Source organism: Quercus lobata, chromosome 3 (genome assembly GCF_001633185.2).
Source record: "Quercus lobata isolate SW786 chromosome 3, ValleyOak3.0 Primary Assembly, whole genome shotgun sequence".
NCBI classification, from domain to species: domain Eukaryota; kingdom Viridiplantae; phylum Streptophyta; class Magnoliopsida; order Fagales; family Fagaceae; genus Quercus; species Quercus lobata.
The window spans coordinates 4,946,717-5,018,805 of record NC_044906.1 but is presented as its reverse complement, the minus strand read 5'-3'; the positions used below and the strand labels follow the sequence as shown (position 1 = coordinate 5,018,805).

The 72,089-nt window shown below is 33.5% G+C and overlaps 2 protein-coding genes and 2 long non-coding RNA genes across 14 annotated transcripts; all 4 read right to left on the bottom strand.

The window, feature by feature from the left end:
* Positions 1–3,678: 3,678 nt before the first annotated feature.
* LOC115981794 lies at positions 3,679–6,681 on the bottom strand. Its single transcript, XR_004089458.1, has 3 exons — positions 6,296–6,681; positions 5,184–5,246; positions 3,679–3,976 (listed from the first exon to the last, which is right to left on the bottom strand). It is a non-coding gene; the product is annotated as an uncharacterized LOC115981794 (long non-coding RNA).
* A 24,475-nt stretch (positions 6,682–31,156) lies between these two features.
* On the bottom strand, positions 31,157–35,750 carry LOC115981795. Of its 2 annotated transcripts, XR_004089460.1 has the most exons (5): positions 34,827–35,750; positions 33,807–34,127; positions 33,584–33,616; positions 31,703–31,974; positions 31,157–31,558 (listed from the first exon to the last, which is right to left on the bottom strand). It is a non-coding gene; the product is annotated as an uncharacterized LOC115981795 (long non-coding RNA). The 2 variants fall into 2 exon arrangements; XR_004089459.1 differs by lacking the exon at positions 31,157–31,558 and having other exon boundaries at positions 31,851–31,974; positions 33,807–33,946.
* Positions 35,751–52,240: 16,490 nt separating this feature from the next.
* On the bottom strand, positions 52,241–63,710 carry LOC115981792. Of its 10 annotated transcripts, none has more exons than XM_031104149.1 (9): positions 63,220–63,710; positions 62,062–63,115; positions 60,342–61,742; positions 60,111–60,258; positions 59,797–59,898; positions 57,876–58,062; positions 57,644–57,770; positions 52,898–53,756; positions 52,241–52,522 (listed from the first exon to the last, which is right to left on the bottom strand). In XM_031104149.1, exons 1-2 carry the CDS (start codon positions 63,439–63,441, stop codon positions 62,087–62,089), a joined length of 1,251 nt encoding a protein of 416 aa, XP_030960009.1. In that variant the 5' UTR covers positions 63,442–63,710; the 3' UTR covers positions 52,241–52,522; positions 52,898–53,756; positions 57,644–57,770; positions 57,876–58,062; positions 59,797–59,898; positions 60,111–60,258; positions 60,342–61,742; positions 62,062–62,086. The 10 variants fall into 10 exon arrangements, with proteins under 10 accessions (XP_030960009.1, XP_030960010.1, XP_030960007.1 ...); XM_031104150.1 differs by having other exon boundaries at positions 52,241–53,053; positions 53,588–53,756; XM_031104147.1 differs by having other exon boundaries at positions 52,241–53,756.
* LOC115980156 (disease resistance-like protein DSC1) lies at positions 63,480–68,505 on the bottom strand. Its single transcript, XM_031102437.1, has 5 exons — positions 68,471–68,505; positions 64,539–65,640; positions 64,074–64,355; positions 63,751–63,960; positions 63,480–63,590 (listed from the first exon to the last, which is right to left on the bottom strand). The coding sequence occupies exons 1-5, from the start codon at positions 68,503–68,505 to the stop codon at positions 63,480–63,482; spliced, it is 1,740 nt and encodes a 579-aa protein (XP_030958297.1).
* Between the last annotated feature and the right edge of the window lie 3,584 nt (positions 68,506–72,089).

Here is a 72,089-nt window from a genome sequence, read left to right as displayed (position 1 = left end):
TGAAACTCTCTTTTGAAGACTCAAACCCCGACCTTTGTCCTCCACACTCCACAAGCACTTATACTTATAGAGTGACCATTCCACCAAGGGTGTACGGCAGGAGAAATTATACAGTCTTCTGATGGACCACATCACTTGTCCACCATTCCACTAAAAAAACTCTTACTTATTTAAAATTGCTGAGTTAGTAATTAGTTTTTGTTTAAAATTTTTTTCTAACACAGCAATTTTAAACAAGAGGGAGTCTTTTAATGAAATGGTGGACCATATCACTTGCCCACAATGAGGACCTTATAATTTCTCGTACGGTGGTCTCAAGTTTTCTATACTACTACTTAAGGGGCTTCCTCGGTTTGGACAGGATTTTTTTTGTCCCAAAATACCCTTATTTCTCTAGGTTTAAGTAGAAATAAACTAAAGGATAATTTAGTAAAAATACATATCTAACTTGCACTAAAATATTGCCTACAAAATAGGAACACTCTCCAACTAACCTATTTTTATTTTTATTTTAAATACTTTATTATTATTTAAAAAAAAAAACCCCACGTATTGATAGTCATACAAAAACACAAAAACTACCACAAAAATATCCTTTTAACTATCCACTAAACAGGAAAAAAAAAAAAAAAAAAAAAAAAAAACCTTCCATTTTTCTCTCTTCCCTCCCACTAATCCGTTTTTATCTGATTTCCTCCTTTTTCACCCTTATCATCACATGTAGCCATTCTTTATTCAAAATTTAAAATTAACCAAAACTACTCATAGATATCTTCCACAAATTGATGACTTATCCCATAAAAAGGTCATCAACACCACGGATTGATCTATTTCTCTCCTTTTCTTTATTTAATGGACATCTATTTCTCTTTCTTTACAAGGAACAGCCTACAAATAAACTTCTGAGGCTTACATTTCCAATCTAGGTTGATAATTCTCATTTTTAATAATAATAAAAAAATTTAATTATTCACTTTCTCCTCTGATATGAAGTTAATTGGTGTTTATTTGATTCTCTTTTTGTGGTTTTCAGCGATGAAGGTGTAATTTCATTAAGTTTGGTGGAAAGACTGTGATCGAAGAAAGCAATTTGCATCCAATATTACATCTCTTTCTTTCGCTCTCACACATTCTCTTTCTTTAATTTTTTCCTTCCTGTACAAGATAAAATTCTCACTCTCAATACCATTGGGATTATATTTGTATTTTGTGGTTAATTAGAACTTAGAAAAGTAAAATCATTTTGCGTTTAATCTTTGCTTTTGTTCGTTGATTGTGTTATACAATGGTATGAAAAATTGTCTAAATGTTAATCAACAAAAAACTAACTTCGGTTGTTGCCTCCTATTGATCCATTTGGTCATTACATTTTCACTTGATTTTTGTAATAAATCTGACTATCTGAGTGTTTGAAAGATAAGGCTTTACATATCTCATTGCTCACTGTATTTAGTTGGAAATTAATCCAACCTTTTACTTTTTATGTTTTTCAATGTGCAAAAATTAACTTACTGGGATGTATGATTTATTGATTCTAAATTATGCTTTAGTCCATTGCATTGGGTGATGTTGGTCACATTTCAGGTGAAATGCGAGATAAGTTTTCATTTTACATCATTTTTTTGAATTAATTTATGACACTACATCCAAAAAAAAAAAAAAAAAGACCCATTGCACACACGTAATAATTTATAGAGGCACTTTTTATTTTATACAGTAGTTTTTCATTGAGTTTGTAGAATTTGTATTTTACTTTGAGTTTTCAAATAAAGTGGTAGCCTATTAGATACTTTTAGTAGCTTTAATTTTGACTAATTTCATAAATTCATGTTTAGTTATTTATGGTATTTGGTGTTGTGATATTTTTTTAAAGAAATACAAGCCTCTGAGCACGCTCGTGACGCCCTTCTATATTTTGGATAAAATTTAACAATTTACATAAATTATAATTTGGGATTACTACTTTTTTCAATTACAAAAATACCTAGGGGTGTGATGAGTATTATGCATTTGTGGATGAAATATTTTTTTCATCACACCCCTAGGTATTTTATAATTTTAAAATCTAGTAATCCCAAATTGTAATTTATGCAAATTATTAAATTTTACCCAAAAAATAGAAGGGCCTCTGAGCACTCGTATGAGCGCATGCTCAGAGGATAGTGATGCTGTATAGAATCGGTAGGCTGAATGCTCCGGCTTCGATGGGATAATGGTTGTTGTGAAAGACAGTAAAGATGAACACACTATCAAAGGGGACTGGGATGGACTGGCCAAACACCCTCCGATGGGCTAAGTTAGTTTCTTGTAAGAAAAAAGTTTCAACTTTTTAGAAGTAAAATCTCATAATGCACTTACCTTGATTTGATTCAGACCAGTCCTTATATAGAGAACCTTGGAGCAGTTATTGGCTTAGTAACTTCCCCAAGATTCGTGGAAATCAGTGAGTCTGGACATAACTTCCTCAACGGCTATAGGAGTTATAACCGCTGGTGGAAGTTAAGTACTTATGAAGAATTTGTGGCAATAAATATGGGTTGGGTAACTGCTCCAAGATTTTGTGGCTCGAATCCTCCACAAACGAGTGAATCTATACTTGAGGATTTTCCCAAGTGTTGTGTGGTCGTCCATGTGCTTTGCCCATGGACAACTCTTTTGTTCATAGACAATCTATTTGAACATTTTTCTCAAGGCTCATGGACGATCCCTATGGACGAACCAAAGATGGTAATTTTTGCTATCCTATCAGTTGCCCCTTTCTCCAGGGGTCGTCCAAGGATATTATGGGGATTTAATTCATGCCTTTATGGTTCTGACCTAACTCCTTTTCCTTTCTTTTTTTTTTTTTTTTTTTTAATTTATAAGGCCACGTGTCATGATTTTCTTGGTTGACCTATTACGTCGATTGCATTTTTCAAAGGGACTGCCACGTGTCATCTTTTTAATGGCTGGTGTCACTTCGCTGACCCTACTTCTGGGCCTTATAAATAGGCACATTCTCTTTCTTGCCCTTCACCTTTCTGATAATCTCCCCTTTGCCATCTCGTCTAAGAGCCTCATCTAGCCCTACGTCCTAGTTCTGTTTGGTATTTTCTCTTCCTTTTTAGGTTTTCATCTTAATCTTTATTTTAGTCATGTCTTCGTCTAGTAGTAGTATAGAGAGAAAGATAGATGAGTACCAGGACGTTTCTTCTGGGAGTTATGAGAGTGGTGAGGGTAGCACGAGCTACAGTAGCAGTTCCTCGGACGAGCATTATTCGTCTGGGGTCCCTAGTATTCCCTTTGAGGAATTCTAGGAGATGCAACGTAGGATGGAATCTGGAGCTGGGACTAGCTCGTCTAGAGAGCCACCTAGCGTTTCTCAAAACAAGGAGGAGGAAGAGGAGAATGTGATATACAGTTGTGCCCCTGAAGTAGCGTCCACCTTAGATGCCCTTAAATTGAAAACCCTTTTAGATAGATACCAAATCCCTATTGAGTTCAAACCTCGTCTACCCAAGGAAGGAGAATGGTGTTATTCTCCTTCTTCTGGTTTGGGAGTATATACGTCTTACCTTTTAGCTGGCCTTAGGTGTCACGCCCCAAACCTGATACCCAGATTTGTGACCATGACCGGCATGCTAATATCAAGCCTAAACCTGATATTAACAAGAACCAACTTAACTTTTCCAAAAGCTTCTCTTTTTCTTTTCATACTTGTTTTCTTTACTTAAATGATATAATCTTTCACTTGACATTCAGAGCATCTACATTGTACTCCAAAGAATAACATAATTCACCAATTGTTCAAATTCGAAATTTCACATAATACATCTCTTAATACTATAAGGTACACACTTTCATTAGATCCTAAAATACACAATACTATAAAGCTACACATCAAATTGCTAATTTAGGATCTATATATATCAAACTAAAACCAGCTCCTTCCAAAACTTAACTAAGGCTTCCTCTGCTCCAAAATAAAACCTGCTAACTAAAAGAGTAGAAGGGGTGAGCTACACAACTCAGTAAAAGTAAGATATATGAGAATTCAATAAAGATGCATGTAAATCAGATCATTTCATTCTATGAATATTCGAATAGGAGAACATCTTTTCATACATAGTATTTTATACTATTCATAATAGCTTATACGCTATTCATAGAAAATAATTGTTCTCCTTTTTCTTATCGGGTTAATATTACTAAAACTTTTCAGATTAAACTTCTTTCATTTCCTACAAAGTTGCCGTATATGTATTCTCATTACAAAATAATTATTTTGATTTAAATCAGAAAATCGGCAACTTTGTATAAAACTAGAACCATCTTGACCTAATAAGAAAATATTTCTTTATAAACATTTTTCCAAAAAATATTATAACTTCCATAGTCATAAAACTTAACATTTCATACAGAACATGTATCTGATAACTTTTAAACATAACTTGTACTTTCATCAGAAACTTTATCTTTATAGCACAACAGAACTTTAGAAACTTTTATCTTTGATTAACAGCTTTTCTTTTCATCAGAAACTTCTTCTTGCCATGAGAGCTTTTGCTTTTCACAATGCATTTTAATAAAATAATTCTCTCATGATTAATAACATAACATAGCTGTTCATAAATAACTTATTGGTTAGCCCGTATCTGATAAGTCTGTACTTATTTGGAAGGCTTCTAGCACCACGGTGCTAGGCATCCAGCATTTCCCACAATGCCAGGTATTCCCGGGATCACATCATAATACATATCTTCCAACCATGGGGGTAGGTTGGCTTCCCCCACAAGTTGGCCGTAACCAACAAGGGGCAGGTACAGTAGAGCCAGTCCCACTTAATGGCCAATCATATAACATTTTCTATGGAAAGTCAGTAATTAACCCCTACTGACATAGTTCAGATTACCAGAGGACATAACCCGAAAACACTTCGTACTTTCCATTATATTGAAATTTCTTATTTTGCATAACATCTCATAATAATAGCATTTCCATTCTTTTCATTAAACATCATGTTCGTGGAAATTAGTAATGGCATCAATATGCTTAAATCATATAAATAGGGTTTCGAGAACTCACGAACATATCTTGTCAGAATAATGATTATATGCCATATCTCTAATCAAAACATTTTAATGCACAATATACTTTAAAATAACCTCATGACTTACCAAATACCCACATAACTTATCCCTTACCTGAAAGCAGAGGAACCGAGAGCCTAAAGTCGAAGGAGCTTAAACTTGGGGAACTGGTAACACCTAAACCAAATATCAAAGCTTATTACTATCCATAATTCCTTCCTTATCATAAACTTCACATTCATCTCAAAGCCTATCTCTTAGAATCAAGGAAGTCCTAATCCCACCTCAAAGAGGTTCCCACAAACACAAAATGCATTCATCAGACAACATGATGTACTAAATCATAGAGAAACCAATTCATAAAATTTATATATGATTTTAACATACCAAAGGATGATCATATTTAATTATAGCTCAAAACATTCACCCTAACTTTAGAATTAAATCCTCAAAGTTAGGCATGTCCCTTACTGTTCACTGTTCTATTCCAGCAGCATATGCCTCATTTTTAAAATACAAACGGGCTGTCCAAACACATCCAATTGTCATGAAATTTTATATAACTACTCCCCTGTATGTTCATTATAAACCATAAAAATTACGGAGTCAAACCATAAACGCATGATTTAATAAAAATCACACAAGACAGCATACTCAAATATGTCCTAACAGAATTTCATGCAAATTATAATTTAAACCATTATTTTTATATTAATCCAAATGCTGTGAGACCAATTCAATAACAACCACAAGTGTCTTAGGTTTCATAGGAATTATCCCTAGCATCCAAATTCACTATATACAATTTAATACATAATTTAACATGCATGAACACAGAATCTGTCACAGTGACAGCTTCAGTACATATTCTTATAAAATTATCAACAAATAGCAATAGGCCTTAATTTCATTTGGGTATTTTTATGCACTCATTAGACATGTTATAAAACACTTTCATACAGTCATTTAACCATTTAGAGCAAAATACACACAACCAAAAATCCCAGCAGCAGCATCAAAATACTCATCCTAACTTTTTCTTACTTCCTTAATCCTATAAAATATTTAATTAGTAAAAACCCTAACCTACCTTCAACAAATCACCCACACAACTTCAAAGCTTCTTAAAACAGCATATATATATATATATAGACTTACAAATACCATTACTAAAATTATTTAAAGGAAAACATGGATTCTAAGAGGAGAGTGGCTAGAATCCTTACCAAGTTTATGGTTCTTGTGGGGAAAAATAGACATAGAACCACTCATGAAAGAATGGTAGAGAGCTTGAGAGAGTTTTCTGGTTCCTTTGAGAGAATATGAAGAAGAAATGAGCTTTCTTTTGGCGTGTGAACCGGTGGACTTGAGGGAAGACTCAAGGGAGCTTCCTAGCACTTTCCTTAAGAAAAAAAGAGTGTAAAGTGAGGTGCAAATTTCTGATTTGCATGGATCTGTGGGAAATGGGAGCAAAAGAGTTTCTTAAGTCTTCTTTCTTTGAGAAAGTCAAAGAAGAGATAAAGTGCAACCAATAAGAACAAAGAAGGAAGAAAACAAAGAAGTAAAGCAAGAATGACCAAGGGAAATTTCTGGTGCAGCCAAGAAGTCCAGCAAAAATATCTTGGGTGAACTATCTTGGGTGACATACGTATATTGTTAAGGAAAGGGAGGATAACTCATCTTTTCAACTTTCTTGCATTCACACTCACTTTTCTACCAAAATAATTTCTTGCATGCACACTTACTTTTCTACAAAAATAATATCACTTTGCATACACACACACACACACACACACACATATATATATATATATATCTCATAACTTAACCACCTAATATAGTTTTGTACATGCTAAGTATATATTTATAATACAAATAGTCATTTCAATTATTTATAAGCTTTAAAATTCTTATTCAATGACATTATAAAATAATATGTTTATTAAATGCTTTGTACGTAAGTGGCTTAAAATATTAATAATACTTAACCACTTAAACACATAGTTTAATTTTAAAAATTGGGTCGGTGTGTTACATTAGGTTTCCTTTGTATTCTTTTTGTAGAGGTCTTCTCCATAGGTTGGGTATTGGACCTAACCAGCTCAACCCCAATGGATGAAGGACGGTAGTTGCCATTCAAGTGCTATAGTAGTTTAGATTGATTTCAGCATTCTCAAATAGTAGAGTAATAGAATTTTCATTAGAATCAATTTTCTTAGAGCAAAAATTGTGTCATCACTAAGCTTTTCTTGGAGTTGTGAATTTTCTTTATTTACTTATTTTTTATGCAGCAGCTGGAATTAATATGTTTGAGTAAAGTAATACAATAATTTATATAAAATTGGCTAAGCCACAAATCAAAAACCATTGTACAGTGATAAACTAATATTAATATAATTATTATAAATAAATAGTATCTCTCTCACCAAACAATGGATATTCAAAGTAATTAAAATTATTATCCTAACTATATAATGCCCCACCAATCAAACTACCAAATATGCTAGAACTCAAGTCCTCCATCAATTCTAAATAATGCATATTCTTATGTTATGATTAGGGGAAAATACAAAACAAAAGGGAGTGAACCCACACATGGGGTAATGTGAGAATTGTAGAGAGTAAATGGCAAAAAACCAAAAGCAACATAGAGAAACGCAAATAAACAAAAAAGCAATGTAGAGCAACCCCAATGAAACCAAATGGCATGCTGAGGTAGAGCAAGAGTGATGGAAAAATCAAAAACAAAAGTCAACACACTGTATTGTCTACCCGACGCCTATATGATCCTGGCCAAAACCCATTAAGTGAAAACAACATAGCATCTCACCAATGAAACTGTCTTACTCCCTAAAACTGGATCCATCTCAATCACTGATTTGACGGTATGCCAAAAAGAGTGTATATGGCCGATACTCAGACATTGTAAATGCCAACCTAAACCTTGTAAACGATTTGAGAGGCAGAATCCTCAGACAACGTAAATGCCGACCTAGGCTAAAACCAAAAACACTACCACGTTTAGATTAAAACCAAAAAAAAAAAAAAGGGCACTCCCACACAGCCACAATTCTACACTCCCACGTTTAGATTATAAAAAGAACACTCCAATGCCACGGAAATACACTCCCACGTATAGATTAAAAAGAAACATTCCCACACCAAAAAAAAAAAAAAACACACTTCACATCCCCGTTTAGATTTAAGAAAGAAAAGAGAAAAAAATAAATAAAAACCCAATCCCTAGGTTAACTCGAATACCCCAAACTTAAAGCATTCTTACCCATATTCCTTAATCAAAATCAAATTTAACCCAAACACCTAATTCAATATCAGTCCAGCCAAAATATAAGTATATAACCAAATCCATTAAATCTACATTGACACAAATACAGAAAATTGTTTCAGCTGCAACAATATTGCCTTATTTTGCACATACTACACAAACTAATCTGAGTCACATCACAACATTCAAGAGACAGTAAGCAGTAACAAAATGTAGGAAGGGAATAAAAACATCAAGCAATCAAGCAAAAAGAATAGAGTAGAAAACAAATTGGGATTTAGAGATACCTGAACTGAAGTATCCAGCTTTTGTCAGTATTTACAAACTATGAGGAAAGGAGTAAGGAAGATAGAGAGGCTGCCGTTAGAAGGTGGGTAAGGGGAAGGAACATATTTTGTGTAAGAAGTCTATGGTTAGAAAGTGGGGAAGGGGAAGTCACACAGTTTGTGAGAGAAAACTGCCGTTAGAAGGTGGGGAATGGGAAGGAACACGTGAGAAACAAAAGGGAAGGAAATTAAGGAGGTTGAAACTGTGATTTTCAAAGGGTTTTTAGTTTAGAAGGCTTGGGTTTGGGCTTTAAGTTAGAATTTAATTTATAAGTGGTGGGCTGGTGGAATTAAATTTAAAAGAAGTGGGCTTTATGGTGGAGATAGTTAGGAAATAATTTTAGTTTTATTAGTATTTTAAAATTGATAAAAATTATTTTAAAATTGTAGGATAAATTCAGGAAAGAGGATGGGAATGACATGGTTGCTGACATGGCTCAATGTGAGCATTGCAACAGGAGCTTAGCAACAATAAATGCTGCACTTCAACTTTTAGTAATATATAGATATAGATATAGATATAGGTACATGTGCATGGCACTCATCACACACTAAAAGTCGTGAATAAAAATTTGTGGTTCGGTCTAGTCAGTAACTTGTTGCCCTTATATTATTATTATTATTTTTTTTTTGAAAGCCCAATGTTGCCCTTATATTAATTGGATATTAGTAGAGTTAGAAATTGATTCTTTTTTTTTTTTTTTTTTTTTTTTTGCTGGGTAATTGTTTATTCGGGGGATCGAACCCCCGAGCTTGAGGTTACTTGAGGAACCAGGTACCACTTGGGCAACTAGGCCCGGTGGTAGTTAGAAATTGATTCTGTTTCATAATTAATTCTGGTATTTCATCTACTTCTATTTCTCTCTCATCCTCAGCTCGTGTCTCTTGAGTTTTTTTAGATATATATTAGTTTCCCAAACATCATCATCATCTGTGACTTTTTGGCTAATTTCATCCCCAGCAAAGCCATTATGATTGAGCCGATCTGTGATGTCCATAGTCCATACACTCTTTCCTCAAGCTTTAATACCAATTGGTTACAAATTAGCGAGAGAGAAGGTGTAGAGAAATGGGTTTTGGGTGCAAACAACACCATCTTTGCCACTTTAGCATGAATTTTGATGATCCGAAATGGAAATACTTTGTTTTTTAATATTTTGTTTTTATTTATTTATTTTTTGATACAACCAAAAGGAAAGGTTTGTACAAGTTTTTATTATAAAGATCAGGAGATATTCATATATGATTTAGAAGCTAATTTAGTAAGAACCCTGTTATGAATAACAAAACCCTTCAGCAATTTGGAAGAATCTTGACAAAACCCTTCAGCAGTGAGTACCTGCAAAATAGAGATTTAGGGAGCTTAGGACAGATTGCATACAGCCTAGGGTCTATTTTTAACAATTTAGAAGTACAGAATGCTTAAGTACGTCACTCTTTAGTCAGTGCATTAGAAAGGAAGGTCAATAACTCTTGCCTTCTAGGGTTATAACAAATGTTTTGACCACACATGAATCACATGACCTCTCCTCAGTCCTCACTACCTGTATCTCTTCGTTGATGATTCTCTGAACTTTTTGAGAACACTTTGGGTCTTACAAAGTTGCAGATTTTTTAATTCTCTCTTATAAGGTTTTCAAACTCCCTAGTCGGATATCGCGTATCCCCAATTATCATCCATTCCCATCAGAAGGGCATTACCGTTCATCTCCAATTTTATGCCCAAAAATGTCATTTCGAAATAGAAGCTACTCAAAAAATTATCCTAGCAACATTACTAAGATAATGGAAATGTTTGCCATTCTATATGAGGAGATCCTTGATGTATGCATACTCTTTCATTAAGCTTAAATACTGATCTTCTAGTACATCTTTGCCACTAAGGAGTCCAATTTTTTACCGAAAAATACAATCTAACAGGTCAATAAAATAATGGGCCATGAAAGTCACTATTAGCAAAAGATCAGTCAAACTCTTCACTACACTTCAAAATAATTCTCTCTATTAAGACACATTGAACAACTTAACCAAATTGCTTATTAATTACAGTCCAAATAAATTTTTTTTTTTTGGCATGCCGGGAGTTGGGGGAACAAATGCTGCAGAGTGTTTATAGGTTAGTCCAAAGAAACCCACACCAACACCATTACAGCCAACATCTAGACCTGCTTGCCTAAACCCTCAGAAGTTAGCTTTCCATAAATCAAGCACAAATAAACTTAATTTGGACAGAAATTTGAGGGGCCTACAGCATCAGATTTTGGATAGCAGCGACAAAAAAAAAAAAAAAAAAAAAAAAACTGAGATAATTCAACTGAGAGGACACTGATGTTATAGGTTAAGATTAAGAAACAACACTAGGAAAATATAACAATATAAGCAGACAATACATTCTTGAATTATTTTGAAAGCTCTTTTTGCTGAACAAGGTGGATTAACATACTCAAGACCGAAGAGAAAAATGAAAAAAGGTTGACAAACTCCAAAGAGTACTGTAAAAGAGAAATCCTGTCCCCTTTTGATAAATACAATTTCTCACGTCACTTTTGTTCAATCATCAAATTCTGAACTGGCAAAAACAAAGATCATAGTTGCAACCACAAAGAAAATTTGGCAAGGAAAGAGAACTCACCTTACAACCAAGACACTAGCCAAATCAACTTCTGCCCAAAACCAGTTCACTTAAACTCAGATTGTTTTAATTCAGAAACATCTCAAAGCTAAGAAGCAGAAAATTAAGATAGCTTAGCTCGGTCGTATATCTCAAATAGAAGATAAGGGGGTCATCTACAAAGAGGTGTGAAATCTTGATTCTCTTTACTGCCTGAAACCAAATTAGAAAACCTCCGGCTGCTCTTGCAATCACTCTTTTCAGCATCTTCACTGCCAAAAAACACATGCGAGGGGTTATAGGATCTCCCTTTCTTAAACCTCGTTAATGTTGAAGAAGTAAGCTGGGAATCTGTGGACAGGAAAAACAAATATCACAGCTGAGACACAAGCTCAAGTCCATCTTGATCCATACACAAATCTGTTATTTGAACAAAAAGAAATGTATGAAGTGTTACACCACCTACGCATATAGAAAGGAAAGGAAGAAAAAAGGGAGAACATCCAGACTCCAAATCCAAACAACATGCATGTATCTCAAGTTCCATTACGTTACTCTTCCAAAGAATTCCATATTACTGGCTACCATTGTGCTCTTATTCGAAACAATAAGAATATGTAAACAGGATAGAAAAATCTAGATCTAACAAATCTATGAGCCTACAAATTCCAAAAGCCCAACCTCCAACAAAAATAACTAACAATCTTAAGCCAAAACTTATTAGAATTCGCACAGATGCTAACAGTTGAGATACCTAGAATTGAATGGATCCTCCAAATACTGCCTTACCAAATCCTCAAAACCCATCCTGAAATTCCAATATAACCACTATTAAAACGACTTACCCCAACCATGTAATCAAGTCTTAAACAAGCACTAGGTGAAAATATAAGAAATCTAGAGACATGAAAACTCACCTTGAAAAACATGTCTATAATGCAGGAGAAGATCAAAGAACATTTCTGGTGTAACTAGAAACGAGGGTGATTTTCTAACAAGTAATTAATGACATAGGGTATGCAGACTGAAACATGGAAAGAACTGAAACTCTGAAGTTTGCAAAATTATGTGATTGATGCTTTCTGTTTCAGATATGTTCGATATTGTCCCTTTTTTTATTATGGAAATAACTCTTTCATTAAATCTTCGAAAATATCAATGGAGTTACATCAATTACCTAAACATAGAAATGGAAACAAAATCAAGTTTCACCTGTGCTTTTATTGCAGCAGGGGTGTCCTCTAACCACACCTGACTTCTGTAATGTAAGAACATACCCCAAGCATTTCCTTTTTCTTTTTTGCTAGGTAATTGTTGAGGGGAGTGGGGTTCAGACCCCAAACACGAAGCACCACAAAAGGTTCCTGTGCCATTGGGAAAACAGTTCAAAACCAATGCACTGCCAACGTTCTTTATGTTTTTATCCCCTTCTTGATCTGTTGAAAACAATGCTTGTACTTAAGCTGCAACCACCAACAAATAGAAACAAAGCAGTATATTTGTTTCTTTTTTGCTTGATATTTTTGAGCTTACAAATATACTAATGTTCTCATAAAAAATCTCCGTTTTTGGGTTTATAAAATAGGATACTTGATACGTAAACAGGTGAATAAGAGAGAGAGAGAACATAATATCATGTGATGCCCCTCAAGTGAACTTCATCATAAACAATTGTACATATAATGCTGATATGAACTTAAAATATCTTATGGTATATAATTCATGATCTTGATACAAGGGCTAAATGGAAAACCTTTGAATTTATCCAAAATTATTAAGAAGTGCAGACATAACTATTGAATGGAAAGAAAAAGAGTCACAAACTGCACAAAACACTGTAAGTTTTTTTTCTTCATTTGTTATCTTCTTTCACTTGATCAAGCCAATAAAACTACCCTCCACTAAGCCTTGAACCTCAAAAAAAAAAAAAAAAAAAAAAAAAAAAAAAAAAAAAAAACACTTATTTCAAGTCCTCAGCCTGTAAAGACATGAAAAATCAAGAGTGAGAAGATCATATAAATGCCTATAAAGAAAAAATTGGGCAGAAGGTTAGAATAAGAAAGAAGAGCAAAACTTGTTACTCTTTTGAGTATTCGACTTTGAATAAGAGAAAGGGCTACCTAACATCCTAAGCAGAAAATGTACTAAAAACAAGTCCAACTAGGAAGGCAAAAAAATAAAAAGACAGTTCGCTAAAAACAAAATTGTTAGCTCAGAGTCCACAGAGTTTTAATAAAAAGAAAGGGCCATTGTTCTAAGGCAACATCTTAAGCAGAATATGTATTAAAAACATGTCCAACTAGTAAAAAAAACCGATCAATGCATAAGATTTCTCACTTGGTAGAATCACATGGTACATGTTTATTAGAATACCTAATTGGAGGCCAACTTCTGGGAGTGACAGAAAGTAATAAGCCCGTGTGATTATATTTATTGATCATATTACTAATTTCTTCTCTGATAATGAGATATTTCAAACTCCATAGCTGAAGATGGCATATCTCCAATGCTTTTATATCTTCAATCGCCCAATATCCCAAGCTGGGTGTTATTATTATGAAACTACATGTCGCCCAATATTTATTTATTTATGAGTAGTTTTGTTAAGTCTGACACGTGTCGCACTTGTATTGGATATTTGTAGAGTTTAGGGGTGTGCATGGGTCGGGTTGAGATTTTTTGACCAAACCCACCATGGTGGGTAAAAAAAAATTCAACCCAACCCAACCCATCACATAATTTCAACTCAACTCAACCCAACCCACGTAGGTCGGGTTGAATCCATGGGTTTGACAACTTTTTTTTTTTAATTATTAAATTGAGTAGAAAAAAAAATATTAATATTAATATATTAAAAAAACCTAAAGATTAGTATCAATGTAACTCCTTAAAGGCTCAACACAAATGACTAAACAACAATAGTAATTTATTAGAATTTGTGTGAACTAATTGGCTTTTATATAGGATAGTAAGAATTGGTTATTTAAAAGAATTTATTAATTATATAATATTATATATATATATATATATATTAAATTAGTATTAGTAGAAGGAATTGAGGAAATGCAAATTATTAAATATATAATATATATTTAAATATATATATATATATATATATATATACGTGTCCCATTTGATCCATTCCAGGATGCCCAAGATCCTTATGATGGTTATAATTTGGATAGCGACTAAGTAACTCCAGGATGCTCTAGAACAGCTCCAGAAGCCCCAGAATAACTCAAGAACCACCTTTGCAATTTCGGTTACTATTCAGAACAGTACTCGCACCTGCAGAGCTGCCAACAAGCTACTACTCATTGCACAATCCAGAACACTATGCAGAGTTACTATTCAGAAAAGCATGGGGACAAGACACTGTTCATAAATAGTGACCAATTACTGCTCATTCTACAGTGCCCCTGACAGAATCATTGAAGTCACTATTGCTTTCAGCTGAAAAGAGATTCACCTGAAAGTAAAAGAAAGTTACCTTCCGTGATTCCCGCAATCTCCTGAATGGATCCAAGGCCTCCTTCAGCTATATAAGGACCCCTTCGTTCCAGTCTTCAGCAGGCTAAAATTTTGTGACCTTCAATAGGCTCAATTTTAGGAACCTTAGAGCTCTTGCTTTACTTTGTACTTAGAACTACATTGTAACTCCAAATGGCTCTCTTCTCCTCCCCCCTTTTTGGTATCAGAGCCAAGTTCAAGTTGGCCTGAGTAAGTGTTGTAAGTTATTGTAATTATTTTGAAATTCAATCAAGTTGGCCAGTACAACCGCCATAGTTATCCATTATTTTGTGCATTACTTTGAAGTATGTTATCTCTAACAAACATTATTTTGTTTTACATCTACTTTCTGATAGCACTTCCACTCCCATATGTTGCATTCTTCATCTACTACTTCATCTTAGTTAGTGTTTACTGTTCTTTCTTTTGGTGGTAGGCTGAGCCTCCCGATCATTATTTTCTGTTTATTATTTTGTGATTACCTGTTTGAGTTAATCCTTTACTTCCCAGTTATCTTCTTTTTCTTGTCTTTGTTTCTATCCCCACAGTTTGTTGCAGATGTGTACTGAAGAGAAGTGTGAGCCCAGTTTTGTGTTTGCCTGTTGCCCAGTAAGTCTAGGAGTAAGTCCAGTTCTGTGTCTAAACTGTTGCCCAGTAAGTCTTAAGTACCGAGGTTGAAGTTGAACCTGAGCCAAACAGTAATTCCCGTGTGAGCCATTAGCTAGGAGGGCATTAGGCGTTAAGGGTATGAGCGGGAGGGTTCGTATAACATCAATAATAGGGAAAAGCGGCAATCAGTAGTAACAGAATTCACAAGAGGTGTCTAAGCAGCAGTAAGTAGCAACAAGGTAGTTCATGAAAGGCGTCAGACTCTTAATATACCCTGTTTCAGATCTAAGGTTAGATACAGAAATTGGAAGATAGAAGTAGTCTAGGTTGTAATTGATTTCTTAGGCTTTTAATCTAGGATGATAAATAGGATGTTTAGAAGGAGTGATTCATCCACCAGCATTAGATCCAATAGTACAACCCTCCTTGAGATTCCACAAGAAGATGGAACCATTAACTCGAAGTCATACCAACTTTCAAATCTAGATCAAAAGTTAGTAGATTGGAACATACCCAAATTTCCCACAACCCAGGTCTATAAGTCATCATCGTGGTCCTTGAAAAAGAGTTTCAAGACAGACTACCATGTTAGGACTATTGAACAGATCTACAGCATCAACAAGGAGTATGAAACATGCTACTTGTTATCCCCTGCAGTTGTGAAAACCCACAGTGAAAATGGTCATAAATTCCTCCACATAGGACTTGTCCAAGTAGGAGTAAAACCATTGATCAGAGAAGGGTTGAACAACTCAATCCTTATGGCCCTTAGAGACACACGTCTACTTAGATTCAAAGACAGTCTTCTAGGCACCATGGAATCCAGTTTGAGTGGCGGACCAGTTCACTTTGATTGTTTCCCCAATCTTACTGTATCACTTGACGACCCTCACATCCTGAAGGTCCTCACCCTTAACATCAAAACCCATGGAACCCTTGTGTTACATGGCACCAGACAACTTGCTCTTATATACAGAGTGTATTATAAGTGCATGAGGACGAACATGTCCATCCAAGCCATAGATAAGAGAAAGGCAGGTGAAACCGCTCTTATCCAAACCCCAGACGTTAGATCCACAGTTCAAGTACCTAGAACCCTGAAATGGTCTGAAGTCACTTTCCCAGCACATTTGGACAATTGATAATGAGAACTATCAATTGCAAATCCAGAAACTTGCTAGAAACCCAGATGTAGATTTCGTCCAGCAGTTAGCTGATGGAACGGTTAGACTTAGCTTTGACCAATCTAGGTTTAGATCACCATTAGAGTATGATGAACCCAGGCCGAGGTCTTCGTTAGATCTGCACCAGGAAACATACCAGGAACCAAGGTCTAGATCCGTAGATCTACGCCATCCCTTTAGGCAACCAACTATCCAGCTTAGTGATAGGCTTGCATCCTAGTGTAGTTCGTCTAGAACACGAGCTCCCACATCTAGAAGAGACTTAGGTCCACTGTTTCAAGGCATCAAAAACCACTCCCAGGTTAGTACCTCTTGTTACACAGCCAAACAAGACTCAGTTGTTAATCAGGAAGACGACAACACTAGTCAAGACAGTCCCAAGCCTCCCTCACCATCAGGAACTGATATGAGAAATCCTATTCAGCAGGAAACTGAATATGACTATCAGCTCTTAATGTTGACAAAAGAGTTCATCCCTGATATGGACGCTCTGGAAAAGGAATTTAACTCTGAGAAGAACAGAGCTAAAAGAGAAGCCTATAGAGCCAACCATACCAAGGAACAAAAGCTTGAAGTTTTGGAGAAATGGAAGTTATTCATGAAAGAGGTAAAAAGCGATTATCCTTTCTTTGAATACTTTGAGAAACATTTCAAATGGCATAAAAGGACTTATGTCAAAACCAAACTTCCAGTTAAACCAACAAGAATTAGGCATCCATCTACAGAAGTAGAGAAAACCATCTCTCCTTCACCAAAGGTAAATGTCTTAGAAGCTCACCAATCCTCTAGCAGTTCTAATACACCCTCCTCAGAAGATGAAAAGGAGAAAGAACAACTAGACGACTAGCTTGGTGATACACCTCCACTTCCTTCTAAGAAATGGGTAGCCAAATACAGAGGAAATGAAGCCTTTAAGGATTTCCATAGGAAGAAGACAGTTTCCAAAGAATATAGAAAGCAGAAGTTCAAGAACAATGATTTCTATAAGAAAGGAAGCCCCAACACCATAGAAAACCTCAAACCTAAAGCAAAAGGAAAATGCTTTAAGTGTGGAAAGAATGGGCATTTCAAGAATGAATGTCCAGGCATCTCCCCTACCCATTCCTTAATTTCTGAAGATATCTCCAAAGTCTTAGAACTTGACCATCCAGAAAGTGAGTCCCCTAATAGTTCTATCGACCGAGAAATCTGTTAGATTTAACAGTCTTCATCCTCTCCTAGAGTTCCAGATAGCAACTCTAGTAGCTCAGATGAAGTCATACCATGCCAAGATAGTTGTTGCAGAAACAACACTATCAAGGTTCTTTCTAAACAAGAAGAATTGCTCCTAGATCTCATAGAACAGATCAAGGACCCAGAAGAGAAATCTCAAAGACTTAGTGAGTTCCACAAAACCTTAGTTAAGGAAACCAGTACTTCCAAACCTAGGTTCCAGGAACCCAAAGTTGACTTGGAGAAAATCTACAATAGGTTTACCAAATCCAAGAAAGAGGTAACCATCCAAGATCTCTAGAAAGAGATTAAGGACACCAAGTATGAGGTAAGAACCCTTAGGCAAGAATTAGTCATCCTCCGAGTTGACCACGGTCTCATGGACCAAAGAGTCAAAAATCTGGAGTATACTTCTCATCAAGGCAATGAGGACAGAATCTCATTACAGAACCCTTCGGATGATGAAGTTGATGAAACAGTTAATCCTACTGCAGATATGGAGCCAGAGCTATCTAATGGATTGTTCTTGCAAACCATTAGTAGAATTAACTTCTAGAAATGGCATTCCAAAGTCAGGATTGTCATAAGAAGAGATTTTGAATTTGAGTTAATAGCCTTAATAGATTCAGGCGCTGATCTCAACTGCATTCAAGAAGGAATCATCCCCTCTAAGTACTTCCGGAAAACTAAGGAAAGGTTAACTTTCGCAAGTGGAGGAAAAATGCAGATTGAATTCAAAATCCCAAAAGCACATGTTTACCCAGACAATGTATGTTTTAAAACCACCTTTGTTCTTGTCAAGAATATGACTGATAGAGTCATCTTAGGAAACTCATTCGTGTGTCTGTTGTATCCTTTCATCACGGATAGTGAAGGAATCACTACCCATCATTTTGGCCAACCAGTGAAGTTTTAAGTTTCTTAGGAGCCCAGAACCTAAAGACATCAATAGTCTCCAAGAGGTTTCTATCTCCAAGACCCTCAACCTTATCCAAGCCAAAACCTAGCACCTTAAGTACCTTGGTAGTGAACTAAGTTACAAGAAAGTTGATGAGCAATTAGCTTGCAAGAGTTACCAATCAAACATCAGAAAGTTTGAAGAAAAACTTAAGTAAGAAGTCTGCTCTGATCTCCCCACAGCTTTTTGGCATAGGAAAAGGCATGAAGTTGCACTACCTTATGCTAAAGATTTCCATGAAAAGAACATCCCCACCAAAGCCAGGCTTATCCAAATGAGCCAAGAACTCATGGATACTTGTAAGGCAAAAATAGAGGATCTTCTTAAGAAAGGAATTATTAGGAACTCTAGGTCACCATGGTCTTGTCCAGCCTTTTATGTTCAGAAAAACACTGAGATTGAGAGAGGTGTACCTAGACTAGTTATCAATTACAAGCCCCTTAATAAAGTCTTAGAATGGATTAGGTACCCTATTACCAACAAAAGAGACTTAGTTAACAGACTTAGTAAAGCAGTGGTTTTCAGTAAGTTTGACATGAAGAGTGGTTTTTGGCAGATACAAATCAGAGAATCTGATAGATATAAGACAGCCTTCACCACACCCTTTGGCCATTACGAATGGAATGTAATGCCCTTTGGTCTTAAAAATGCACCTTCTGAATTCCAAAACATCATGAATGAGATTTTTAATCCATTCTCCAATCATACCATTGTGTACATTAATGATGTACTCATCTTCTCAGAATCCCTAGACAAACACTGGAAGCATCTTAGAACATTCTTCCAAACCATAAAAAGAAATGGTCTTGTTGTCTCGGCCCCAAAGATTAAACTTTTCCAAACCAGTGTTCGATTCCTTGGCTTTGACATAAAACATGGTGTCATCAAACCCATAGATCGTGCCATTCAGTTTGCTGAAAAGTTCCCTGATGAAATCCTAGAAAAAACCCAGCTCCAAAGGTTCCTAGGATCTCTCAATTACATTTCTGATTTTTATCAAAATTTTAGGCAACAATGCAAGCCTCTTTTTGATCGACTTCGGACAAATCCTCCCCCTTGGACACCCACTCATACTTTGGTTGTTCAACAAGTCAAAAAATATGTCAAGACACTCCCTTGCCTAGGAAACCCCTCAGAAAATTCCTTCAAGGTAGTCCAGACAGATGCCTCTAACATTGGTTATGGTGGCATTCTCCTTCAGCGTGTTAGTCCCACTTCCCCTGAACAAATTGTTTGTTTTCATTTAGGAATTTGGACTCCCACTCAGCTTAACTATAGTACTATTAAAAAAGAAATTTTATCTATTGTACTCTACATTTTAAAATTTCAAAGTGATCTTTTGAATCAAAATTTTTTATTAAGGATTGATTGTAAATCTGCAAAACATGTTTTAGAAAAAGATGTTCAAAACATTGCATCAAAACTGATTTTTGCACGTTGGCAAGCTATTCTTTTTGTTTTCGATTTTGACATAGAATTCATTGCTGGAACTCAAAACAGTATCCCTGATTTCCTAACCCGTGAATTCTTGCAGAATCCAATTCAAAATGTCCGGGAAGAAGCCCGTACAACCCCAACCTCCTAAGTTGCCTAAACCAACCACTAGGAGTACCAGTCAGGCACAGAACCCTGGCCCTTTAGTACCTTCTTCCAGTATACCAAAGATCTTACCTGTGTCACCATCCATTGTTGCCAATCATTATTTGGTGTCTACCATCCCAAAACCAAATTACCAAAGGCCCCATGGAAAACACAGTTATAGCTCTACTCTAGCTACATTGCCTCCTAAGACAATGTCTCCATATACAGTAGAAGACCCCTTTGGCCCAATGGTGCCCAAACAGCCTTCTACCTCTTTTCCTCCCAGAACAGGAAGAGCTTCTTACATCAAGAAACCTTTTGTCCAACACATCTCTTATATTGAGCCACATTTAGCTCACATAACGGATCCGTTGGCATTAGCAATGGAGGTATTGCCTCATGAATGGCATTTCCTTCCCAAAAGCCCAGAAAATAACATTAAATTCTATAAAGGCATTCTCACTCAAGAAAAGTCTGCCAAAATAGAAGATATTAGAGACAGGAATAACTCCTCAAAAGTCCTGTACCATAAATTCATAATTCAGAGTTTTGTAAGCAGCAAAGATTGGGGACATCCCTCCTCACTCAGAACCCTTACAGTACTCAAGGGATCAGAACCCCTGTATAACTATTATGATTATATGGATGCTTTTGAAAAGGTTTTATTCTTCCAAAATGAGAACTATGACTACTCATGGTTCATACAGTTCCACAAGAACTTCAAAAGCCAAATACCCTCATAGTTCCTCAAGTGGTGGGAAATGTTTGGATCAATTCCACAAAACTTCCCAGAACCTCTACAGGATGCATTACGGTATTTCAGCTCCAGGTTCCAGGTGGACAAGCATTCTTCCCAGTTTCCAGCCATCTTGCATATGACAGTACAGTACAAGATCCACTGGATTAGCATGTGGAATTATGCCATCAACCAGAATCTACTTGATAGGGAATTCTTTGTGAAATGGTGGGATAGATTCAGACCGACTAACATTATCTCCAAACTTCATGACGACTTTCCTCCTCTAGTACCAAGAGCCATAGCTCATTGCACAAGATCACAGTCCAGCCTAGACTCCGTCCAGATTTCCGGAAAATCTAGCAAGGAACTAAAGGATCTTGCCCAACAGCTGCTCCTCCAATCAGCACATCTAGAGACAGTAGAAAAGAACTCTCCTGCCTCTTCTGAAGCTTCATATAGCCGTGTCCCATTTGATCCATTCCAGGATGCCCAAGATCCTTATGATGGTTATAATTTGGACAGCGACTAAGTAACTCCAGCATGCTCCAGAACAGCTTCAGAAGCCCCAGAATAACTTAAGAACCACCTTTGCAATTTCAGTTACTATTCTGAACAGTACCCGCACCTGCAGAGCTGCCAGCAAGCTACTACTCACTGCACAGTCTAGAACACTATGCAGAGTTACTATTCAGAAAATCATAGGGACAAGACACTGTTCATAAATAGTGACCAATTACTGCTCACTCTACAATGCCCCTGACAGAATCATTGAAGTCACTATTGCTTTCGGTTCAAAAGAAATTCACCTGAAAGTAAAAGAAAGTTACCTTCCGTGATTCCCGCAATCTCCTGAATGGATCCAAGGCCTCCTTTAGCTATATAAGGACCCCTTCATTCCAGTCTTCAGTAGGCTAAAATTTTGTGACCTTCAATAGGCTCAATTTTAGGAACTTTAGAGCTCTTGCTTTACTTTGTACTCAGAACTACATTGTAACTCCAAATGGCTCTCTTCTCCTCCCCCCTAGTTTACACCTGTAATTGCACTACACGTGTAACCTATTTATGCTTTTGCACCGAGGCTGCCCCTCTCAACGGCACCCTCCCCCTTTGTCTGTAGCTTACCCCCCTTTTTGGTATCAGAGCCAAGTTCAAGTTGGCCTGAGTAAGTGTTGTAAGTTATTGTAATTATTTTGAAATTCAATCAAGTTGGCCGATACAACCATCATGGTTATCCATTATTTTGTGCATTACTTTGAAGTATGTTATCTCTAACTTACAACACTTTTATATATATATATATATATATATATAAGTGCCCAACAATTGATTTTTTTTAAAAAAAATTATTAAATATAAAATATATTTTAAATATATATTAAATATGGGTGGGGCGGGTCGGGTTGGGTCGGGTTTGGCGGGTCGGTGGGTTTTCTGCACACCCCTAGTAGAGTTAGTTAGAAAGTTATTCTGTTTCATAATTCAGTTATTACTGTTCATTGTGCAATGGCATTCATTTCTGGAATAGGATTTAGAGAACAGAGACAAAACTTTCACTCTCATTTTATTTCATCTACTTCAATTTCTCTCTCATCCCCAACTCATATCACTCAGTTTTTCAGATATATATATATATATATATATAGCTTCCCATAAGACCTTCCTTTGTTAAGTGCTCTTTCTTTCCCCCTCTCTGTTTTTTTGATTGAGCAATGCACTATGACAATTTTGGGCCTCATATCCACACTTTCTTTGGGTTTTCTCTAACTTTTTTTTATTTTAATTTTGTAAATTTCACTTTCCCAATTTTTTTTTATTTAATAACTTTACTTTCCCATTAGTATAGGACAATTACAACGTTTCTTCTATTAAAATAATAATAATAATAATAATGTTTCTGCGTAATTTTAAAAGTTAATATGCCCCACATAAAATTTTAAAAAAGAGTTAATAATTCCCCCTTTAATTTGTTGCAATAAGCATTTTGTCCTCATTAATATCTTTTGTAAAACGGACAAAAATATATTTTTTTAAAGTATTTTGTATTCAAACCCACACTTTGTTGAGAAGTACAAATGTCAAAGTCTATTTTATATTTTTTTTATTCAGATTATGTTTTGACCATAAAAAATGACATCTATTTATATATATTCTTCCATCCATCCCAAGAAAAGACTTGACCATTTAAAAATTATATTATGCAGATTGATTGGTTTAACCGAAAATAGTTTTTAATTATTTATATTATTTCCCTTTTCCTAATTGAATTGAGATTTTATTTTAGATTATGTTCTTTCCTTTTTCCTAGTTGTATTTGGATTGTCTTTTTATTTTTCTTTTCCTAGTTAATTTGTTTTTCTTTCTCTTATAGCAGTAAGACTTTATTATTATTATTTTTCTAAAAGGAGTAGGAGAAAATTTCTTCCTATAAAGACTTTGTAGAAAGAGGTGGTGACTACTAAGTTGCTATTAATAAAAGTTTATTTTGATAGGTTCTCTCTTATTTTGCCTACTAGCCTAGTTTTCTTGTGAAATTTACTAGTTGCTATTAGAATCACACTACCCTACATGACACAATTTCATGAAACCACTCGCTCACAACATGTGTGCACCACACAAGATACCACCTTCCACCAGCTTGGATTATCTAATAACAATGAATACAATCAACATTGTTTTGTGCCGCACTACACTTGCTAAAGTTACCTTTAAAAAAGAAAAGCAAAAGGCAAAAAGCTTACTAACTAACTAGTAATTAGTGATTCTAGCATCCAATTCACTATTATCACGTGTACTACTTGAGTTTGGATTGAAACAGACATAATTTTTATATATCACATAAGATTTGCATCAGAATAAAAATGGTACAATTTCTCCCACCCGTTATGATATATGATTTAGCACGATATACACCCTTTTCGCCACTTTAGCATGAATTATGATAATTCCAAATGGCAAATTTGAATGAAGGAGAGACTATTACTTAAAGCATTCCCTCAGAGTTATATTACTTAATGAAACCCTAGATTAACAGAACTGTTCCATGCTCTTTCTCTTGCCTAATCCTGCCTGAGGGGCAAGGGATTGAGTAGAAAAAGTTAATATTAATGTAAATCCAAATTTACCTTCGAATGAGTAGTCTGATAGGAAATGACATACAATTAATCTTTTGATGTTTTCACAATTAATAATTGCAAGGTGCTCTAAAAGTCAATTATCGTCACATAATGTGTTAAAAAAGGAGAATAGGTAACTTCTATATTCATGGTTTGAAGTTTATTAGCATAAACCCAAACCCATTGAAAAGAAGTACTTTTATTTGGAAAGATAAGACAGTTTTTTTGTTTTTTTTTTTTTTGAATTTTTCTTTTTCAACAGTTGTGCACACCCTAATAGGCTTCTCCGATCTTTGTTCTTGAGGTTGCCAAGCTTGAGTTGTTTCGAAAGCACTTGAGTACCTTCAAAAGAAACTTAGAGAACATTAGGACAAATTGCATAGGACTTTGGGTCATTTTTTTACAGGGGCAGAGTGCTTAAATAATTCACTCTTCAGACACTACATTAGAAAGTAAGGTCAATAACATTTTGCCTCATGGAGTCATGGGTTATACCAACTAATAGGCTTCCCAACTCCACCCCAATACTCACATATGTTGAGTCTTTTGAGTTTTGACTACACGTGGCTTCTCCACAAATACTTGTATCTCTTCCTTGATGGTTCTTTGAACTTTTTGAGAACATGCTGAGGATTATGAAGTTGCAAATTTTTGTTTTTCCTCATATAATATCTTCAAACTCTGCAGATGCATATTGCATATCCCCAAATATCATCAATCTCCATCTGAAGGACGCCATTGTTTGCCAATTTTGTGTCCAAACAAATTGACCTATCATTTTGACATTCATTACCAGAAATCAAGCCCAAATCACAAATCTAAGATCCTATATATGTCTGTATGCAATTGCATCTGGTGCTCCAACAAAATGTCATTTTTAAGTGTTCAACAATATTAATGATTATGATGTGCAGCCGTTGTCACCCACAAACACCCAGTTTACTTCAAGAAGACAGTATTAACATCATTTCTTTAAGGGAAAAACACAAGTGAAAAATGGAAAAGTGTGTGCGTGTGTGCATGCCGTGCAGTGGGCTACTCTTCAGTGATAACCAGCGGAAATGAAATAGGAAAACCTTTTGTCTTAGCAAGATTACTAATCAAAAAGAATGATACCTTGATATAAGTTTCCTAAAGATCCGAATCTTCTGTCAGTGTTTGGAAAATTTCATCCGAGCAAAGCCAATCTATTTGAGGTGATCCTTGATGTATTTATACTTTTTCATTAAGCTTAAATACTAATCTTCTAGTACATCTTTGCCACCAATAAGTCTAAATTTTTCATCCAATTCAAAGTTTGTGCATTATATGCAGTGCAGGACCAATTTATTTCTTCTGTGCAACTGCTCTTTCTTTTTTTTTTTTCTTTTCTTTTTTTTTTTTGAGAATTCAGTAATTTCATATAACAAAAAGACAATAAGTCACTCTGATAAAAACAGAGCCAACCCCTCTGGCAGACTTACAACCTGCAAACCAGAGAAATAATGGACCATGAGAATGACTATATAAGTAAATAATTGGTCATCCTCTTCACCTACAACTTCAAAATAGCTCTCATTATTATGAGACTTTATTCTAAATGTATAAGGTACCAAAGAAAATATGGTACACTTATTTTCATTTCATTAGCTTTAAAAAATTCAATAACCTTGAGCATTACCAGAAATTGAGAGATTTCACTACATATACATGACACTTTTGCTAAAAAGGAAATGAGTTAAAAGTTTGTTCAAAGAATTGGTCCCTATAGTCTATAGATTTACTTTATATCAATATGTCAGCTAAAAAGAAAAAAAAAAAAAAAAATCTTTGATCTTTTTTCTTCCTTGTAAATAATTTTTTATAGAAAATCTTATTATACACTTTCTATTGCACATTCCATACACATTGCCTTTTGAAATTGTATTTTCAAAACACATTATCAGATAAAATGTGTTTTGAAAATACAGTTACTCAAAACTTTATATCTCCTCATTAACACGGACACAGATAAGTCCATTTACATGCATGCAACATATATATGAGATGCAGAGCTAAAGCATCAATCTATTTTTGTTTTGGAAAAACAATCGATTGAGAAATCATTTCATCAACAATCAACACAATCAAAATACTTTGGCAAATTCTGCCTATATATGTCATAGACTCATAAACTTTGTATCCTATATTTTGTCAAAGCATGTTCCAGGCAGAAAAAATGAGGTTTGTGATAGATTATGTCAATTACCATCACCATGCGCCCAGCAAAAACAAGTTGAGTTCTTTTTCTCTTATTTATATTTAAAAATTTTAACAAGGAAATCATATAGGAAATTGCATTGAAAAATGCCTTTACATTGATTTTGGATCTGATTAACATTGACAAAACTCCACCCAAAAAAAAAAAAGTACCAAAATTATATCTCACATAAACAAGCGAAATAGATGCTACTGTCGAAGCTCTTTCAATAACCACTTCCACCATGACCTCCATGGCCACGAACATCTTGGTGTTTCTCTCATCTTCTAAAAGTTCACAAGCCTCCAAGAAGAGCTCATCATCCATGTCTTTGAAGTGCTGCAACTATACATTCTATTGAACCATTTAGTCCTTGTCCTCACTCTACCCAAATACTACTTTTTTACTATACATGGCTTCCCCTAGCTCAACCGCCTCTTTTATCTCTTAATTTCTTGATGGTTCTCTACACTTTTTTTTTTTTTTTATAAATGCTGAGGTTGACAAAAGTTGCAGATTTACAAATTCCCTAGCTGAAGATTGAATATCTCCAATTTTTTTATATCATCAATCCCCAATATCCCAAGCTGGGTGTTATTAATTATTATCAAACTACATGTCGCACTCATTACTTCCTATATGATCCGTGTCGTTTACATAGAAATCAGCATTGGATCCGCATACTACAAGTCCATGAATATTTATTTATGGGTTGGTTAAGTCTGACACATGTCACCCTTATATTGGATAATTAGCAGAGTTAGTTAGAAACTGATTTCTGTTTCGTAATTCAGTTATTACTGTTCATTGTGCAACGCCATTCATTTCTGCCTTTCTGGTATATAAACTCTACCGTATCCCTAATTCCGTATTTTACACCATAATGAGAACACAGCCATAACTTTCACTCTCATTTTATTTCATCTACTTCAATTTCTCTCTCATCCCCAACTTCTCCCTTTTCTTTTTTCTTTTTTGAGGAAATCATCCCCAACTCAGCATCACTCAATTTTTCAGATATATATTATAGCTTCCCATGAGACATTCCTTTGTTAAGTGCTCTCTCTCAGTTATGTGAAACCAAAATATATATATATATATATATATATATATATATATATATTTTACATCAGTAAAAAATAACTTTATCTATTTTACATATTCGATTTTATAACACACTATACAACTGTTCTTCATTTTAAGATTCATCATATTAAAATAATACTTTTTTTCTTGCTCACAGAAATTTTTATTTTTTTATTTCCCTTCTCACAGACAAATCACCCATCACAATAGTTCATTTTCTGTGTTAGCATTTCAAAAGTGCGCGACAAGTAACTTTTTAAACTTTGAGAAACCATACTTATGCTTTAATTTTACATTGCAATATCGTGGAAGTTTCTATGTTAAAAGTTCGACCTTATATTCATGTGTTGAGAATATAGTAAGAAGTAAATAGCTAACTTCTTATCAGTACTATTTTTTTTTTTTTTTTTTTTCATTTCTAGAAACTTGTTATCAGTACTTATTAGTCAATCTGAGTTTTTTCCTTTTTTTTTATTTTTTTTTTTTTTGAACTAGAAAATTTTATTAAAAAATAGAGAATATAATAAAAAGGAGAAAACAAAAATAGGGAAGGATTCACAAATGCCTCTCTTTGTTTTTTTTTTTTTTTTTTTTTTTAAATATTTTTATTTAGCAATGTGGGTACGACAATTTTGTGCCTTCTCTTCACACTTTCTTTGGGCTTTCTCTAACATTTTTTTTTTTTTTTGGTCGGGCTAAATTGTACTGACCCATTAGTATATAAGACAGTTCCAATGTTTATGCTTTATTTTTTTTTTAAATAATGTCCGCTTTTATTTATTTATTTATTTTTAAATTTTATTTGTTTATATTATATCCAATCCCAAACTAAATTAACCTTAATAGTTAATACCCACGAGACTTAGTTAATCAGTTATTTTATATTTTTATTATTCAAATTGTTGTGTAATTTGTTCTTTTGGCTTATAAAAAATGACATCTATTGCCTCTTGATATAAGAATAAACTACTTAGCTCATAGGGGTAAAAAGCCCTTAAATTATCTGATAAGTGGTTCTGACAGTCAGTTACCCATAGGAGTTTGATTAACAATGAAGATTGTTATATAGTATGTATGTGACATGTAACTAATTTGAGTGGAGTTCTTCTATGTCATAAAAAAATGACATCTACTTATAAAGAGTTCTATCCAACTCAACAGAAGCCTTGACCATCCAAAAATTATCTTAGAATGATGATTGATTGAGTATAAAATAACTTTTAATAATTTATGTTATTTTTCCTTTCTTAGTTGAATTAGGATTTTGCTAGCTTTCTAGTTGAATCAAGATTTAGATTATGCTATTTCCTTTTTCCTAGTTGAATTTGGATTTTTTTTTTCCTTCCACTAGTAGAAAATAGAAATAGGACTATTACATATTTTTCTAAAAGTAGTAGGAGAAAGTCTCTTCCTATAAATACTTTTTAGAATGAGGTGGTGATTATTATTTTTACAGTTTCAATGTAATAAATAATAATAGTACTTGGGTATATTTCTTCAAATTTTAGTTAAGAGATAAATTAGTCATTGTCTACAGAATGATGGGCTACTGAAGAAAAACCCAAATTAAACCCATCATCCTCCCTTTGAGTCAATACCCAAATTCAACCAACCCAAACTTAAGTCAGACCTATCCGCCATATTCATTGGAAGCCCTGGATCAGATTGCTGAAAAAGGTGCCTAGTGTCATTAGTTACATAGGAAAGTTATGAAAATTCTGTATTATTAGCCTTTTGAAAATGGTGATTATTCTATCCATGAAATAGAATAATCAAACCAAAAATTTAGAGCAAGCCAAATCAATGTTTGATATAGCTGAAATTGAAAGAAACCAGAAAAATGGATCAATTTGAGTAGAAGCATTCCCATTTCAACTTAAATGCATATCATTACTTATATCACCACCACCATTAGGATCAGCGTTAACTCTGGTTACCATAGTTAAATTTGCTATTGGTTAAGTTAAAGCCTTTGAATGAGGTGGAATGTTGTAGACCTTATATTTGTTTTAGACAGATCCTAACCCTTAATTGGACACTCTCAATTTCAACTGAAATGGTAAAGATCTGGATTTGTGGAAGAGAGGACCCACAATTTTGTGCCTTATCTCCACACTTTCTTTGGGCTTTCTCTAACATTTTTTTTTAGTGGGGCTAAATTGTACTAACCCATTAGTATGTAAGACAGTTTCGATGTTTCTGCTTTATTTCAAAAGAAATTAATGCCCTCTTTTATTTATTTATTTATTTGTTTATTGTAAATTTATTTAATTATTTTGTATCCAAACCCACACTAAATTAACTTTAATAGTTAATACCCACCAGACTTTGTTAATCAGTCATTTTATATTTTTATTATTCAAATTGTTATATAATTTGTTCCTTTGACTTATAAAAAATGGCCATCTATTGCCTCTTGGATATAAGGATAAACTGCTTAGCTCATTAGGGGTGAAAAGCCCCTAGATTATCTGATAACTGGTTCTAACATGTGGGGTTAGTTGCCCGTAAGAGTTTAATTAACAATGAGAATTGTTATATGGTATGCTCTGCGACATATAACTAATCTAAAGTGAAGTTCTTCTATGTCATTAAAAAAATGACATTTATTTATATAGAGTTCTATCCAACTCAATGGAAGCCTTGACCATCCGAAGTCTTAGAATGCCAATTGATTGAGCATAAAATAATTTTTAATAGTTTATGTTATTTTTCCTTTCTTAGTTGATTAGGATTTTGCTTGCTTTCTAATTGAATCAAGATTTAGATGATGCTCTTTCCTTTTCCTGGCTGAATTTGGATTTTTTTTTTTCCCTTTTTAGAGTAGAAAATAGAAATAGGACTTTATTATTTATTTTTCTAAAAGTAATAGGAGAAAGTCTCTTCTTATAAATACTTTTTAGAATGAGGTGGTGGTTATTAAGTCATTATTAATAAAAGTCTCTATTAAGAGGTTCACTTTCTATATTATTTTGTCTACTAACCTCGTTTTCTTCAAAATTTAGGTTTTGTGACAGAGTTGTAGACTTGTAGTTATTATGTATAAGTGTAACAAATTCTGCTTCTACAAACCTAATCTACATCAGTTAGCATCAAAGTCACGTTAGGCTACATCAGACAATCTTATAAGACCACTCTCTCCCCGCATGTGCGCATTGTATGAGATACCACCTCCTACCACCAACCATTATCAAATAACTCTGAATACAATCAACATTGTTTTGTGCAACACAACATTTACTAAAGTTACCATTTAAAATAAAATAAAATAAAACTTGCTAAGTCACCAATAATTCTAGCACCCAATCCACCGTCATCATGTTTACTACTTGAGCTAGGATAGAAACCGACACAATGTTTATGAATCTCAAAAGGATTTGGATTAGGATAAAAATGGCTCAATTTTGATGACATACAATGCAGCATAATTAAAAGGATACAATTTTTCGAATCCATAATGATAAACGATATACCATTTTTCATATTAGAACTCTTTTCACATTTAGGGCCACTCCCAGACCGTTTGGGTTGTTCATGGCCCAAATCTAAATGCAAAATGCAAAATTCTAGAAAGGCCAAGCAAATTATTTGTATTGGGCTCAAACAACACCATCATTGCCACTTCATCATGAATTATGAAGGACAGCCTATTACCTCAGAGTTAGGAGCTCCTCTACTTAATAGAACCCTAGGTTAACTAAGCTGCTCCCTGATCTTGCTCTTGCTCTTATTATTGTAAATCCAAATCTACCTTCGAACGAGTAGTCTGATAGGAAATGACATACAATTAATCTTTTGATGATTTCACAATTTATGATTGTAAGGTGCTCTAAAAGTCAACTACTGTCAAACAATGTGTTAAAAGGGAGAATTGGTAACTTTTATATTCTTGGTTTGAAGCTTATAAGCATAAGCCCAACCCCATCAATAAAAAGTACCTTTATTTGGAAATGATAGACATTTTTTTTTTCAATAGTTGTGCACAACCTAATAGGCCTCTCCGGTCTTTGTTCTTGAGGTTGCTAAGCTTGAGTTGTTTCGAAAGCACTTGAGTACCTTCAAAAGAGACTTAGAGAGCATTAGGACAGATTGCATAGAGCTTTGGGCCATTTTTACAAGTGCAGAGTGCTTAAGTAATTCACTCTTTAGATACTATATTAGAAAGTAAGGTCAATAACATTTTGCCTTCTGGGGTTATACCAACTAATAAGCTTCCCAACTCCTCCCCAATACTCGCATATGTTTTGAGCCTTTTGACTACACGTGGCTTCTCCTCCAATATTAGTAACTTTTCCTTGATGGTTCTCTAAACTTTTTGAGAACATGCTGAGGACTATGAAGTTGCGGATTTTTTTTTTCCTCAGATAATATTTTCGAACTCCGCAGATGTATATTGCATATCCCCAAATATCACAATCCCCATCTGAAGGACACCATTGTTGATCTCCAATTTTATGTCCAGTCAACTTGACCTACCATTTTGACATTCAATACCAGAAATCAAGCCCAAATCACAAATCTAAGATGCAATGTCTGTATGCAATTGCATCTGGATGCTCTAACAAAATGTCATTTTTAAGTGAAAGCTACTCAAAACTTTCCAGTTCAATGTTGAACAGTGAACAATAAATATGATTATGTTATGCACCCGTTCTTACCCACCCAGTTTACTTCAAGAAGACAGTATTAACATCATTTCATCAAGGGAAAATATACAAGTGAAAGAAAGAAAAGTGTGTTTGTGCGCACCCCATGCCATGGGCTACAATTCAGTGATAACCAGAGGAAATGAATTAGGAAAACCTATTATCCCATCAAGATTTCTAATAAAAAGAATGAAACTTTGATATAAGTTTCCTAAAGATCATAATCTTCTGTCAGTGTTTGGAAAATTTCATCCCAGCAAAGCCAATCTATTTGAGGTGAATCAGGTGATCCTTGATTTATGTATACTCTTTCATTAAGCTTAAATACTAATCTTCTAGTACATTTTACCACCAAGAAGTCTAAATTTTTTACTGAATAATGCAATCATCTAAGTCAAATCTTGCGCATTTTATGCAGGTCCAATTTATTTCTTCTGTGCAACTGCTCTAACATAAGGTCAATAAAATAATGGACCATGAGAATGACTATTAGCAAATAATTGGTCATCCTCCTCATCTAAAACTTCAAAATAACTCTCATTATTATGAGAGAATTTATTCTAAATGCATAAGGTACCAAAGAAAAAATGGTACACTTATTTTCATTTTATATAGCTTTAAAAAAATCAATAATCTCGAACATTACCAGAAATTGGGAGAAATCACTACTTTTACATGACACTTTCAGGAAAACCTAATGTAGTCATTGCATTATGGTGAAGTTAAAACTTATCACAACAATACTTATACAAATTCGTACACTAACCATAATAGCAAGTGGACAACTAATGCACCTGTATTTTAAACATGCTAGTATAGTTTCACATGGCCTTCATCTATAAATCTGCATGTAGTCATAAATTATGTAGAGTTGTAAATTGATCGTACCAATCTTGTCTACCTATATATAGTATTGTGAGAGAGAGAGACAGAGAGAGATCATTACTCCCAGCTCATAGTCCTCCAGGTCCTGAGAGTGATTTTAGTATTTGCTCACTGACTACTGTCCAGAGCGACTTGACAAAATCCTATTGTAATCAATGCAATTTGAACAAGCACACATATATTTAGACACATTGAGCACTTTCACCAAATTGCTCAGTAACTACAATCCAAATAAACTTTTTTTTTGGGTGGAGTGGAAGGCTGACAAAAGAAACTCACACTTAACAACATTACAGCTGATATCTTGACCCACTTGGTTATACCCTCCATAAGAAGTTGGAATTCCATAAATCAAGCACAAATAAACTTCATTTAGACTGAAAATTGTGGGTTCAACAACATCAGATTTTGGATGACAAAAACTGAGATAATGCAACTGAAAGGACTCTGATATTGTTGGTTAAGAAACAATACTACAAAAATACAACAATATGAGCAGACAATACATTCTTGAATTATTTTGAAAGCACTTGATGCTGAACAAACATACCAATCATCAGATCTGGATCTTCACTGTTGAAATCTGCACTCCATACAGAAATGTTTTCTCTGTTAGTAATGTCTTCACCATCTATAACAAAAAATTTCAGACAGCTTTGCATATGTTTATTTCTTTATGACAAAAAATTAGGATGCACCTGGATATTTTATAAATAAGCAACAAAATTGAGAAAATAAGAACCCTAGACAAAATCTCAGAGGTTACCATTCACCTTTCTATCATTACATTGCTTCCTCAAATATTTGTATCTATGCCTCGGAGCATCTTTGTGATGGTGAGACCAAATTTCCCATTGAACAGTCTCACCATTTCAATTCAAGCCATCGCATGAATCCATCACCAACTTTATTCCTGTTAAGCACTTGGTATCATAACAATTCAATGAGGTAATGATCCATTTTTTGTAGGATTTATTCTTGGACATCCACTGTCAGCCACAGGAATGATAAAATTTATTTATGGGGGGATAACAATTCATTTAACAAAGCATTTGAGAATGCACTTGCTGGGACAGGGCTATTCATTGCAACACCTAATTGGCAAAAGTAGTTTTTATCACTGACAAACTAAAATGATCAAAAATACATGTCAACAAAGCAATAGCTAAAGCTTCAAAATAACTAGGGATGACAAATTTGATTTTAAATTCAGGGAAAGACAGGAAAACTAATAGAGATTTTTTTTTTTTTTTTTTTCCTTATTTTACAACTATTTGATATGGTTCTTAGAAAGAACAAAATATAACTATCAAATGAATCAAAAAAATAAAAAATGGAAATTGCACTTCAGTTTATCTTACATATCTACCACATGGATCAGCACACTCAAGAGATAAGGAAAATGGGTCGGCAAACTCGAAACTACTCCAAGAAGAGAAATCCAGTTTCCTTTTGCTGAATATAATTTCTGGCAATCCCAATGTCCACATTTGTTCAATCAGCACATTTGGTACCCCCCAAATTAGTTAATGACTTTTCAAGACCTTTGCACTGCTGCCTCTTCTCTCTCTTCATTAATTTTTTTTTTTTTTTTAAAAAAAACCCATTTATTCTTTGACATCTAAAACTTCAAATACAATTACAAATTATTTTGAAAAGTCATAACAAAATAAAAAACAATATATCCTTGTTTAAATGCCATCAATTAACTAACAAATAAAATATTGTACCAACAATTGTCTTTCATACTTAGTTCCACCTGAATGATAGAAGAACAAGAATATTCTACGTACCTCTATTGATCCCGTGATTTACTAGTAATCTCCTCTCCTTTTCTTTTCAAGGTAAGTCATTTGCTAATAAGCCCTGTCTTAACTGAATCAAAATCTGACACTTTCTATATGCTGCAAAAACACCATGATAAGAAGAACTACACAAAACCCACAAATAATTTGACCCAAACATGGATGTCACAATCTGTGCGGTGATAATCAAAGGTCATTCATATACAAAACTCTGCTCCTTCAATTAAGATGTTGTGCAGCCTAGTATTGAATGAGAAAGAAGAGCAATCTAGTGTAGCAAAAAAAATAGAGAGCGTGTGAAAGAACTAGATTTATTTTCAAATTCAACTAGAAGCAGATGCAACTAAACCTTAACTTAATGCAGGAAACTTTAGAGCACATTTTATTCATACTAAAAACATGTCCAACTAGGAAAAAAAAAAAGCAGAGAAAACAAAAAAGTATAATAACAACATAATTGTTAATTCGAAGTCTGCAAAGTTTGAATAAAATGAAGGGTAGCTATGATTCTTAAGGCAACATCTTAAGCAGAAAATATATTAAAAAAATGTCCAACTAGTAAAAAAACCGACCCATGCAAAAGATTTCTCACTTGGTAAAAGCATAGTTACATATTTATCTAAATACCCAATTAGAGGCAAACTTGAAAGAGTGACAGATCACCAACGTCAATTATTCTTACCCTGCAAAGCTATAAGCCATGAGTTGACATTTGTTGATCAAATTACTATTTTCCTTTCACTAACACTATTATTTGGGGCGTTAATTTAGTGAGACAGACCGAAAAGTGATAAAGATACCCAGAGATGCAAATCAAACAATACAACTAAAGTGGGTGACATACTTTGTTCATTCAACAAGGCAAAAAAAATTGAACTAAAACAATGCAAAGGAAAACAGTTTCAATTTAATAACAGTACCTTGTAATGTTTTCTTCAAGAGGAATTTGATCAAGAGGTTCACATTTTCTTCAACTGTGGATATGGATTGAAGTGTGAATTGTAGTTTACAGAAGGATAGGCCATTGAAGAGGGAGCTAAATCAAACCCATCTCCAACAGTTGAGTCAGATCCCAACCCCAAGTCAGACCCATTTTTCACATCTAATTGAAGCCCTGAATCAGTTGGCAAAGAGAAGTGCGAAGTTTCATGGTGGACATTGGGTTGCAGCTGAGTCATTATATGCAATGCGTTCAAAGGGACTGGCAATTGATGACAAAACCAAATCACAGCTATCATTGCTGGAATGCACTGAAGATGGCCCCACTGAATAAGTGGAGCCCACGACCTTTAAACACTGGCAACGGGTTTGAGCTCCACAGTAACATGAGCAGCTCCTTGCTACTAAGGGCCTGTGTCGATGAAAAGTACTGTTAACTGGGTAATGACTTTATGAATCGGCTATATAATTCTAAAATTTCAACTCAATGATCCACTCCTAATCCGAGTTTGAATTTTTCTAATATATATATATATATATATATAGTGCATTGTTTTGAATTGTCTTCTAGAGGAAAATCAAAGGAAGCACGGGTGCCCGATTGGGCTGGCGCACCAGTGGCAGAATTTTTTTAATGGTTTCTGATTCAGCCCGATACGGCCTGATTCGGGCCGGTTCGATCCAAAACAGGCCGAAACAGGCACCGAATCAGTCCGATATGGGCCAAAATAATTGTTTAAAAAAACCTAAAACATTTCATCAAAACACACCGTTTTGACAACTTACCTTAAAGAAATAATCCTAAAATCATCTCAAAGTCTCTCTCAATCTCTAACCCACAGCTCCAGCAATCTAGCTCTCCCTTAAACTCCCTCCATCTCTTACTTTATTATCTACTAAAGCTCTTAAATTGGTATACGTTTACCATTATATGAAAAAAAAAATGCTTAGCAATATATAGAAAATAAAAATAAAAATATATTTATTAATTTTTATTAATAAATGTATCCTGCTCACCCGTATCCTATTTTTCAAAATTGCCGTGTCGCCACACCGCACCCGCATGTGCACCCAAACCCGTGCTTCCTAGGTCCATTCCATCAATTAAACCTTAACTTCGTAGCAACATTCATTCAAGCTATCTATTTTAGAACTAATACCACTGAGCCCCTTCAAAAACCCATAACTAAAATGCTTAACTAATTAAAACCAATAATTCTAATCACTACAAGTAATCTCCTGACTATGGCCAAATAGATGTTGATCTTTGTAAGTCTAAAAAAGTATAGGCCTTTGGACTTTATTTGTCCATTAACTTGATAAATTAAATGCTTTTTCTTTTAGATAATATTGAAATCTCTTTTACCATCACAGGAAATAGAATTCAACAACAATATGACTTCCCATTCTCTTTCTCTGAATTAGTACCCTGTATGAAAAAAGCCCTAAAGAAAAAGAGAATGGGAAGTGAGAAAGACCCCTAAAGATGCAAATCAAACAATGCAAAATACATGAGCGAATTTTCAATGTAAAGATGAATTAATAGAAAATAGTTTTAATGTAAAAATAATACCTGGGCATATTTCTTCGAAATTTTAATAAAGAGATTCTTAGTTTCTTTGACGGTGGATATAGATTGAAAATGGTGTCATCTTTTTAAAAATAGATTGGCTACATAGTTCTCAAAACCGGACCAGACCGGGAGGTTGGACCATAAAAACCGGGAACCGGGATGAAAACCAGTAAACATAGGCACGTATTTTCCACATGTACCCCTATCCTTGCAAACACAGGCACGTATTTTCCATTTCTACTTGACCAATGATAGATTTTTCATGAAATCTCAACATGATTCCAATCACCTTGCATCAAGTCTCCAAATTCCCTCTGTAATCGACAGTGAGGTACACCATAAAACCACAGATGATCACACTTCAAATCATACAAATGCGTCCTACCTATGGGATGTTGCTTACGACTATTCGTAAAAAAGTGGATATCACAAACCCAATCGATTTTATCATCACGAATAGAACTGTACTTATCAATTATTAGCGTAACTATCCTTCAATGGAATTAGATGAAAAGCAACACAAACAGCGATTGCTGGAAACTCTGGACCAACCCAAAATGATATGGAACTTTCAATGCTTTGATGATTGATCCAATTCGAAATCTTCTTTCCTGGTACTATAATACTATATCTCTCTCCCAAATCAATCAGATATGCATCTAGAGTGGGAAAGGACCCATGTTGAATTGCGTTGAACTTAGAGAGGGAGAGGTGGGAAGAGTAATCAATCTGATGTGATAATTTGCGATGTGAATGCGAATCCATTAATACTTTGTCTTTCACACCTGAACATTTCATATTTTGTGGAAGCCCTAACTTTCTTCCAAAATGCATGCAATTTATTATGAATTTTAAGAAATTGAAGTTTAGCAAATCTAGTAAAGCATTTGCAAAGGTAACCAAAATTTTTTCTATTATTGCTTTAAGAAAGAGAGAGTTACCTGAAGGAATAATTTTCTTAAAGATTTTGAATTCAACAAAATGTAGTTGGTTGCATCTACTTGTGTTATACTTACTGCAAGCTTTGGAATTTTCTTAAGGAACTTGGAATCCTCAATTACAAGGAATTCTAATCTATCAAATTTGATAATGCTTTCTCAGAGGTTCAAATCTTCACTCCATGATAGTAAATATTTCTCTTAGTGGGTGTAGCAAGAAGTCAACTTTTTTAGAAAAATCAACCTTGGAAAACAATATTTTGAAAAGCCACCATCAGAGTTGCATGTTGTTGCTTGTTTACCAATCCCCACATCCTTTGGAGATTGGACATTACCATAAAGCAAGAGTTGGCGAAGATGTTGCAATTTATAAATGCTACTTGTAAGCTTACATGAATAGAAATAGGAACCTATACATAATCGCTTAAGCCCAATGAGATTCCCAATTGATGGAGGAAGCTCTCTAATGGCAATGCGTCCCAGACTTGAATACTTTAAATTTTCCAGTGCTTGTGGAATATCGAGGAACCTCTTAACCCTTTTGCAATTAAGAAAAAATAAATATTTAAGAGATTTCATCGCAATACAACTTGGAAGAATTTGAAGTTCAACACAACCCCAGAGATCCCAACTTTCAAGCTTATCAAGATATCCAACAGAGTCATGAATCTTTACTAACTTTCTACACTTTTGGAGATCCAATTTCTTTATGTTTGGGATGGCACTCAATAAGTCGGGTAATTTCCTAATGTATTGATTGGAATTGAAATTCATATATGTCAAGTTTTTGCATTGTATCCTCTATAGAAAAATAAAATAAAAAATTTTAACTACCAACAAACATTATTAAAATATAGTTTAATAAAGTAATAATAATTTATAAATAAATAAAAATGATTATACCTTGAAAAGCTTGTCCAATACAACCCGACTTTCAGGCATGTTGAGTGTAACGAGTTTTTGAGGATGAAAATTGGATGGTAAGGAAGATAAAGGAAACCCTAGCCAATCAAGCACCCTTAATCTATTGGGAAGATATTCAAGACCTCTACAGATATCTACATTACCAACCCTTAGAAACTTGAGATTTTTCATCTTTTCAAAACATTTAGCTTCTAGTTGCAACTTTATTGGTTCAGGCAAGACTAGCATCATGCCTCAAATGTTGTCTAGTCCCTAATTGGACAAAACATTTAGTGAATTACATCATACAAAAGAATTCACTAAAAATATAATAACTATTCAATTTTATCCTTGTTGACAGACTTGAATTTTCTTCCATAACTAAAGAAAAAAAATTATATCAAGGAAAAAACCAAAAATAAAAAATCATTAACTTTTCCCTATGAAGAAAAGGGAAAAGGTGAATGAGACCAAGTTGTACCTTATTTTCCGTTAGTACTTCAAAAGCATCCTCATAATCCCATAGTCTACTACGTAGTTCAGGTTTTTGTGGTGATTCTTATCAGACAATCTCTCCACCCATTTACTGTAGCAAGTCATGTATCCATAATTTGTTAAATCGATCAACAGTTATGAGACACTTATCAATAAGTTTTTGAATACTAATAACTGGGTATAGATTGCAAGAATTTAGTATATCCACAACATAATCCTTGAAAAGACCCTTGAAGAAACATGCAAGATCAAGAAAAATATTTTGTTCTGTTTCATTCAATCCTTGATAACTTACTTGGAGTACTTTTTGAATATCTTTGTTAGGAATCCTTTCATACTTATCTAATTCACTTTTCCATGCCATTTCTCTTCTTTCGTGCAAATTGGCACCAATTATTGATAGAGATAATAGAATGCCCTTGGCATAACATATAACTTGATTAGTAAGTTCTGAATAATCATCCTTAGGTTCGCTTTTTTGAAAGGCATGCATACTAAATAGTTCAAGATCTTCATGATCACCTAATTTCTTAACCATGTAAGTTGAATGATATATCCTTAAAGTACTGTAACAACTATTTATTTCTTGTTGTTATAATGATTCGACTTCTAGAAGCAAACCAATCACATCCTCCAATCAATCTTTCTATTTGGTCTGATTTATCCACAACATCAAGAATTAAAAGAATTCCTTTATTGTGAAGTAGGTTCTCTATCGCAATGGTTCCTTTCGATTCACTGCACACCTTCAGTTATCTATTCTCTAGGGTCTCACAAAGAAGTATTTCTTGTAGTTGTATAATGCCATCAAATGTCCCTGACTTGTCTCTAACATTTTCCAAAAAGTAGCTTCTTTTGAAACAATAAAAAAAATTTGTTATAAACAGCTTTTACAATGGTTGTTTTACCCATTCCACCAGGGCCATACATACCTAACATACAAACATCATTTGACCCAATATCTAATTGCAATATTATGGTCCCTACGCAAGAATTTATTCCAACTGGATATTTAGCAACAAATAATGGCATTCGATTTAATTAAGAATTTGAGATCTCTTCAACAATTACTTGGATAAATTCAAATTCAGTACAGTTGTCATTCACAAAGCATACAAGACATGTAAATAGTTAGACTATAAAATTGAAATATGAACTTGAACTAAATTCAAGAGGTTTAGTTTGAGCATTACAACTAAAGTTTTTTTTTTTTTTTTTTTCAAAGCAAGCCTAATGTAATTTATGATCTAAGAACTATAATTTGATTAGGATTTTTTCTAATTATTGTTTTCTAGGAAACTAATTTTAGGTTTTTGTGAAGAAATTGCATGGATAATCTAGTTAGATGAGGGGCACAAACTTATTGAATCCCCACTTAATTCTTGAACAAAATCATTAAGAATCTCTTCTAAAAAAATTTTAAACCACATGTTAGAGAAACTCCTAATTATTTGGCAAGATAATCTAATATTTTGTTAGGGATAATTACACATAACCCATTTGTGGTTAGGGCGAAAATCACTTTGCCTACCCGTGGTTTGAAAAGTATCACTTAACCCACCTGTGGTATGTTTCCGTCAATCTCCGTAACCCACCTCAAGCCCAGCCGTTACAAAAACACCTCTTAACACCAAAACACAACATAACGCGAATCAAAACACCCAAATCTCAGAAACTTTTCAAGAGAGAGACTTGTGGTGAGATCAACGTGTTCTTCGTGGTTTTTAGATCTCTTTTTTAGCCTTTCCCGGCCCGGTGGTTTCATGTCGTCACGGTGGCTCAAACTTTATGTCTCTCTCCTCCCAAAACAAAAAATAAAGCAAAAATGCAAGAGAAACAAAATCAAAAAGTGGTAACTGGGTTTTGATCATTTTCTAGTTTCTACAGTTTCAAATGGTGGGTCGGGTGGCTATGGAGGTTCTGGTGGGAGAGGTGAAGGTAGTGGTGGTGGTGATGGTGGTGCTGGCAGCAGTTTATGTTGTTAATGGTTCCCAAATGTAGTTTATGTTATGCTTTTTGGTTTCCAATCTTCTTCTTCTTTTTTTTTTTTTTTTTATATATTTATAAATTCGAGGAGTTAGCCAAAGGGTTGAGGGAGGCAATGGGGAAAACTTCTATCTTTCTTTCTTTTCTCTCTATTGTGAACCCATAACCACTGGCCATCGTGATTTCTGCCAAAAAAAATAAAGCACACCCAAATGCAAAAACCAACAAAACCCACAAATGGTGACACAAAACCACCAAATGGAGAGCCACAACTCATTAATGGCGAGAAAATTTGTAACCACCGTGATGAGATGAAACCACCGGGCCAGGACAGGCTGAAAAAGAGATATAAAAACCACGAAGAACACGTTGATCTCACCACAAGTCTCTCTCTTGAAAAGTTTCTGAGTTTTGGGTGTTTTGATTCGCATTATGTTGTGTTTTGGTGTTAAGAGGTGTTTTTGTAACGGCTGGGCTTGAGGTGGGTTACAGAGATTGACGGAAACATACCATAGGTGGGTTAAGTGATACTTTTCAAACCACGGGTAGGCAAAGTGATTTTCGCCCTAACCACAAGTGGGTTATGTGTAATTATCCCATTTTGTTATCTTATTTTTACTATTGACCGATAGATAATTTCCTTAGTAGAAAATATGACCAAAAAAATCCATAGTAGTCACTAAATATAGGAACATACTCATGCTTATTACAACTTTTTTTTTTAATATTTTGTTATCTCATTAGAACTTTTTTTTTTTAATCAGAAAAACCATTAGAACTTGTAAGAGCATAAACTTGTTAGGTGCATAAAAGTAGTCATCTATATATATATATATATATATATATATAACCGAAACTTTTGAAACTCCCACATTTTTCCACGTCAACATTTAATTAATTAATTAATTTTTTCTATTTTTTAAATTTCGATTTTTTTTCCCAATCTTTTATGTGACTGATGACTCTCTCTAACCTATATGCATTCTTAAAACCCAAAACCCTAACCTTTGAGCTCTCTCTCTCTCTCTCTCTCTCTCTCTCTCTCTCTCTCTCTCTCTCTCTCTCTCTCTCTCTCTCTCTCTCTCTCTCCGCTTTATCTTGGGTCCTACCATTTCCCCTTTCTCTCTTTATACCTCAAACCTCTCCCTTACAAGCCATCCCCATTCACTCATTCGCTCTTGCTTTGCTCGCTCTTCGCCGATTTCAGTTTCAGGTAATCTATACAATTTGACATTGGATCTGAAATTTTCTGCTTTTTTTCATTAAAAAATATACAGATTGCATCAGATGGTTGAATTAGAACTTTGTTTCAGAAAATTAGGGTTCGTTTTCTTCTTCTTCTATTTCTTATTTTTTTAGATTTTTGATCAAAATCGCATAAAGCTGATTTTTTTTTTTTTTTTATTTGAGTAAAATCACTATGGATTTTCAGTGGACTAGAAATTTAACTAGGGTTTTGTAAATTTTGTTCAGTTACTAATCTGCTTGACTTTGATTTGATCATTTTTTTTTTTTTGGATTTTTTTTTTTATGAAACGTTTGGTCTTCACTACTCATTTGATCTGTTGAGTTGATTTTGATTTTGAGTCCATTTGATCTGTATGTATATTTATGTTCTGTTTGTGTGTATGTATGTATTTAAGTTTCGCTAAAATTAATGCTATGTGTTTCATATTGTTCTGTCGGTTTTGTATTCTGTGACTAGGTTTCTGTGTTTGTGTGGTTGGCTTCAATGTTTTGCTTAATGAAATTTTTTTTTCCCAATCTTTTATGCGACTGATGACTCTCTCTAACCTATATGCATTCTTAAAACCCAAAACCCTAACCTTTAAGCTCTCTCTCTCTCTCTCTCTCTCTCCCCCCCCCCCGCTTTGTCTTGGGTCCTGCCGTTTCCCCTTTCTCTCTTTATACCTCAAACCTCTCCCGTACAAGCCATCCCCATTCACTCATTCGCTCTTGCTTTGCTCGCTCTTCGCCGATTTCAGTGTATTTTCAGGTAATCTATACAATTTCACGTTGGATCTGAAATTTTCTACTTTTTTTCATTAAAAAATATACAGATTACATCAGATGGTTGAATTAGAACTTTGTTTCAGAAAATTAGGGTTCGTTTTCTTCTTCTTCTATTTCTTATTTTTTGAGATTTTCAATCAAAATCACATAAAGCTGATTTTTTTTTTATTTGAGTAAAATCACTATGGATTTTCAGTGGACTAGAAATTTAACTAGGGTTTTGTAAATTTTGTTCAGTTACTGATCTGCTTGATTTTGATTGATCTTTTTTTTTTTTGTTGGATTTTTTTCGATGAAATGTTTGGTCTTCACTACTCATTTGATCTGTTGAGTTGATTTTGCTTTTGAGTCCATTTGATCTGTATGTATATTTATGTTATGTTTGTGTGTATGTATGTATTTAAGTTTTTCTGAAATTAATGTTATGTGTTTCATATTGTTCTGTCGGTTTTGTATTCTGTGACTAGGTTTCTGTGTTTGTGTGGTTGGCTTCAATGTTTTGCTTAATGAAATGATTCAGGACATGATATTTTCTGAACTCTGTTTTTATTTTTTAACTGCCTTGATTTAAAGCTTTGAGAACTTCTTATTTGTTCACTTGATTTTGGTTTACTTTTATGCCAAAATGAGTTGTGCTTAGAAAAGATGTATATTCTTTTGGGGAAACAGAGATTCTAATGTAAAGTTCACATCATAAATTTTTATTTTAGTCTACCACCAATAGTATTTAAGTTTTTAGAAGTAGAAGTTATGCCAAAATGCTCAAGTTTTTTAATGTCAGAGCTCAAGCTCCAGGTTTGTAGTTTTATGATGTTTTCATTACCATAGAGTAACCAAGGTGTAGTGAGCCAACTCTATTTCCCTTTGAATTATCAAAAAAAAAAAAAAAACTCATTTCCCTTTGATTTGTATTCTTTGAAATGGGAGTGCATACATCTTTTAATTTTTCCTCTCTTTTCCCTTTCTAATAAAATTAAAATTATTTGCTAAGATGTAGAAGAATGGTAATAATTTGAAATACTTTAGGGGAACTCTCAAACTTGACCACAGGGTAGGGTGTTTCTAAATAATGTCAATGGAAAAACCAATGTGGATTCTCTTTGAAAAAAATAGAAATAAATTCATATGGTGTGTAATTGTATGGAACTTGCTATTTAAGTGAGTCTCTATTTTAATTTGTTTTAATAGTTGGGAGTTAAATTCAGTTTCAATTTATTATTATTATTATTTATTTGATTGAAAAGGTAGAAATTGTATTACTATCAAAAAGAAAGTTTGAAAAGTATAACATGGGAATGATCCAAGTTAATGCAGTGGCTTAGGTTCCAAGAAAAAAAAAATATATACAGGGAAATAGATAGTATGACCATGTCAACCAGTGGTTAGATGAACTCCAGTATACATACATTTATATATTTCGTTTATATTCATATTTTTGATTGAAAGGTGAATCTCAAGTTTGTGTTTTCCTATCAAATTGAGATAGATGTCTACTTCTATAGTACTTTCCACTCTTCTGACAATGGGCTCTTTCTCCTCATATAAATGGATAATGAGTAGGCAATTTTTACATTTGAGTATAATATGATTGGACACTTACACTATTGCACATTCTAAGTCTTATAGAAATTCTTACTCTCCCATCCCATATTCCAATTTTACTGTTATTTATTTTTTATTAAATTGTTTGTCTTTCTTACAAATAAACAATATTGGATATGATATTGATAGTTTTCTATTTCAGTAAAGCACTGATTCATAGCTTTCATATATATGAATGCATGCTAATTATTGGATTAAATCTTATATAATTGTTGGTGCATTTGTGTCACTTGGATTGAAGGTTCAGAAAAGTACATTTTTGAGGTATGAATTCTTTGGGTGTATATTTTAAATTTTTGAGAAGATAATCATATTGACAGATTAATAAGAATATATTAGTAAGTGCATTTTTCCATAGAGGATGTATTATGTATATTGGAAGCTTCAAGGAGGCTGAAAATTATTATAAATGAATCATTACAATTCCATTAGTCAATTTGTGTTTACTAATCAATACATTTTTCAGGTGTTCGAGAAAATTATGATCTATGTTCAATTGAGATGAAGATTACGAATAAATTGAGCATCCCATTTTAGAAATTGGGCCAACATGTATTTGCTTTTGATAATAATCTCTCATTCTTTGCAGGTTTTTGTTGTTTGTTGAGAAACCTCCCCCTTTGCAGTTGGTTGACCAATCATTAATTCTATTAATGATGGATTTAGAATGTTAGGTTAGTTGGGTGATAACATGGTTTTAGGTTGCAGAAGTATCTAACAATGATTTATCATATATATTTTGAATTTGAAGTATTACAATTGCTACAAATGCATAGTCACATAAAAATATTAATAGAGAAAGACAAGGATATGTAGTATGTTATTCAACTGAAGATATGGCTGATAGAGTGAATCAAGGCAAGTTATTCTTTTTGGCAAATTGTCACTTGAGCCAAAAGCAATTTCTAAATTGAGTTCTATTTGCAATATTGTACTTTATGTATATACTAATGTTTCTCCTGTAATTTTCAATTCCAATTTAGTAAAAATTAATTTGCTAATATCTCTTATACATGTTCTCTTAAATGCTAAGCCACCATGTTCATTCTTGATTTCCTCTTATGTGACTCCTATGAATTTGTTGTGCTAGAGAGAAATCATGGTCTAGTCCCAATACTTTGTGATCATGGTTCAGTGTCTCAAAAGTTTTTATTTTTTATTTTTTGAATTTATCATTAATATATTATAAATTGAAATTTTTCATAATTGTTCTTCTTTTCCTTCTTTTTATTATTATTATTTTTTTTTTCTATAAACAAAATGCAAGTATATTTTCAGTTATTGAATAATTAATGTTCTGTTGTAGGTTATTGAATTATTTCTGTCTCATATTATCAATGTAAGCTGTTTTCAAAGTTTTAACAAAAAACAATCTTCTCAATATTTGTATCCCTTAGTGACGACGGGGCAAGTTGCTAATTGTAATTTAATTTGCATCCCTTAGGATTTCCTACAGATAACCATTTGAAAAGCTATTTTTCTACATTGTTATTCTAATCTATATTTTAAAATTTTACTTTTTATAGTTACATATAGTCAATCAGGAGAAGAACCTATATCTTCAATCTCTTTTTACCATTCTATGGTCCTTATGGAACCATAGAAATCAAGTGGTTCATGATGGGAAGACCCCAAATCTGATAAATGTTGTTCTCACTCACTGCCAAATCTCTTTTATGCAGATACCAGGAGGCCTTTAGAAATGGACAATCCTAATATCAAGATCACAGCATACCAACTCATAAAGATGTCTCCAATAGGGATTGGCAACTCATTATCAAAGTAGTTTGCTGAAGGAAAAGGAAATTGAAAGAGAGTGGCCATGCATATGAAGCAAAGGACTTGAAGGGAGATCTAATATTAGTGGGGGAGCCTAGCAGTCTATCAACATCTTACCCAACAGCATTTCAGGATGCAATCGTGGAGGTTGCAATAAAAGCTAGAGACCTTGGATTTAGACTAATTTTGTTTGTAAGCAATTGCAAAAGGATTGAACAGGTTTGCAATGGAAGAAGTTAACCAAGATTGCAGGAACAACCTATGATGACAATCTTGCATTTCTTAACTTAATAAGGTTTAACTTTTCACACCATTTTTGTACCAAAAACTATCATATGTAATGTGTTAGAAGTAGCTTCAATTCTCTAGCTATTCATTATTCGACCCAATTATTGTTGGATCTCTCCAAATCTTATGTTATATAACTTGTGTCCTGTAACTGTTTTCTATGGTATCAAAAAAAAAAAAGAAAAAAGGAAAAAAAAAAAAAAAAAAAAAAAAAAAGAGCTACATATAGTTTTCAACTATGTTAATTAGAACTATTTATAATTTAATAAAGGGATCCAAAACAAAATAAATTTTGAACAAATTAGGATTGAGGTTATGTAAAAAAATTCTAACTAAATTAGGTAAGCTATTTTTTTACAAATAGTCCAATTTCATTTTTTATTTATTCATACTTATTAACCATCAATTATCTATAATTATATATTTTCACAACTAGCCCGTGCATTGCACGGGTTAGCGACTAGTTAAATATAGGACCATACTCATGCTTATAATGCCAACTGGATATATTGGCAGCTTCATGTAAAGCTTCCCTCCAACGTTGCACCTTCTTGTTATCCTTTAATTTTTCTTCATGTTTCGATAATGCATCTCCAAACTTTCCTTTTTGATTACGAACTTCTGATGGATCTATGTTGTAAAAAACCGGTCACACTAATTGGTCATTCTTCTTACACTCAACAATCTTGGCAAGTTCATCCAAGCATCATGTGAAGGATGCATAGTTTTCAGAGAATACAATTATCAAAATCCTTGAACTTTCAATGATTTTGATAAGTCCCGTAGAAATTTCTTCTCCCCTTTGAAGGTTATCATCAATAAAGGTGTTAATACCCTATTGACTCAAAGCATTATACAAATGGCCTATAAAACCAAGACGAGTATCTTCACCTCTGAAACATAAGAAGATATCAAAGTTCTTGGGTTGATGGGTGAAGGAGGAGATGAGGCTTGAGTGACAAGAGCCATGAAGATTTAGGTGTAGATGGTTGAGAACAGCAAAAAAAGAAAGATATTGATGAAATGGGATTTGGAAGAGACCCTAGGGCCTGTTTGGATTGAGGAAGGAAAGAGGAGGGGTGGAGGGGAGTAGAGTAGAGTAGAATTGACTAAAAATTGTCTACTTTTGGGCCAAATCTACTCTACTCCCCCTCATTCCCCCTCAATCCAAATGGATCATAAGGAGTCTTCAGTTGTTTGGGTGAGGAAAGTCAATACGCAAGTTACACCTGGACACGCATGTCAACTTCAATAAAAGAGGATGGATTGGATATACAGTTTATAAACTAATATAGATAGCAATTTCCTAGTAGTTTGTGTGAATGAAAAAGCAACTAAATATTTTTTTTCCTTTTTCCTTTTTTCTTTTCACATTGCGGGATCTTGGATGTTTATGTATAAAACCAATAAATTTTTTTTTTTTTTTTAAATCTGTAAAATATTTTAAGAAATTTCCTCACGCTTAACCTAGGGCCCTTTTAGACTAACTAATTCAACCTTATGGTGAATGATGTTTTGAGAATAACAAAAAATTTCTGATTAGTAAGTACAATGAAGGGAACGGGGTTGCCACCCCAACTGATGTTTTGATATGTTATATTAATAATAATATTTCTTTTTAAATAGATAATTAATAATTTTTTCCCACTAAGACAAGAAAAGATTTGACTTTTGAGATTTGATCATCGTCTACACAAAAAACTAATTGTTGTCTTAATATAATAATAGAAAGCAATCATTATTGAAACTCTTTTTAAAAAATAAAAAAACAATAAAAAAGTTTATACACATTATTTATTTATTTTGTTTGATTAATATATATTTTTATCAAATTCTTATCACCTTGAAGAGCATAAGATAGCAGAGGATGAAGTCATTTCTTGTGATGAAGACGAAGAACCTTCAGATGCTCTCAGACTTGCAAAAGGCAAGATGAAAACGGTGTCGTAGTGAGAAGAAGCCATACACACCATATCACTAAAACTCAAAACACTGTCGTTTTACCTTAGGTTGTTTATGACTAAATGCAAAACGCAGTGTTTGGTTAAGTCAGTTATTTAGGCCTAAATGCAGTTATATTCACACTGATTAGTGGTGGTTAATCTGTTATAACAACCTCCATGATTTACGCTCTCTCTCTTTCTCTCTCTGATTAGGTATATAAGCGCACAGCTCAGCGATGTAGTGTGCGGGTTATATTGCAGAAATACTAGAACTTTCTTTTCTGGTTTTTCCTCTCAATCAATTTCTCTCTGCTTTCTTTGTTTCTTTGTTCGCACCTCACTCAGTGAAACACTCGCCAAATAGAACTACTCTATTTCATTGAATGAGATATAAAATGAGAGAGTAAATGTACAGTCAATACTCAATAAGTTACACCTCTGCTCTATATATAGAGTAGAATAAGAAAGAAAAGGGAAAAAATGAAGTAGGGGAAGAAAATAGCTGTAACAGAAAAAAAAAGCAACTCAACCTCTACACAGACAACGATAAATAATCAGACTTCATTATAACAGAAAATTAAACTCGTTTCTTACTTTGGCGTGTATCGCATAAAGCAAAACGGCACCGTTGTGCACTTTTTTCTCTTATTCGTTAAAAGTTGACCGACGTCGTTTCATTTAAGTGAGGATATCTGGAATAAAACGATAGCGTTTTGCCGCCGCCTTTCTTCGCTGAGATCGGAGTGAGAGTTGAGGATGCTGGATGATCTATCTTCAACAAGTTAATGCTTATATTCACATTGTCGCATCTCACTCAGTACTACAGACCCCATCAGGCTCAATACCAAGAAAACAAATGCAGTCACCATTCCCATAATCATTTCCATAAATATTGGTTGTTCTGTATCGCTAAAGTTGTTCCAACTCCAAGCCCAACAGGCATGTCAGTCAAACATTGGCTCAACCACATTATATTGAGCTATAGCCTATAGTCTTTGGCTCAACTATACAAATGTGTACGTGTGTGTGCACACTTGTTTACCATACTATGGCGTGCTCAGTGCGAAATGAAATGGTAAAACCCTTTAACCTAGCAACATTACTAAAGAGAAAAAATAGCACCTTGATATAAGCTTCTCAAACATCGTCATCATCAACTATCACTGTTTGCGAAATTTAATTCCAAGCAAAGCCATTATAATTGAGAATATCTGTAATATTAGTATACTCTTTCATCAAGCTCCAATATTGATCTTTTAGAAATACTTAATTTAATTCCAATATTGATCTTAATTGAGAATATCTGTTTGTCACAAAGGAGTTCACTTCTTTTTTTTTTTTTTGAATGATGCATTCATGCATCCGGGTCCAAGCTTGAGCATTGTATCTATGACCAATCTTATTCCCTCTATGCAACTGTTCTAACATAAGATCAATAAATGAACGATCCATTTCCCTTGTCCAATTTATCCTCAAGGATCATTATTAGCAGGGGACTGGTAATCCTCTTCACCTATAACTTCAAAACTGAACTGCCATTACATGAGAGAATTTGTTCTAGAGGCATATGTTACAAAGAAAAAATGAAATAATAATATTTCTTCATATTATTTAACAAATACATTAAATTAAAACATTACATGAAATGGGTAAATTCAGTTCTTTTTTATTAAACTTCCTGCAACACACATTGACAGTGCAGAAGAATAAGATTTATTTTCAACTTCCAGCAGAAACAAAGCAACTACATCTTGATTTGATGCATGGAACTTTAAGCACATATTTATCTGTATAAAAGCCTTTCCCACTTAATGCCCAGCCCTACAAACAAATGAAAAGAATATGTTTATACACTTTATTTTTATATTTTATGAATAGTTTACACTCTTTATATCGCTTGCGATCTTCAACTCATGTTGATAATCTTTCCCGCTTGATGTGGTTATATAGTCTGTAGTTATTTAGTGGAGCTAATGTGCTGTAGTTATCTTATCTGTAGACTAACCAATACACATCTTCTTCCTTAAGCCCACTTCCAGTCTTACATATTCAACCTTCTACCTATGACTTTTTTGGTATAAACAAAATACAGATTTAGACCTGCTTTGGCAACGGCCATTGTTTGCTTTGGATAAACATTGAACTCGAAATCAGTACAGACCCCATCAAGCTCAATAACAGGAAGACAATGCAGTCACCATTCCCATAAGCATTTGGAGAAACATTGGTTTTTGTATTATCAAAGCTGTTCCATGCCCAACAAGCATGCCAAGCATTGGCTCAGCAAAGCGGCTAGCCATGGCCACTGTTGGCTGACCTGCTTTTGCAATGGTCATATCAGCAACAAAAAGCCTGTTCCAATTTGCCCATAAAAAACTCATAACACATGCTATGAATAGTACAAGCATCTGATCAGTTTTTTGGGGCTAAAGTGAACAACTTCAAGAGGAGCTGGCAAAAGACTACCCTAGATCAGAGAGGAAAACAGGTGCATTAAAGGATGATCAAATGATTTGCAAGAATATGGAAGGGATAGGGGCCAAAGAGCAATATTGGCTGATATAAATAATTTGCTTCATTCTAAAGGTGCAGCTTGAGGAATTGTGAGCTTTAAAAGAAATGAGGAAAGAAGCTCCCAAAGTTTTACGATCTGAATATGCAATTTAAAGAAAAAATTAGCAAAATCATTTTAAGAAAGCTACTTGCAGTTGATTCCTCTAAATATAAAACATTCTGAACCTGAACATGAGTTTCATGGTATGTCCCTATTATGCAAGGAGATTAGAAGAGAAGTACAAATAATGTATAAAGTTACAGTTCCAATTGCTAGCATTTTCCTTATCACTTTTCTGTTGCTTGCTTGATTTGGGGAATATTAGGACGGAATTTGGAAGGGATTGTTAGCTGAGGGTGAAATATATCAAGATAATAAAATAAAATTTTAAAAAAATTATTGTTTTGTTAACTTTCATTTCATTAATATAAGTCTATACATCACCACAAGGAATATACAAACTTAAAAGCAGGCACGTAATAAAATTTAATGACTCAGACAAAGTAAACGAATTTACTAATCAGGAGACCCCACTGACATTTCAAGGCCAATACATTGACCAAGCACTTTAGAACCATTTCTAGAAGTTTATTTGATGCATTCACGTATTCTACCAGCAGTTCCAAATGGGCATCTAGCTTTGTTGATCATTCACAATGCCTTCCACACTTCTTCATAATGTCATTCCAATTTTCATAGACTCAGTACACAAAAATCCAAAATTCAGAAATAGTTCCGCTGAATCAGCATCAGAGCAAATTAACAATGTTCCACATGATCCAGTGCATGGGGCCTACTAATATTTTCAAGTGAAAATTCTCTTATTAACGTTTATTCTATCTACTTAGTCAAGCTTGGCATATCTAGGAGCAAGAAAATATCAAGGTACACCTCTCAAAATCACCTTACAGCTGCATTCTTTCTTCAGACCCTAAATCTCAAAAATTAAGAAAAATATTTTCATATAGAACTGCCTCTTCTTGAACCCATCTAAAGAATAAGCCTTCGATTTATATTGCACACCAGGTACTTTAACGATGTTTTACCTCAAATAATATATTGAACAACATGGTGCTGTTTCCATGACCCTCGTATACAGAGAAACCTAAAAATTGAATTATCTTTCATGCTTTGGCTCCAAAGAATCACATATGCCCTTGTTCATATTTTCTTTGGTCAAAGAAGAACCTTCTTTTTTTCCCCTGCATTAGCATCATTTACATAGTCAACTTGATGTTCCTAATTTCTCTACTACTCAACATCCTGCATTTGATAGTCTTAATTTTACAATAATTCAGAGGTTTTAAAAGCCTTATTATGGAACTGCCTTTAAGAAAATAACATTCACCAATATACCAAAACAAAAAGGCAGATATACATAGAAATACGTACATGTATGCATGTGTGGGTGTGTGTGTGTGTGTGTTAGTGTGTGTGAAAGAGAGAGAGGGAATCAGACTGTCGAGTTTGTAACGATTGAATATATTTAGCAATATCTCATTTAACATAGACTCCATCTCCAAACTTTTTTCCACTTCAATAGCTGGGTTACCAAGTAAAGTAATATAATCATGTAACTCCCATCTAATTCCCCAAAGCCAGTTTCCAAACGACACATCATTACTAAATTAAGCTCATTCTCATAGAAATAAAGCAGTAGAACACATAGAGCACCAGATATATACATAAACTCTAAAAACATTCAAACAAAAACAAAAGTCACATCTCAAACATACCATTCCAAGAGCTCAACAGGACCAAAACCAGGTTTCACTTCCTCCAAATTTCCTGAAACCTCTCTGATCTAGCAGTCTTTTTCAACCAAACCTCTCTCCCCCTCACCTTCCCCTGATGAAACTTGCCTCAGCACCCCTCCTCCATCATAATGACAATCCACACTCCACACTAAAACAGAGGAAAAAATTGTTAGTTCAAAGTCCAAAAAGTTTTAATGGAAAGAAAAGACCTAGGAATGAGCTCTAAGGCTAACAACTTATGCAGAGAGTGAATTAAGAACGTGTACAACTCAAATAATATTTGAAAATTAAAAAAAAAAAAAATGATAATTTGTTCAACTCAAAGCCCCACTAGCAGAAGAAGTGTCATTAACTAGTCAAGCATGGCATATTTGGGTACACCTTTCAAAAGCACCTTACAGCTGAATTCTTTCTTCAAATCCTAATCCTCCAAAATCAAGGAAAAAAATATTTGCTGTAATACAGACTCTCCTTAAACCCTTCTTAAGAATTAGCTTTCAATTTATATGACACACCAGGTACCTTAACTATATTTTAGCTCAATTATTACATTAAACAACATTGTATTTCTTCCATGAAATACTCATATACAGAAGACCCAAAATTTCTACACTACATTTCATGCTTTGATTCCAAAGAACCACAAATGCCCTTGTTCATGTTCTCCTTGGTCAAAGAAGACCCTTCTGCTAATACTCAACAGGATGTTCTAATTACTCTACAACTCAACACCCTCCGTTTGATAGGTCCAAATTTTACAATAATTCAAAGGTTCTAAAATCCTTTTTATGGAACTGCATTCAAGAAAGCGAGTATCAGATTGTTTCCAATCTTTAAATTTCAAGTAGCCTCTCTAATGTTAATACCTTCACTTCCTCCAAATTCACTGAAATCTAAGGAGTACTCTTAAAAGGGCAATCCTACTTAGTTTTGACAATTTTTTTTTTTGTGACAATGACAACCACAATGTCTACGTTTGATCAATCAATACATTCCAAACTGCCTAAAACATAGTTATAATGCTGATAGATGCCAGTTGGGGGTTAGTTGACAAGAACTGAGAATGTCCATCTTGTCCCGTAACCAAATCCATTACAAATAATTTTCACAAATAAATACTGAGGAGTAATCACTATAAAAAAAAAAAAAAAAAAAAAAAAATACAGTTAAAGGGTAGTTGCTGTTTACCATAGAATCTAGGTGTCATCACAAAATCATTGAAACTCATAAAAGGACAATACTAATTACAATTTTTTTTTTTTCCTTTTTCTTCTTTTAATAAAGTTGGATTGAAATTGAAAATTTTCCTTTGGATACAGGCTGAAGGTGAAATAGCCCAATAAATGGTTGACATGACCCAGTAGAAATTTCAGTATCCATCGTGGCCCATGAACGAATTTACAATGAAGGGAATGGAGCCAGTTTTCCCAACAATAAAGATACAAAAAATAGAATTTCAAAAAGGGAAAGATAATAATGATGCTTTGTTTTTGTGTTTTCTGAAGTTTTACACTTAACCCAATTCAGGGTTTATTATATTGTCCATTCAAGTTTCAAAACTAATTAGGAATATAAAAAATACAACCAAAATAATATCCAACCAAATTATTATACAAAATTCAATAGGCATTTTGAAAAAACATATATACAATAATTGAGGATCTGATGTCTTTGGTGACCTATTTCAATTTTTTTTTCCAAGGAAATTTGCCATTAAAATATGAAATAAATAATTTTTTGTTTACAGTATTTATAAAGTACTAAAATTATGATTTGTTATCTTAAAATACAAAACACACATGAATTATTAGTTATGTTTTTTTTTAAGGAAAAATTATTATTTATGTTATGTACCATTATATCACCTACGTATCCCACCATTACATTTCTATATCAATCATTATAATCACCAGAAAAGACAATTGGAACATGAGTATTCTTTGTCACAAAAAATGAACTCATATTGCTCTTTGCCACCTATCCCTTTTATAAGTTTGCATTAACAAATTGCAAACTTATACAAAGGGATAGATGGTAAAGAGCAATATTGGATGATGCATAGAATCTGCTCCTTTATGAAGATGTGGTTTAAGGATATTTGAGTGTGACGCTCTTGTGTGCAATTTAAGAAAATCAGGCCAACACAATTTGAAGAACTCCACTCACAATTTTCTTTCCTTTTTAGAAGAACTCTACTCACAATTGATTCCTGTAGAAATTAAAAAATAGTAACTTCAAAATAGATTTTGTATCCTGTTTTTTTATTATTTATCTATAAGTGAACATGAACATAGACTTTCATGGCATCTCTCAGTGCAAGGAGATCAGAAGTTATAATGATGTATAAAGTTCTAGTTCGAGATTGCAAGCATTTTTCTTTTATCACTTTTTTCTGTTGCTTGTTCTTTTTGGGGATTTTATGGAGGGATTTGGGAAACTCTGTTAGAGAAGGGCCATATGCATCAAGCTAAACAAAGAAACTAGTGTTTTACATGTTGACACTCATTTCATTAACCTAGTCTATCAATCATCATAGGTTACAATACATGTTTTACAAAAGCAGGCAGATAACATTAGTACCGGAAATAACTACACTAGGTTACTAATCTAGAGACCCCAATGTCATTCAACGCCAATAAGTTGATCAGTTCCTTCGATTTCATATATGTTTTGACATGTACCCCTTGTTTTACCAGCTCTTCCAAATTGGCAATTAGCTATGTTGATTATTATCAACTTAAGACAGAGCTAATTGACTACAAACACTTAAAAGATTGTCAAGCAAATTAACATTGTTCCACATAATCCAGTGCATGAGACAGCTACCTACTTCTAAAGTTCCAAGTGTCAACACTCTTCAATTCTAAGCATCTCTTCCATCCACCAAGTCAACCTTGTCTTATCCTGGAGCAAGAAAATATCTGGGTAAACCTCAAATCTATGGGAAAAAAAATCTTCACTATAAAACTTCTGACTTTTCTTGAACCATTCAAAATATTAGATTTTACAATTCATATTGCAGGCCAGTATCTTAGTTGTGTTTTGCCCTAGTTCTTATGTTGACCAACATTGCATTATTTTCATGACCCTCGTACATAGAAGACAACAATTCTACCCAATGTTTTTGTGCTTTTGATCCAGAAAATCATATTTGGTCTTTTTCCATCTTGTCCTTGTCAAAGAAGAACCTTCTTTTTTCCCTTGCATTAGCATCAAGTATACAGACAATTGAACGTTCTAATTCCTCCACTACTCAACATCCCCTACTTGATAGGTCCAGATTTTATATTAATTCAGAGGCTTTAACAATTTCTGGATCAATTTATTTTCTAAAATAAGACAGAAGATTTTAAAATGGCTCTATTTAATGGAATGTGAGCTCTTTCTAAATAAATAGTTATATATGTTTGTACACACAGACAAACACAAGCGCGCGCACACAAGCGCGCGCGCACACACACTCTCAACTTTTGTGAGAAAAGAAAAGCATCATTTTGATTTCTACCATTTGTATTTCAATTAACCAAGCCAATTAACCAATCCTCTCTATTGTAATCACACTGCAAGATTACAACACAGAACTAAACAATTTGTGTTGCGGTCAAGCCTACCAAATTCAGAAGAGGAAAAAAAGCAGTACAACCCTGAAGAGGTTTTGCTATGGAAGCACTGTGCTGAATAGAGGCATAAGTAAATAACTGATTCGGAGAACAAAACCCAATTCATATTCAAGTATTTGATTTTTCTGACAACATTAAAATTAAAAACAAAATTTCTACCAAGTTTATAATGATGTGTAAATAGATAAAGCGTAAGTCAAAATCCACCTTGAGTAAATTACTGTCAAATAACGTGTTAGAAGGGAGAAAAGGTGGCTTTTATTTTCTTGGGTTGAAGTTTATAATCATAAGCCCAAACCCACCTAAAAAGCTATATTAACTAGAATGGACATACAGTTAATTTTTTTAAAATTTATTTTTCCATTGATACAACAAAAAGGGCTGGTCAACGAAGAACCCTAGCTTCAGTTAATACCTGTTATGAACAGCAAATAACACTTTCATCCCCTGCTTCAGCAAGTCAGAAGTGTCTTCCATTATCACTTCTAATCTTCAAGGTAGCCTTCTCTTCTTCAGCAAATAACACTTGCATCCTCCAATATCTGACTTGCAATCAAGAGGACACGTTAAGAAAATCCTTTAGGCTTAGCTCTCAGAAAAAAAAATTTGATTGCCAAATATCTTAGCGGTCTTTTTCTTTTCCCTACCTGTGATTTGACCACAAAAGCTGGCATGCCACCCCGGCCGCCTCTCCATCTCAGAAGAAGCTTGCCAAAACCCTTTAGCAGTGATCACCAATTGTCAACTATTAGGAGCTGTGCACACCCTTAACAGGCCTCTCTGGTCTTTCATGATGAGGTTGCAAATCCTGAGTTGTTCAAAAGCACTGAGTACCTATAAACCAAAGACATAGAGAGCATCAGGACAAATTGCGTACAGCTTTCTATCTTTCTTTTTTTTCTTTTTTTTCAATTTATAAGTAAAGAGTGCTTAAGTAAAACATTCTTTAGATAGTGCATTACAAGTTCCTGCCATCTAGGGTTACACCAACCAGCAAGCTTCCCAACTCCTCAATACTCACATATGTTTTGACTACACATGGCCTCTCCTCAACTACTCCTTGATGGTTCTCTGAACTTTTTGAGAACATGTTTGGGCTTACAAAGTTGTAGAATTTTTATTTTTCTCTGAGCAGATTTTGAGACTCCCAAGCTGGATATTGTATATTCCCAATTAAAATCAATCCCCATCCAAAGGGCATTATTGATGATCTCTAATTTTATGTCCAAACAACTTGATCTATCATTCCAACTTTCATTACCATAAATCAAGCACAAATCAGATCCATTCTTTGTATAAAACTCCATCTGGACTCTCATTCAAAATGTTTTTTTTTTTAATGAGAGCTACTAAAAAATTATCCCGTTCAATGTTCACTGATAAATATGAATTATGTTCTACAACCTACGTTACCTACTAACATTTTATTTACTTCATGATGACAGTGTTAACAACCTATGTAACCCAGTAACATTTTATTTAGTTCATGACAACAGTATTAACATCATTTCATCAAGGGAAAAAATATATGTCAAAAAGGAAAAGTGTGCATGTGCACATCTGTGCTGTGGGGTACTCTTTAATGACAGCCAGAGGAAATGAAAAAGGAAAATCCTTTATCCTAGCAACATTACTGATGAGAAAGCACTGCACTTTGATATAAGTTATACAAAGATATCATCAGTGGTCACTGTTTGGCAAATTTCATCACCAGTGAAGCCATTCCAAATGTGGAGATCCTTTATTTCCGTGTAATCTTCATTAAGCTTAAATTTTGATCTTTTAGTACATCTTTGCCACCCATAACGCCAAATCTTCTACTGCATGATGCAACCATCCAAGACAAAGCTTGAGCATTGCATATAGGACCAATCTTATTCCTTCTATGCAATTGCTCTAACTCAAGGTTAATATAATAACAGTCCATGAGAATCACTACTAGCAAATATTAGTCATCCTCTTCACATACAACTTCAAAATAACTCCCATTACATGCAAGAATTTATTCTAAAGGGCACCAAAGCAAAATTGGAACAGTTATATTGTTTCATATAGTTTAACAAAATCAATCTCCAACATTACTTGAAATGGGGAGATTTCAGAGTTTTTATATGACACTTTCAGGAATTCTAAATGCAGTAATTGCATTATTGTGAAATTAAAACTTATGACAACACTAATTAGTCAAAGTTTTTACATTACCTTATGCTAGTGTAGTTTTCGCAAGGCCTTCATCTATAATTATGCAGATGGTCATAAATTATCTATCAAGTCATAAATTGAATGTACCACTCCTTTCAACCAATAGGTAGTATTGAGAGAGAGGGAGAGAGAGAGAGATCATCTGTCCCAGTTCGTAGTCCTAAATGTCCAGTGAGTGACTTTAGTAATTTTGCCTTCCATTGGTGTTGCCATTTCCATATATCAAAAACAAATATTTGAAATTTGGGAAAGTTCTATTATGGTATGTTTATTCATGAGATCTTGATTTGAAACTTATGAGAGTTATATGAAATTTTACACCTTCAGAAGAATTCTAAAAAAGAGTAAATATGGGGAAAATCTCACCAAATGCTACAGCCTGTTATAGGCTTGTGAAAAGAAAATCTCACTGGCTCCATTACATGCAACCAATATCTTGAACCACTTGGTTATACCCTCCAACAGAAGCTGAATTTCCATTAATCACGCAGAAATAAGCATAATTATCAGTTCTATGACATCAGACTTTGGATAGTAACGACAGAAAATGACACGATGCAACTGAAAGAACATTGATATAGTAAGTTAAGGAATAACACAATGAAATATGAATATATAAGCAGGCAATAATATTCTTTGAATTATTTGGGAAGCTCTCAATTCTGAAACAAGAAATATACCAATCATCAAATTGGGGTCTTCATTGTTGAAATCTGCATTGCATGAAAATTCTACATCTCCCTTAGAAACCCCTTTCAACATATATAACAGCAATTTGTAACAACTCAGAACAGTTTAATTTCTATGAGACCAAGCATCAGGATGCACCTGGATTTTTGTATTATATATAAGTAACGCAATAGAACAACAAAATAATCTAAAGATACAAGAATGGATAAATGGCAATTCACCTTGGTATAAGAATCCTAGACATAATCTCAGTGGTTACCATTTCTCCTATTTCATCCCAAGATAACCCACTCTATTGAAGAACCTTTATGTCATTATATTGCCTTCTCAAATGTTTATACCTATGCCTGAGAGCATCTTGACCATTTCAGTCCAAACTTCGACAACAAGTCCATGACCTACTTTATTCCCTCCAAGTACCTGTTTTCATGACAAATCAATGAGGTAATGATCCATTGTTGATGTCAAGCTCATTCTCAGACATTCACTTTCGGGAATGATAAATCTATTGGGTCCCAATAATCTTATTATGGAGATAACTATTCATTCATCAAAACATTTCAAAGTTCTCTTTACTTGAGTGCACTTAACTTGCTGGGACAAGGCTATTCATTGTAATACCTACTTGGTGATTAGCTTTTATTCATTAAAAGCAGATGATACTTCTTGAAATACACATCAACACATGCTAAAATATAACCAATATAATTTAAATCAGTCAAACTGCCTTTAGATCTTATCTGGTTAATAAAGCAACAAATTAAAAAAAAAAAATTACAATTACTTCCAGAAACAATCAGAAAGGAAAAAAGAACATCAAGACCAGTCCAATCAATCATGAATTTGCAAAGCCAAATACCCTGTACTCATTTCTCTATAACACTTTCCTTTTACCTTTTTTTTTTTTTTTTGTGTTATTGAACCGGGGGATTAAAAAAAGTTAATTTTTCCCATAATAAAGAGAAGTTTGCAAAAAATGTTTTATCATTAGGTACTAGTTATGTCATAATTGGCTTAGGTCACAATAAACTATAAACATATTACTGATCCTTGTGCAAAGCAGACCATGGTTTACTGGCCATTAGTATATAGATTTTGGAGATGCTAAAAGGCCAAATTTCTTCAAAATATATTAAACTCTTGTGGGAAAAGAGTCCATCTATGTTTGACATGACTCATAATAAGAGATGGGGTGGGGGGTGGTGGGGGGGTGTTTGGTAGCTTATGACTCTATCTTGTTTGTTTTAAGCATGCTTTCTAGAATAATAATAATTAATAAATAAATCTTTTGCATAACCAAATTTATCACTACCCACAGCAGGATCAATATAAGCATAATACTAATATCAACATTTCAATGCCAATGAGAAATGCAAAATTATGACATCATATAAAAACACACTTATATTCAATTCTTGAACAACATGATATCACCAATATCCACCAAAGAAAGGATCTAGCAATGAGTTCTAAGGCAAACATCTTAAACACAAACTTTTTTCTTCTTCTCTTTTTTGTAATCACAATGATCCTCCAGGGTGTGCCAATCATTAACATTTTCTATAAATTTCAACAATGCCGCTGCCTTGTTCATCATCAATGGTCCTCCAGGGTGTGCCAACCTGTAAGTTTTTAAATAATTAAATCAAATTCCCGAATTAATTTTTTTTTTCCTACTTTTCAGGTAGAGAGGAAAGAAAGGGAGATGGCCTGATAGTTAGAGCTCCTGTGCTCCACATACATTGGCTTCAAGCTATTGACCATATTGAAGAAAACAAATCCAAATCATACCAAAAACAGAATTGTTGCACCTCAATGATTAAGCAATCAAAGAAATTATAACCAGTGAGGTATGTTCTAAATGTTTCAATGTAATAACAACCGCAAAAGATATCGGACAAGGACATACAAAGGAAAACAGTTACAATGTAATAACAGTACCTTGCCATGTTTCTTCGAAATTTGATCAAGAGGTTCTCCTTTTCTTTGACTGCGGATGCTGATCACTAATGGTTGAGTCAAATTCCAAACCCAAGTCAGACCCATTTTTCACATCCATTAAAAGCCCTAAATTAGAAACTGAGGATGACCCGCCACCATTCATAGCACTTGAGATAATCCGACTTTCCAAATTGCTCGAATGCACTGAAACTGGTCCTGCTGAATATGTGGAGCCAACCTCCTTGGGACACCGACAACGGGTTTGAGCTCTACACAAACATTTGCGGCACCTTGCTACTAAGAGTCTTTTTTTGTTGCTGATTTTTCTTGCTTTTAGTAATGGTTGAAGAGAAGTACTTGGGGTTGGCCACAGGGTACTACGGTACTGGGTATTGTACAGTCTACGCAGAATAAAATTTGGACCTTTGAGAAGAGATGGTCTAAGCCGTTGGTGCACATTTCTCTTTGAAATTCGACGGCCTCGGGGTTGGATACAATAGTAGTCATGGAGGATACTGGATATTTGAGGTGGAGGACAAATGCATTGTACATGGACTCCTATCCATTCAATATTAGGACAATATAAGTTCCTAATATGCATTGTACGTAGCGGACAAGGAGTGGTTTCACAGAAGATCTCAACAAGATTCTCATCACCAAGATTGAAGCCCTCAAATAGTTCCTGCAATGAGCTACAAGAAAAACACCACACTTCCTCATAATGCAAAGCCTTTTCAATCAGTATGTTTTTGGTCGTTTGTTTACTACCATTGATGGAAATGATGGCATGACAATAATAATACAAAGGAGTATTTGACTTAAAAGCAACACAGAGAGCAATTGTTGGAAATTCCGGACCAATTAAGAATGATATTAAATTTCCATTCCTTTGATGGTTGAAACAACTTGCAAACTTATTGTTGACACATTTCTTGCCAAATGGGAAAGCACTTCCACAGGATATTGTAGTAGATGAGGGAGTACCCATTAACATGTGGCTTGTCACACCTAAACATGGTGGTAGATTTGGTGGAACCCCTATCGATTCTCCAAACTGCATGCAAGTAACGAATTCATCAAATTACATCTTAGCAAATCAAGTCATGTAGTATTTGGAAGGTAACAAAAACTGTTTCTAAATAAGTTTAAGAGAGATACCCAATGAAAGATCGATTTAAAACTCAGCGGAGTAGGCCAAGTTCTTGATACATTTAAACATCTTAAACTTCGTGGAAGCCTAGGAATTTCCCCAGCTGGAATCCTAAGCGAAAGTAATCTCTCACATCTGCTTATGCTTTCTGGGAGGGTAACATCTTTGCATAAGAAGACGTCTAATGTTTCCAATGTGACGGGGCAACAATAATTCAAAATAAAATCCATTTCTGATTGATTAGAAAAGAACACAAGAGTTAGGTCTTTCAAGCTTGGAAAAACATATTTGGAAAAGCCTCCCAGAGAATTGCACAGTGGCTGTCTATCAATCTCCACATCCCTTGGAAATATGAATTTGCCATCAAGTACGAGTTTCTCTATATGTTGTAAATTATAGATGCTAGCTGGAAGATGACATGGCTCTTCATACGTTCCAATATACAACTCCCTAAGCCCAATCAAATTCCCAAATGACAGATTTTGACAGCTAGGATACCGGTGGCCAGGACTCCAGCTGGCACGACCTAATGGTATCACCTGATAGGTCCGAAGGCCAAAGAGAAGCCCATATACTTCCCCCACTAAAAGCCTTTCAAAACGCCCCACGGAGTTTTCAATCTCAACTAAATTTTCACACCCAGTAAGAAGCAAATCCTTTATGTTTGGACACATTGATAAGTCAGGTGTTTTCCTAATGAATGGACAACATCTGAAGTCCATAAGTGTCACGAATTCAAGTGCACGAATCTGTTGAAGAAAAAAAAAATCGAAATTTAGAAGTATTTATTAAAAAATTAAAAATTAAAAATAAAAACTTTAAAAATATATGACAATTTACAAATAAATACTAATGACCATACCTGCTTTAATGGTTCCTCTATTCGGTTACGAGGCATTCGGAGCACAACTAGTTTTTTAGGACAAAAACTGGATGGCAATGAAGAAAAAGGATATGTATCCCAATCAAGCAATCTTAATCCATTGGAAAGATATTCAAGGCCTCCATGCTCAAGGAAATGTACATTATGAATTATTAGGAATCTCAGATTTTTCATCTTACGAAATATTTGTGCCTCTAATTGCACCATTGTTGATTTTGATTCAGGTGACCGCAACATTATGCCTCGAATTTTATCCGATCCCTAATTGAACAAATTGAACAAAGGGGTAAGTAAATCACCAAAAAAGAAATTATAATTATTAAATTTTAAACAAAAACCACATTGAGAATTTTGAATTTTCTTCCACATTAAAAGGGATAAAAAAAAATGTGATTATGACTTTCATGTGAGAAAAACGTAGAAAATGAATCAAAACAACTTTACCATGTCTTCAGTTAGTACATCAAGAGCCTCCTCATAATTACATAGTCTACTACGTTGTCCTGGGTTTCCTTCTGATTCTTGTCGAACAATTTCCCTACCCATTTGTTGTAACAAGTCATGCATCCACAATATTTTCCCTTCATTCAAGAGACACTTATCAATAAGTTTTTGAATACCAAGTACTAGGTATAAATCACAAGCGTCTAGTATATCTACAACCTCATAATAACTGTATCCCTTGAAAAAACATGCAATATCAAGGAAAATATGTTTTTCAGTTTGGTCTAATCCATCATAACTTATTTGTAGTATTTTTTGAATATCCCCACTAAGAATATTTTTATACTTATTTAAGAGAATTTCCCATTCAAGTTTAGTTCTTCCATACAAATCAGTGCCCATTACTACTAGAGCTAGTGGAAGGCCTTTAGCATAGTGTATAACTTGGTTCACAAGTTCCAAATAATCTTCATTTGGTTTGTTGCTTCGAAAGGCATGCTTGCTAAGGAGTTCAATAGATTCATTTTCATCTAATTCCTTAACTTGATAGGTTGAGACACCATTTCCAATAGTGTCTATCAAGCATTTTTCCCTTGTTGTCATACTTATTCTACTTCCAGAAGAACACCAATTACATTTTCCAAGCAATTTTCTTATCTGGTCCAAATTATCCACGTCATCAAGAATGATAAGAACCCTCTTTCGGCAAAGATTTTTAATTATCATGTTGGTTCCACTATATATGTTATGCACCTTCAAATTCTTACTCCTCGAGATCTCAGAAAGAAGTGTCTCTTGTAAGTGGATTATGCCTTTTGTTATTGAATTCTCTCTAACATTCTCCAGAAAAATTTTTGCTTCGAAACGATATGAAATTCTATCATAAATAGCTTTTGCAATTGTAGTTTTGCCTACTCCACCAAGGCCATAAATCCCTACAATGCTAATATCATCATTTGATTCAATATTTGAAGATTTTAGAACATCCTCTACGCGAGAATTTATTCCAACTACATCTTCAGCAACAAGTAATGGCATCTGATTTAAATCAAACTTCGAGATATCTTCAACAATGGTTTGGACAAGTTCAGATTCATCGCGGCTGCCATTCACAAACCATTTAACACAGTAACAAGTTAGATTATATAAACGAAATTAGAGCGTGAGCTAAAATCATAATTGAAGTATTGCTAAATAAAGTAAGCCGCATTTAAATCATGATTTGCAAATTTTAATTAGATTTTAAATTGGAATTCAATTAGAGTCTAATTTTGCGCAACGTGTCCTATCTAATCAAAAATTTTAAAATATTGAACCAAGTTAGTTAGTTTAGTGTAAAAATTGGATTTCGATTAGAATTTAATTTTACGGCACGTGCTCTATCTAATCAAAGTTTTTTAATTTTTGTGCCTAATAAGTTAATTTAGAGTAGAAAACGACGAGTCTAATATAAATAAATCATAAAAAAACATAATCATATATTGAACACTCTTAACACTAGAAATAAAATTAGAGGAAGAAAGAGTTTGAATGATTTTATATTTATGAGCCTTTTTTATAACTAAAAAAAATTCATTTGGCACAAATATATATATATATATATATATATATTTTAATAAGTAAAACTTAGAAAAAATCCAATTAGATTCTACAATTAAAGTCCAATTTTGCGCCATATGTCCTAAATTATTTATTTTTAGAAAAAGTTTTATTTCTTAATTTTGGAATCAAATGTGGGACCATGTCATAAATATCCATTCAAGTGAGTTATTACGTACAAAAACCAAAGAGTCTAGAATTAATAAACATAAAAATATTTAAAAATTGACAATTTACATTTTCTACCTAATAATATTCTTACAAGACTTTTTAAAGATTTAAAAAAAATATAAGAATGACTATCAATAATATTTCAATTATATATGTAAGATTATTATACTATGCATCTTAACGTGTATCTTTTAAGTATATTCATACATATTCATGGGGTTACAAGCTAGTCTATATATATAATTTATATATATAATAATAGGTGAAATTAAGAGAAACTTAAATTAAAATTCCAAATTAGAGTTTTGATTTTGCACCATGTATCCTAAATTATTTATTTTTAAAAGAGTTTTATTTCTTAATTTTAGAATAAAATATGGGACCATATTATAAATATTCATTCAAGTGAGTTATTAAGTACAAAAACCAAAGAGTCTAAAAAAAATAAAAAATAAAAAGTGCTTCACAATAATAAAAAAAAGGGACAATTTACATTTACCCCTAATAATATCCGTACAAAATTTTTTAAAGAGTTAATAAAATATAAAAATGACAATCAATAATATTTAAATTATATATATAAGAATTATATTATACATTTTATTGTACATCTTTAAGTGTATTCATGCATATGCATGGAATTACTAGTTAATATATATTAAAAGTTAAAACTTAAAGAAAATCCAATTAGATTTCAATTGGATTCTCAATTTTGCACCACGTTTCCCATCCAATTTTTAATTTTTGTACCAAGTGAATTATTGAGTGTAAAAATTGAAGAGTCCAAATCCAATTAGATTCTAAATTAGATTTCAATTGGAGTCCAATTTTGCGTTACATGTCCATTTAATATTTTAATTTTTGTGAAATGTGAATTAATAGATGCAAAAACCAAAAAATCTAAATCCAATTAAATTCTAAATTTTATATATATAATGAAAAATCATTAAATATTTTAGAAATATATGGTTGAAAAAAAGTGTAAGCTAATATCATGTATAATTTTATCCTCCTCTAAAAAAAAGTATAATTTAAACTGTGTAATTATGATTGTTTTCAAGACAAAATTTAGTTACAAAATTAGTTGTAGCCTTACATATTTTAAAATTTTAACCGTTAAATTGTATGTTATTTGCGTTCTTAATACACATATCAAATTTTGTATCAATGGGACATTATTTACTATATGATTTATAAGTTTATATTTTATGCATAATTTTAAACTACAAAAAACTTGCAATTTAAACAATTTATTGATGAAATAGCTATTAACCTTTAATTTTCTAAGAATTTTGCAAGTATGGAGGATACAAGATAAAGATGTAATCTAATAATAGATTTGTCAAAATTCACCTCCAATAAAAAGATATTAAGTAAGATTGTAACCTTAGACTACAACTAATCTTATAACTAAACTTTATCCTTGTTTTTAATTATACTTGTGCATATACACAGAGTTACACACTAATTATTTTAAAATACTAATGAATTAAGTTTTTCTTTTAAATTTTTCTATATAATATGCGGCATAAATTCCTAATTAATAATTGATAAGATAATATAATATTAAGTTCTTTTATTTCCATCTTTATTACTATAATAACAAGGTATGGAAAAGAAAAGAATACTTTCATAATTTAGTAAAATTATATAATAAAAAAATAATATCAAACAATTAATGGTTGTCCTTATTTAATAATCTATATATATATATATATATATATTAAAAGTTAAACCTCAAATAAAATTCAAATATATTTCACTTAGACTCTTAATTTTGTGTTATGTGTCCCATCCAATTTTTAATTTTGTACAAAGTGAATTATTGAGTTTAAAAATCGAAGAGTCTGAATTTAATTAAAATCTAAATTATATTTTAATTGGAATCCAATTTTACACTACGTATCCATCTAATTTTTTAAATTTTCATGGCAAGTCAATTATTAGGGGTAAAAACTAAAAAAATCCAAATCCAATTAAATTATATATATATATATATATATATCAACTAAAGAAAGAGTTAAAATCAACCAACCCACTTAAAATTAATAAAAGAAAAAGAAAACAAAAAGACATAATAATAAAACTAATAGACAATCTACCGAATCACCATAAAGACAAAAAAGAATATTTATTAAAATTGAAAGACTCTATAGAAATACCTATTGCTTGCATTAGGTGTAGGAAATATGGACATCATGTTACAGAATGCCGTAAGAAAGAGAAAGAAAAAGACAAGAAAGAAAAGGGTAAAATAAACCAAGAAATTAAAGAAGAAAATCCGACGGACATAAATGAATATAATATTGTAAAAGAATTCTCTAATTCCATGATAGACCCCTTTGATCCTCCTACAGATAAAGAAGTTATAGATATTAATGTTTCAAACAATAGTAATAAATTTGATAGACAGAATTTCTTAAGTTTAATTGACAGAGTAATTCTCCAAAAATGGCATACAGATATTACTAAACAGTTTTCTTTGACAGAAATTGCTTTGACAGATTTAGGTGCTGATATGGATTATATACAAGAAAGATTAATACCCTTAAAGTATTATGAAAAATCATCTGAAAGATTAATTCAGGCCAATGGAAAAAAACTAATAATTAATTATAAAATACCTATTGTTCATATATGCCATGATGGAATATATTTTGAGATAGTCTTTCTTTTAATTAAGGATCTTCCTTCTAAAATTATTTTAGGAACTCCTTTTATGACTTTAATTTATCCCTTTTTAGTGACAGACGAAAGAATTAAAACTAATATATTGGAAAAAGATATATTCTTTAAATTCATTGTACCACCTGTCTTGAAAGAAATACACTCTTCTAAAAAGGTTACTATTTTAACAGATATCAACGATAGAATTGAAAGAAGTTTGTCATCTTTAAAGGTAGAAATGCTACTTGTTAATCAATTGACAGAAAATGACAAAAAGAAAGATAAACAAGACAAAGAGACAGAGATCTGTTTGTATTCTCCTATTGCTTTCCTACATAAAGTCCACTCTACAGAAGAATTCATAAAAAACGGAGATATGAATATAGTCTTTTGTAATCAATATGCATGGACTAATAGTATATGGATTGACAGATGGCAATTTGAGACTATTGCCCCCACACGGAATATAGATGGTACAATTATTATTTCTTTTAATGACAGACATACTGATAGACTGATAGAAGTACTAAATGACAAATGTACACCCTTTATAGCATTTTTAAATATTCATATAACAGATATTTTAATAAAAGAATCTTTGACAGACTCTTCTTTATTAATCATTAAAGAAAATATTAATTGTGGTAATCTCTTGAATAATGACAGATTTAATCTCACTATAGACAGAATTAATCCCCTGATAGATTGTCCTATTAATAAAAGACTTTACGAAGAGATATATAGTAGTACATGCATGGATAGAATCATACTAGATTTAAGGAATATTCTGAATCTCATTTACCTTGACAGATCCCATCATGACTACTCTAATATTATTGCTACTCAGCAAGAGCACAAAAGTGTACAAAGAAAAGTTTGTTTTATAAATGTTGTTTGTTTTGTAAATGCTTTTATTACTTTTCTTGTAAAATATTTCAAAAGAATTTCACAGAAAGACAGAGTCAAAAGAAATTCAAAAGAAGTTTTGACAGAAAATATTTGTTCCAAACATAATCCTTTTCCCAAAACCCAATTGTAGACTACCATGAGTAAAAGATTCTCTCAGAAAGACAAGGGCAAGGCACCAGCGGTGCAACCCAAAGGTACCCGAAAACCTTCAGTAAAAATTTCGGATATGCATGAAGGCGTCTTGATAGAGACAATATCCCTTCAGGATACACTGCTAGCAGAGGCAATGTATTCATGTGGTGATAAAAGTGTAATTCTACAAAAAGTGCCTGACAGTAATCTTATGTCTCAAGATGGAGAATTTACAAACCTTCCTTTTCATATTAAACTACTTCTTGATAATTTACAGGCAGCCTTCACCCTCAAACAGAAACCCTTATTCCAAATGACCCTTCAGGCTTTGGAATTACATCTTGTTAGCACCGGGGCATTTATTGAAGCTCTCGGTTGTCAACTCCCTGCAAGGAGGATGGAGATTCAAGCTCCACAAAGACAGAACTACAGTCTCTAAAAAGCTATCTTATGGGAACAAGCTTTTCAAAGCTCCACCCTAAGATTCAGCAAAAAACGAGACTTGCTATTAGAACCTTACCCCCTGAAATCCAACAGAATATATTAACTCATAAAGCTATAACAAGTTCTTATGACAGATGGATGTATCTTTTTAAATTATTAGTCTCTACAGCATTTATCAGAACAGAAGACATGACAGGTGATATATGATTATCTCATAAGGCTAAATGGTATGACAGTTTTGGAAATTCAGACAGAGTTTATGAAAGAACAGGAGACAGATTTGATCTCTACCCGGGATTACTTATCAACATAGAGACAGAAGATCCAGTAATCTGTGATCCCTTATGGTTATCTGAAATGCTAGAAGTAGGGTTTATCAGAAAACTAACAATTACTTCTGCAAATCAGATTAGTTTATTTCCCAGAGTCATCCAAGAAGCAGCAGCACAGATTGGATGACTTAATTATATGAAGATAGAAATCTGGAGTACTCTTCCAGTTTGGGACACTAGCTATTATATGGAAGCTCAGCCAGCACACATTTTAGTCCTTATCCATGATTGGTGTGGTATCCTTGAATATAACTGGTATACAGGTGATATTTACTTATCACTTGATGATCCAGGTGCTTTGGCTTAAGAATGGTCTAATTTCATGAGTAATAAGATTTATGAAGAACAGAAAGAATTAGATAGAGGTTTTCATTTATATGGCTACACCGACAGGATAGCTGTGTATGGCCCAAGACCTTCAGCAGGAAGGCTCATTGGGAAAAGAAGGATTGTTAAAGATCCCAGATTGATGACAGCCAAAGATCATGTTCCTATTTTCGTTCCTATTTCATACTGTGCCCTATGTAATGATTATGGAGTGCTCCACGAGCATGAGCAGTATGAGGATAACACTGATCCGCTAGATTATGATAACTACGCGGATACAGATTGATAGACAAATAGACAGAAGGCACAGACAGACAGAATACTCTTTCGACAGACAGCGGCTACAGATCACTATTCACCAGCGACAGATCACTATTCACTAGAGATAGATCACTATTCATCGACATGCATGAATAGCTTCCAGACAGACCCATTATATTCCAGAAAAATACAGACAGAACCAGAAAGATATTTTGAAAGATATTATTCACATGCAGATAGACCTTTACTGTTCAAGATTCTACCGACAGATAGACTATTACTGTTCAAGACAGACTTTTACTGTTCAAGATTCTACCAACAGATTAACTTGAGTTCACTTCACTTAACTCAGGTTACTTTTGAAGACTTACCATGGTTCACTTTATCTATAAATAGACAGACTTCGAAGACAGAAGATAGGCCCAGATTTTAGGTCCAGTTTTAGGGTCCAGATTTTAGGTTCAAATTTTAAGTCCAAGTTTCCATTCCAAGGTCCAAGCTTTAGATAGACTTTGTAATAGACTTCCCTTTCCCTCTCCGAAAGACTTTTGTACTTTACTTTCTTTTTGTAATCTTGTAACCTTCCCTTCAGACAGATAATCTTGTAACCTTACCTTTCCAGACAGACAATCTTGTAACCCTTTACAGATTTTACTTTGTAATCTTGTAACTCTTCAGACAGCTCTTATTTTCAAAGATTGTAAGAAAG

What these genes read in the sequence shown, in the direction of transcription:
- LOC115981792 (XM_031104147.1), bottom strand. Translation starts at nt 63,441, where the DNA reads ATGGATTTTATTTTGAATTATTGTTGCCCCGTCACATTGGAAACATTA. An exon ending in TTAAATCGATCTTTCATTGG is followed by an intron (nt 63,116 to 63,219) that starts GTATCTCTCTTA and finishes ACTTGCATGCAG; the next exon opens with TTTGGAGAATCGATAGGGGT.
- LOC115980156 (XM_031102437.1), bottom strand. Translation starts at nt 68,505, where the DNA reads ATGTCCATATTTCCTACACCTAATGCAAGCAATAG. An exon ending in ATGTACTAACTGAAGACATG is followed by an intron (nt 64,356 to 64,538) that starts GTAAAGTTGTTT and finishes TTGTTCAATTAG; the next exon opens with GGATCGGATAAAATTCGAGG. An exon ending in TTGGCCTTCGGACCTATCAG is followed by an intron (nt 63,591 to 63,750) that starts GTGATACCATTA and finishes TACAACATATAG; the next exon opens with AGAAACTCGTACTTGATGGC.